Genomic DNA, 64,977 nt, shown 5'->3' with positions numbered 1-64,977 from the left:
TTTAATCTCCCCAATCAATGATAATGTTATGTTGGAATGTTGTTAAAGAGGGTCAAAAATGTTTCAACCCAGTTTTTTTTTATTTAGCAGATTCTGTATAGCACCTTTAATATAGGGGGAACACAACTTCCAGGTTTTTTTCTCTTTGTCAGTTTAACAGTTTCTGTTTTGCCTGTCACTGTTCCCCTGTCTGTTTTCTTACCTGGTTCTTACTTTCCCCTCACATTCCCCTCTTTCCTCTCTCCCTCTTTGGACTGACAATCATACACAAATAGATTGCATACAATTAGATGAAAAATTACATTAATATAAAAAAATACTATTAAGATCACTAATGAAAAAGTCCTCTCTCAGTGTACTTTCAACCAAAAGGCAAATAACCAAACCACATCTAATAAAAGATATAATTATTCAAACACTGATCCAACATTATTCCTGATTCACGGATCATTTGATTTTACACTTTTACTTGAATGTGGCTCCTGTTTTTGAAAAAAACTTCCTTATATCCCTTATAAACCTGGCTGTCTCTCTGTACACACACACAACAGGAGTTATAAGGTTAATGGGCATTCAGTCAGTTAGCTAGTTAGTATCCATTTCTAACAGGACAGTGGTAACAACTTTAGGCTACGGACAATTTTAAGTTTTAGATTTTAAATAGGCTGTATACATTTCAATGGGAGCAACAGGACGGTCAAATGTCGCTGATTTTACTACAGAGCAGGACGGATTGTAGGGTAGCCAACATTGTCGGAAAACACGTTTTCAACACTGCAGGTTACCTGGTGTAATGTTTTTCAGCTAAAAAGAAACATGGTCTGACTCCTTCCTAACTATATAAAGAGTAACTGAAGGTTAAATGTAGCTAGTTTTAAGCCAGGCACTTACACATCCACTCAGCTGCGTCTCAGCCACCATCACTCTGGCAAAAAGGACGCTAGAGCCAGAGTAGGGGAGAGCTGGAACAAACCATTTTGGGAGGGAGGGGGGGTTATCTATACTTTTGTTGTTAAAATGTTACGTCTCAACCAAGTACTGTATGCTTTTTATATTTTTAGTAGTGTGTCACACAAACAGCAAATATTGTAAAAAAAAAAAAAGTCGAAAAAGTAAGAAATCTTTGGGGGTGCTTTGATTCCCCAAAAATGGGCTAAAATCGCCCCTGGGTGGAGCTCCAGGGCAACGGAAAGCCACGTGACCGTCACAGCGGGGTGGTACAAAGCCCTGCACTGCACTATAGATTACATTAGATTAGATGAAACTTTATTTATCCCTCGGGTGGGTTCCTCCGGGAAATTCAGTTTCCAGTAGCACAGCACCAACAGAAGTTGCAGAATGTGAGCAGAAATATACCATATATACACATTTATAAATACAGAGAATGCAAAAGAGATAAATAGAATAAATAGGAATAAGAATACAAGGGAACGGCACATTTTAAGTATTGTGAGTCTATTACACCGTTGGATATTAACAAAAACTATTGCACAGTGAAAAGGCACTACAGCTACTTGTTCCCCCTCCTCTGTCCCCGTTTCCCCCCCAGCGAGGAGTTAAACAGTTTGTTGGCGTGTGGGACAAAGGACTTGCTGGTCCTTGACTTTGGGAGAAGCAACATGTCACTGAACAGACTCCTCTGGTCAGTAGCGGTTTTTGATACGGGCGACACGTTTGCGAGGTGCGCCTGCTGCTTGCGGCACCGGGAGGAGAGGGCGGGGCGGCGGGGGATTCTCTAGCTGGCTGGAGCAGCATCTAATAACCAACTCGCAAAATAAAACAAAATAAAAACAAAACAACAAACACGAAAACACCAGACATTATGATACAGACTTGTAATTTGCACCGATGTTTTTTCAAAATTCTTTAGCCCTCGGTGCGCCTGCTCGCTGCTGAAGTCAAAGTAAACTTTATTGTCATCTTCGCTACATACAGTCCAGTATATAGAGAGACGAGGCTCCAGTTACAGCAGTGCAAGTAAACAAACAATATATATAAGAAGAGTAAGAAAATAAATATACACTTTAGGGACCAGGGGTAAAGGGATCAATAACAATTTAAAATTTATAATTTACAGTTTGATGATTTAAAGTCTCACACACAACCCGTCGAAAGGGGAGGGGGCCGGCTGCTTCCAAATACAGCACATTTCATTCATAATGATGTAAATCCAAGTCCATTATGTATTCATGATTTGAATCCTAGGTTGTGTGAAATCCCAGAAATAAACCTTAGACAAAGCAAATCTGTGAACTAAGGTGTAGGTCTATTAGGTTATGTTGTGGTGATCCTCGTGTTGGGGGATTTGTGTTCATACTGGAGTGCAAAATTAAAACCAATGGAAGATAGAAAAGAAAAGTTCAAAGCCATCAGGTCCTCAGTTTAGAAAAAAGGGAAAACAAGAGGAGGAGAAACGAGCAAAAGATACAGGTAAGCAGATGTGTCATTGGATAATGGCAGGTCATCCTGAAACAATCAGAATCAGAATACTTTATTAATCCCTAAGGAAATTATGTGGGTTACAGTTGCTCCAAAAAGAAATGGTAAAAATACTAACAGTAACAGACTAAATTCCAAACAATACATTATGTTACAGATTTTAATATTAATTAGTCCTTGTTAATTGTTGATTCGTCCTGTTCTCATTGTATGATGAATTATGATGGCTGTTTGGTAGCCGTTTGCATACAATGCATACTCTCCCTCTCTTCATATGTGTGTGTGTGTGTGTCTCTGGCGAAATTCAGTATGGTTCCGACAACAGTTTTATGTTAATGTATAATCCTTGATATGTTTTGTGTGTGTGTGTGTGTGTGTGTGTGTGTGTGTGTGTGTGTGTGGGGCGGGGGGGGGGGGGGGGGGGGGTGTTCGCCCGGGGCGCGAAACAGGCTAGGACCGCCACTGCCTCTGGTTGTTTATGGCTCTGTGCAGAGGATGCAGAGGCTGCCCAGCATGGTCCATAATGTCCATATTGCACCTTAACTTGTTTTTATATAAGTGCGTGGAATGAGTCTTCAGTTGAATGTTTTTTAATAGGCAAAAAATACTTAAATAAGTAAATGGCGAGTAGAATTTTTGTCTTTTTTTTTATTTTTGCTGATCCGAAAATTGATCCGATCCGTGACTTTAAAACCGTGATCCGATCCGAACCGTGAGATTTTTGATCCGTTGCACCACTATGGATAAGTGTAAAAAAGTTTTGAACATTTTGAGGTGTTTGGTTGGGAAGGATTGGGGCGCGGATAGGGAGTCCCTGAGGGCTATATACACTGGATTGATAAGGTCAACGTTAGATTATGGTTGTCTGGCATATAATTCGGCAGCAGACACTTCTCTTAGCAAGCTAGATTTGATTCAGTATCAGGTGTTGAGACTTTGTACAGGGGCATTTAGGATGACTCCCACTGTAGCCTTGCAGGTGGAGATGGGGGAAATGCCACTAGGGTTGAGGAGGGAACAGTTTAAATTGACATATTGGGCAAACTTACAGGGTCAGGGGACGGGTCACCCTACATTAGATGTACTTAGACCTTGCTGTGAGATGGGCAGTAGGGAGTTAAAGAGCTTTGGATAGGTGGTGGGGGGAAGAGCTAGGGAACTTAAATTGGACCACTTAGACATATGTCGGTGAGTGCCTGCAATCCCTCCATGGATACTTCCTGAAGCAGCTGTAGATTTTTCTTTGAGAAGAGTAAGGACGGGGCAGGTGGTCTACACTCAATTCAGGGTTTCATAGATCAGTATTATGGGTATGTGCAAGTATATACGGATGCTTCAAAGAATCTAGCTAGTCAAGTGAGGGTGGCAGTAGTAATTCCGGACTTTATGGTAAAAATTGGGAAGAGGATTAATAATGGATTGTCTGTGTTTACAGGAGAAATGATAGCGATTCTATTAGCAGTGCAGTGGGTGGAAGATTTTAGGCAGGTAGATGGCAGAAACAGTGGGAAGAAGACAGGAGGGGAAGGTGGTTATATAAAATTCAAAGGGGGGTGGGAGTGAGGAGATCCACAAGAAGGAGTAGGCGAGAGGAGGTGGTGGTGGTGTCAAGACTGAGATTTGGGCATACGGGTTTGAATTCCACACTGTTCTTGATAGGGAAACATGCATCAGGGAAATGTGATTATTGTGGAGCGGATGAAACTTTGGAGCATGTTATTTTGCAGTGTCGGAATTATACGGTAGAGAGGAGACGGTTGGTCCAAAATCTCAGTAGCATTGCTATGAAACTTGATCTTGTAGAGTTACTGCAGAAGGAGTCAGGGGATAAATGTTATCAGGCATTGTTTCAGTTTTTGAGAGAAGGAAGGTTGTTTGGGAGGATATGAAGTGGGTTTTTTTGTTTGTTTTTATTTTGTTTTGTTTTTTAGCGTGATTTCTGTCCACACTCCATACCAGTGGTGTCAGTAATGCACCATGCAGTTGTTTGCCAACCGCCAATAATACGTAAAAGAAGAAGAAGAAGAAGCGGAAAAAAGTGCGAGAGAGAGCGTGAGAAAAATAAAAAAAAATAAAAATCCATTGGGAGCGGTTTCGCGTCGCTCACTTCAAAGATCTGGCTCTCCTCACTATTTCCCCTGTTTATAGTAAGTGCCATGCACAGATCTGTATAAACGTGGCAGCATGTGTTACTGTTGCTTATTAGCCCATTATCATTGTTCGTTGTAGCGGAAGATGTGAATTGCGGACTGTTTTTGCTGAAAACCTCTGTTGTTGTGTATGCTTGTTTTCGCTATTACTCCGCCATATTGTGTGAAGATTTTTTTCTGTTACTGTCTGTAAAAGTTAACTACTGAACGACATGCAGTACTTAAAGTATTATTTCATTGCTGTGGAAAGTTCGTGACTGTGTCAGCTAACATCTGCAAGTTAAAAATATGTTTTTGTCCGTTAATGTTATGTAAAGTATTGTCACTATATACAGACGCGTGAGAGTGAGAGCTGCGTGTCCGTGCCATTCTTTCACTTCTCCTCACTATTTCCCCTGTTTTAGGGAACAACATTGGTCTGTTTCCTCTCTAATCATTCTGACAGTTTTTATAGGACAGTCCTTCATTTCACAACTGTGCTCCAAAGCTGAATTTGTCACTATCATGCAGTCAATTTATGTGCTTTACATCCCTCATGTCAATCACCATCTTTGTGCCTCACAGGAAAATTGAGGGTCATGTGTTTGTCGGAGAGGTGAAGGAGAAAGAGAAAGCTAAGAAACGGTAGGAGAAGGCTGTTTCCTCTGGACAGACTGCTGGACTCGTCAAGTGAGTCGTCCAGATGAACCAGAAAGACAGATTGTACAAATTAACTGGAGCTGTTAATGTGTTATAGTGTGATAGTCTTGTTGTTGTTGTTGTGTTTTTACTTTTTTAATTTGTTTTTATTTGTTTACAGGGCTTCTGGAAGAAAGCACTGTAGTTTTCAGTCTCTGTCAATATGGTTGGGGAAGCCTGCAGTCAGCTGAGCCTGAAGAAGTCACTTGGATGAGTGATGAAACGTTTCTCCCACTGAAAACGTTACGTCCAGATGAACAGAACCAACTTTTTCAGATTTCTTTCTTGATCTTGAAACCATGGATGTCGATTTTATTGTCACTTTGCTAAGTGTTTAAATAAGTGTCGATTGGATTCACTCTCCCAGACTTCCACAAACTAGCAAATATTATCTTTGTGGTTCACAGCACCTCACAGCCTCCTGGACACTGAGCTTAGGGCAGCTGGTCAATATAGGAAAACACACAGATACGTGTCCCTCCCACAGGACACTGAGAGTTTTGCTCTGCACTGAAGTCAGCCAGTGTTCAGTCAGAGTTTGATCATGTCTGGACTGTTGGGTGTTCGCCTGCTGCTGCTGTGGGGCTGCGCCTGCCTCTGGCTGAGCAGCTCAGCCTCAGGAGCTCTGGTCATCTCCAGGCACGATGAAGCCATACAGGTAACGTCAAACACTTTTGTGATATGAAACTGAAAAAACATTTTGGTATGATTTTGACAGCATTGTCCTCAGAAAGTAGTCCTGTAATTTAATTTAAAACAACAAAGCAAAACTTAATCACAAACTGTCTGAGTTTTTTCTTAAAACTTACTTCATGTATTCTCCATAATATCCTGTGTGTGTATTTCAGGAAAGAAGAGGAGCTGCCAGATCACTGCAGGTACTTGGCAAACGATTCGCATTAAAAAAAAACAAGGCAGCACTAAGATCTACATTTCCATCGTATATTTATGTATTTGTCAGTTTACCAGTAGATATGTCTTAAAAAATGGTGTGATCTGTGTTATGAAGTTGAGCTGATATGATGCAGTACTAGAAACTGCAGTTTAACAGTGATTTAAACCTAATGAGGTGTTTTCACTAAGACAAAGAGACTATGTGTGAACTGAATCTATCGCCCTTTTTTCTTACAGAAAAGAAGTACAAATGAAGCAATGGTAAGAAATGTATCCATTCATATTCCTGGTGATGATAATGGTGATGGGAGATAATTGATTTAATTCAGATTAACAGATCAGATTCATGGAGAGAAACCTGCTTGTTGTTCTCGATGGGATGTGTGGATAAGCTCACAGGGACCTGAAGTGATGGCTGCCAAATAAACTGTGTGATCAAAGTGTAGTGTCGGGGCTGCTGATTAATCTGTAAAGATTTCTCCTGTCTTCTATTACTTTCCCCAAATGAGCAAACTCATTATAACAGCCTCTCATTAGGGCTGTGCGATATGACCAAAATCTCATATCCCGATATAAGAATTCTATCGTCCCATAACGATATAAATCACAAAAATTTAACATTTTCTGTAAATTCTGTGAATCTCGGGCAGCTCGACTTGCGTGAAGCATTTCCAGCTGCGCGTCCTTTACCTGGAGTCGAGTGTTTTAACCGATGCATGAAACGATACATTTTTAGACATAAGTTGTAACTGCCGCTGTTTTCTTTGTATTCATTAGACGGCGTGCTGCGGGGAAAAGCCTGTTCTAACGTTTATGAAAAGTCCCAACAGGATCTTGAGCTTTATTGTGAAAGGTTTATGTGGAACATAAACAAGCGGACACGCGAAGGTGTTACCGTCGCTGTTGCTAACGACAACGCATAAAAACAGGCGCTTGTCCGTCAGTAGTGTGGTTATATTAAATATAAGAGAAAGAGAGAACTTTAAGAAATTAATATAGTCACTACAGTCAGTGGCGTGCCAGCGGGGTGGCCTGGGGGGGCACAGGCCATCCCGCAACCAGGCTGGCCACCCCAGGTGCCACCCCGAAGCTAAAACAATAAAATTCAATGAAATATCAAATGTACGATTTATGTTTTCACAGTGAAGCTCAGATATCCGATTGTAAGTGAATGCAGCATCGGCTTCTGCACTATGAGCATCATGTTAGCAAAGGAAGGAGAGCCGGCACCGCAAAAAACAATTTTTCGGCAAAAGATTAACAAGTTAACATAGCTGGACTGGCCATCGGGCATTTACCCAGTGGCCTGATGACTTTTTTTTTTTTTTTTTTTGTAATGGCATGAACAATGACAGGTGGTGGGCTGGCCAGATGCTGGCCGATGTGTAAAAATAACTCAGTTGTTTGGTGGTGGCTATGGCGGAGCTTCCACAGAGGCCAGCAGGTGGATGAGGGAAGGGGAGGCAGGAGGAGGAGAGACCCGAGGAGGCCGCCGGCCCAAGTGTCAGGTGAACTGAATTTCAGGTAAGAAGTTATGACCTGCAGTCTGTCTGGGTCAGATATAAACCAAGTTTAGGTGGAGTTTATTTTCGTTGTGCTGACTTTTTACAGTCAGTTACAATAACTCGTTCTGCGTGCTAGCTAGTATGACGGAGTTTCTATACAGCTGGGTGGGTGCTATGATGTTATTGATAGTGAACTTTATTTTATTCATAAGGTTAGTTAGTAGAGTTGCCAACGGCTCCTTAAAAAATGGAATGGTCCCTCATTCAGAGAAAATATTACATGTTTCGTATTGAGCTGAGAGGGGACGCAGTTTGTCCCGTACTTCAGCTAGAATGAAAAAAAAAAGACACAAAGCTGGAGTTATTCTGTGTCTTTGCTGCACAGCTGCCTCTTCTTCTCTCATTCTCTCCCCCTCCCTCTCGTGTTCCTACTTTAATCATGAAACTGATCAATGATCAGCTGATCGGCTTTCCTCTCTTGTTTGTTTATCGCCCACTTTGCGCCAGAAAGAGGAAACCAGCGGATTTCCCGCTAAACAACAGCAGCATGTTTAAGCTTGATCAGCTGTTGTTAGAATTTATTTAATATTAATTTCTAGTATCAGCTGATGTTTGCTGGAGCCACAGCTGTAAAGCTGCTGGTCATGATGTCGGTTTGGATATCTGGTGAGAGGGAAACATGAAGATGAAACCAGGAGATGTCCTTACTGAATCATCAGAGCTGAACAGGTGATGGAGAAACAGGTTTACCTTTTAGGTGACATGAATGAGTTGAAGGGAAGTTATGAACTGTTTCTGAGAGACAAATAACACCAGGATCCTTTTCTAAGTAGCTGACAGCTGATAGCTGTGCAGGGGCGGGTCTAGCAAAGTGTTTCCAGGGGGCCAGGTAGGGCATTAACAGGGAGAGGGGGGCACAAAGAAATACTTTACTTTCTTATTCTCATTTAAAAAGTCTCACTTTTATTAAATAATTATCTGAATCTTGCAAACAAAGTTTTTATCTGACATAAAATGTATAGAAATCATGCATATACCAACAAGACTGTACATCACTGTCACAACAGCATTTGTTTTCATTCAAAGGCTTTATGGCTTTAATACATGGTGGGCCGGTCTCTAGTCAAAATGCCCGGGCTGATTTTTTTTTTGTCCCAGTCCAGCCCTGCAGGTTAATACTGGCAGTGTCACCATGCCAGCTGACTGTATTTCATCATCAGCCAGTATTGTTCTTTATACATCAATATTACCAAAGTTTACCATAAGGCAGCATAGAAAGTATTTACTTGCTTTCAGGTTTTATTCAAATGTTAGTCTTTTCAGTTGTTTCCCCACTTTTTCCTGTTTCAAAATCAAACACCAGTTTGTGAGAAGATTATCTTCTTTTTTTAACAGGCAGATAAAGTTTTGCATTGGCTAATTTGCCCAATTGTATGTTAAAAATGTTCGTATTTTAATATTCAATAATGTTTTTGCCCAAAACATATGTGCACTATATCTCAGTAAATATACTATGCAAATATTGCTGTCCTTGAATGCTGAATAAACACTGACAAAGCACTGATTGTATCTCTTGTACTTTATCGACGCAGTATCTAAAAACCGTAGTGGTTAAAATCTCATTCTAATAAGCGTTAAAAGCGCATTCGGTTATTAGGTTTATAGGGTTATTGAATTATGGTTAATGGTTGGTAGAATTGTTTTTAACATTATCTGCCAATTACATCTGCCACCCTTCTCCAAATCTGTGCCCATACCTGGCCCCCCCAACAAAAATTTTCTAGACACGCCACTGACTAAAGTGACCATCAGAACGATGGAAAAAATATTGCCGTCAACAGTTTATTTTGCGACACCACGAAACAAACGACAGCGTAAAATGAAACGATAGATGATTTTATATTGTCATCCGATATGTATCGTTATATCGAACAGCCCTACCTTTCATTACTTTGAAAGGCTTTTTTAATTCAAACACTACACTTGATATAAACTAGACCTCATTAATGTATAAACAAATAGGAATATGTGAGTTACCAAAGGTCAGTTTGGCAAAAAAAATCCCCCCCAAAACAATGCTGCAACATGAAAGGAGAACGCAAACTCCTTTAAACAGCAGGTGGACATATTAAGCTAGTCCATCCAGATGAACAGCACACAGGTAAAATTTGTAAAATACTCTCAGCTCAGTTTAGTGATGTGATACAAACAAGGAGTGTTTAAAAAAAAAAAAAAGGGTCAAGAGATTATAAATTGTACATTTATGCAACACCTGCTGCTTTTGTGAAGATCTGAGCAGAGTAACAATTGTGTTTTAAACAGAAAATAAAAGGGCAGCTCTTTTCTTATATGCTGATTCATTACACATGTGAGAGAGTTGATTTAATTCAGATTAAAAAATCAGATTCATAGAGAGAAACCCATTTTTATCTTCCTACATTTCCTTCTGTCTCAGGTGGAGGTGCACAGTGTGACAGTGGACTGCACTGTGACCTCTTGTTTTGCCCACACTGTCATGACCTCCAAGGCGTTCAACAAAGCAAGCTCGTCACAGGAAATCTTTTTTGAAGTGGAGCTGCCCAAGACTGCTTTCATCACAAACTTCAGCATGTTAGTCTGTTTCCTCTCTAATCATTCTGACAGTTTTATAGGCCAGTCCTTCATTTCACAACTGTGCTCCAAAGCTGAATTTCTCACTATCTTGGTGTCCATTTATGTGCTTTACATCCCTCATGTCTATCTCCATCTTTGTGCCTCACAGGGAAATTGAGGGTCAGGTGTATGTCGGAGAGGTGAAGGACAAAGAGAAAGCTAAGAAACAGTACGAGAAGGCTGTTTCCTCTGGACAGACTGCTGGACTCGTCAAGTGAGTCGTCCAGATGAACCAGAAACACAGATCATGTAAATTCACCGGAACAGCTCTCAGATATCTCTGCGACATTTTTGTTGTTGTTATTTCCAGGGCTTCTGGAAGAAAGATGGAGAAGTTTTCAGTCTCTGTCAATATTGCAGCTGAAAGCAACGTGACCTTTGTCCTGACATATGAGGAGCTCCTTCAGAGGAAACTGGGCCGATATGAGCTTTTGACCAGAGTCAAACCCAAAACACTGGTTCAGGACTTTCAGGTGAATCCAGGTTGCACAAACATGCAGTCAGCTGAGATTGAAGAAGTCACTTGGATGAGTGACGAAACATTTCTCCCTCTAAAAACGCTAGGTCCACACTAACAGAATCCACAAATGAACTTTTTGGGATTTCCTTACCTGGATGATTGAGCATGCATTAAGACAGGGGTCACCAACACGGTGCCCGCGGGCACCAGGTCGCCCGCAAGGACCACATGAGTCGCCCGCGGGCCTGTTCTAAAAATAGCTCACCATAACAACTTACCAGTAAGCTGCATCTATTTTTATTTTTTCTTGCTATTTTTTTTTAATCACAATTGCATTGGTGTTAATTTGTTAGAGATAATATATAAAAAATGTTTATTATTAAATATTAGATCATGATCTAATATTTATAGTGCTAGCTGGTCTCCACGGAAACAGTTGCCGTGAAGACCAGCAAAGGCAAAGGTGAGGAGATGAGGAAAACATGGCGGAAAAAAGGAAGAAAACATAATTTTCACAGTTAATGGGAGGAAGAGTTCTTTTTTACCACTGTGAAAGATTCATGCGTGTGTCTCATTTGCGGGGCAACTGTGGCAACAGCAAAGCGGCACAACGTGGAGAGACATTTCCGAACGTGTCACACAAGCTACCATGCTAACTACCCAAAGGGCAGCACACTGCGAGCGGAAAAGGCCCGCGAATTAAAGGCAGGTTTGAGCAAACAGCAGTCTTTTTTCACGAGACCGGTGAAAAACTCTCAAAAAGCAACCGAAGCCTCATTTAGAGCTACACATTTCATGATTAAGAAAAAGAAGGCATTTTTAGACTGGGAGTATTTCAAAGAAGCAATGATGATAATTGCAAAAACTGTGCTTAAAGACGAGAAATATGGAAACGATGTAATCTCCACTCTCTCTGATGTCCAGCTGGGGGCAACTACAATTGTTAGAAGAGTGTCGGCTATGTCCGGGAACTTGGCCGATCAGTTGGATCAGGATCTGGCAAAGTGCAGTTGGTTTAGCATCCAGTGTGACGAGTCCGTCGACAGCAGCAGTACAGCACAGCTGATGGTCTTTATCTGGATGGTATTTGATGGTTTCTCCACAAAAGAAGAACTTCTGACACTACTGCCGCTAAAGACAACTACGAAGGGAGTTGACATCTATAACGCGGTGAAGGAGTTTTTCGCGAAGAAAAAGGTACCGTTGGAAAAGCTGGTATCAGTGACTACCGACGGGGCTCCTGCTATGATCGGCCGACATACGGGATTCATCGCTCACTGTAAAGGTGACACAGAGTTCCCAAACTTCATGCATTACCACTGCATCATTCACCAGCAGGCGTTATGCGCAAAGATGATCGGCTTCGAGCACGTCATGACTCCCGTCGTGAAGATCATAAACAGCATCCGCTCCAGAGCTAAACAGCACAGAACATTCAAGGTGCTATTGGAGGAGCTGTCAGCTGAATATGGTGACCTGCTACTACATACGGAAATCCGATGGCTCAGCAGGGGACGGATTTTGCTTCGTTTTTTGTCACTTTTGGGTGAAATCAAGGAGTTCATGCAATCCAAAGGGGAAGACACATCTCTGCTGGAGGACACTGAGTGGACACTTGACCTTGCGTTTTTAACAGACATTACTGGGAAACTGAACCATTTGAACTGTGAGCTGCAAGGCAAAGGTAAGACTGTTGCTGACATGATAAGTGCTTTAAATGGATTTAAAGCCCAGATGAACATTTTCTCTGTGCATTTACAGAGAAAAAAGGTGCTGCACTTTCCCTCTGTGCAGATGGTGCTGAAAGACAATGCTTCTGCATCTGAGACTTTTGACAAAGTTGCAGAAAAGTACACTCAAGTCATAAACCGACTTGGTCAAGAGTTTGAGAACAGGTTTTGTGACCTTGATCAGCTTGAGCCATGTGTCTCATTTGTTTCCAATCCTTTCATGAATGTGGACACAACATGCATTGCTGAGCAACTAAGTTCAATGTTCAGCTTGGATGCTGGACAGGTGGAAATCGAAATTGTAACATTGCAAAATGACGTCCACCTCAAAGCCTATCTGGGTGCACCAAACTTTTGGTGCCTTGTTGACACAGAAAAGTACAGTGGTGTGTGCACAGCAGCTATGAAGGTTGCCAGCCTGTTTGGTTCAACCAATCTTTGTGAATCAGCCTTTTCTGACATGAACTTCATCAAGAACAAACACAGAACACGCCTCTCCGATGCACATCTGCAAGACTCACTCAGAGTTGCAGTGTCAAGTTATACCCCAGATTACAACACACTGGTGAACAGCATGCAATGCCAGGTTTCCCACTAACAGACAAAGAAAGCCATATTAGATGTTCTCAGTGGCAACATTACAGTGTCATGTTAAAGTTGAATTTAATTATTGAAAAACAAATGTGTTTGTTAAGTGTAACATGTGACAATTTGCTTTAAAATGCTGCCAATTTGGTGAAAAGTTCTGTAAAATTTGAAAGTTGATTTTTTTGTATGTTACATACATACAAAAATAATGTATGTAACAGTGCATGATTTGTTAAAATTTGTTAGTGGTAAGTGAAAATGTTGTAGAAGTGATCACTTCAAAATGTAAATACTTGCAGAGATATATAGAAATAAAGCGTTGCATATTGATATTTATGTTTCCTACCTTGTTTCCTACTTGCATTCTTTATAATTATGGTGAAAAATAATTAACATAATTAGTGTCCGTACATAGATGAATATCATTAATTATTAATGATAACACATAATTAAGTTAAACTGAGGAAATTTGTTATTTGAGAAGTGTGTGTCAAACTGGTAGCCCTTCACATTAATCGCTACCCAAGAAGTAGCTCTCACTTTCAAAAAGGTTGGTGACCCCTGCATTAAGACATTTTAACCCCCATAGGGTGATTTCCTGATTTACATTAGAAATGATCTCTTGTCTCCATGTTTGCCTTTGTGGAAACAGATTGTGACAAACATCTATGAGCCTCAGGGCATTTCTTATGTTGACGCCCATGCAACCTTCCTCTCGAATGAGCTGCTCCCTCTGGTGGAGAAAACTGTCACAGACAGAAAGGTACCTTCATACAATAATAAACCTTCTGATTATTGTGCTGCATTTTATTGCACGGTTGAATCTCAGTTGGGATCATAATTGTGTATGTATTATTCCCTTTTCAGGCGCATATCTCCTTCTCACCAACCATGGAGCAGCAGAGGAAGTGTCCAGGTTGTGATGGAACACTTATTGATGGAGATTTTATTGTCAGCTATGATGTGAAGCGAGAGAAGAACCTTGGGGACATACAGGTCAGTGAAAGCTTCAAGTACTGAATAAGATCAAATTGAAAAAGTGATTTATTACACCATTGTTTTAAAATTCATTACTTTTTGGAATCTGTCTCTTCTTCAGATTGTAAATGGATACTTTGTGCACTTCTTTGCTCCTGAATTACCTAAACTCCCAAAGAATGTGGTCTTTGTAATTGATATAAGTGGATCAATGAGTGGAAGAAAGATGGAGCAGGTAAGAAGTTGTTCTGACCCCTGATGTGCTTCTAATATGTCAAAGTTCACGTGGACACACGTCATCCTCTGACTCTTTGTAGACAAGAGAAGCTATGCTGGCCATTCTTCAACAAGTCCATGAAGACGACCACTTTGCCATCATCCTGTTTGATTCTGTTATTGAAACCTGGAAGGATTCACTTACCAAAGCAACAAAGGAAAACATAACTGAAGCCATGAATTACATCAAAAGAATACATAGCAGAGGAGGTAAGAAATACAAAAAAACAAGTAAACAAAACAAAAAAACAAACACCTAACAGCACAAAAACATTAATAGTTTATGCATTTTAAAACATGAATTGTGTTTTTCTTTTAGCAACCAATATTAATGATGCAGTGTTGACTGCTGTACACATGCTGGTCAAAGACAGACAGATGGAGAGGCTACCAGAGAGAAGTGCTGATATGATTATATTACTGACTGATGGAATGCCAAATGAGGGTAAGTATGTAGAGTGCAAACATACCATAGGCTAGATTATGTTTGTTCAGCATTTAACATTACATTGCGTTTAGCATTTTTATCATTGTGTGTTGCATGCATGCATTTTTAGGAGAGCGCAACACTGGCAAGATCCAGGAGAATGTGCGTACAGCTATTGGGGGAAAAATGTCTCTGTACTGTCTTGGATTTGGAAATGATGTGGATTATTCCTTCCTGGATGTGATGAGCAAACAAAACAAAGGCCTGGCCCGCAGAATCTTTGAAGCTTCAGATGCTGCTGCTCAGCTCCAGGTGCGAGTTCCTCTTCCACACTAATCTGTGTAGCTCCCTTATTTAGAAACCTTTAGATAATAACTTCTTCCACAGTGTAACCTCGTGTGCTTTATCCAAACATACTTTCTGCTAAATCACCTGCAAATTATAATTAGAATAAATGCAGCCTGTTTGTAGCTTTGGAAACCAGAATCACTGAGTTGGAATCCCAGCTCCAGACCCTTGAAAATCCTGCAGCTAGCCAGAGCCCTGTAGTCCATGTGGGCAACGATAGCTTGGCCATCGTTAACAGCCCCCCAGCAGCTTGTACAGAGCAGCAGCAGTGATGGGATTTCCGGCTCTTTTTAGAGAACTGGCTCTTTTGGCTTGACTCACTAAAAAGAGTTGGCTCTTTCAGCTCCGAACCGGCTCTTCAGGTTGTTTTGTTGCTTTAATTAATTTATTATTAACAATAATATAAAATTATGCACAAAAGGAATTACTAATATAAAAAAGTGGGTTTATTTATATATGTTTATATATAAATATATGCGGTGGCCCCAGAGACAAAACACGTACAAACTACAAAAAGCACATACAAATTCTAATGCGCATTTCTAGCATTAACTGAACTTCCAAAACAGAGCTATCTAGATCACTTAAATTACACAATTGAAAGCATATGTGTATTGTTTGTGTATTTATACACAAGCACTCATATCAATCAGTCAATCAATCAATCAATCAAGGCTTTATTCGCCACGTGCAGGTTGCCCTGCTGTGAAATAGCATCACATGGGGATACAGGTCGGAGATCGGTAGCGTTACAGAAAAAACACTGAAATATACACTACAATGGGAAAGTACAAGAGGGAAAAAAAGAGACCTCCACTCATGCTGGGCTCCTGGGAGGACAGCATGAGAACAGGAAACAAAAAAACTCCTCTGCACAAGGGACCAGGAAGCAGAGTTGCAGTCTTACACGCCTCTCTGCAGCTTCTCTCCTCCTGCTACCCCCCCCAAAAACCCGTCTCCATAGAGACTGTGTCAGCTCCCAAAAAGACAAAAAACAAACTAAAAACCAGCAACAAACAACTTAAACATAAACAATTACAAAGAAAGAACAATACAGTATCCACATCTGAACCAAAGAGTAAAACAGTGAAATGTAGATTATTAAATATTAGGTCTCTCTCCTCCAAGTGACTTAATAATTGATCAACAAATTGATTTACTCTGCCTTACAGAAACCTGGTTGCAGCAAGATGATTATGTTAGTTTAAATGAATCAACACCCCCGAGTCATTCTAACTACCAGAAATCTCGAAGCACAGGCCGAGGGGGCGGTGTGGCAGCAATTTTTCACACCACCCTATTAATTAATGAAAGACCAAGACAGACTTTTAATTCATTTGAAAGCCTGATGCTTAACATTGTCCACCCCAGCTGTAAAACTCAGAAACCAGTCTTACTTGTTATCATCTATCGTCCACCTGGGCCTTACACAGAGTTTCTGTCTGATTTCTCAGACTTTATATCTAATTTAGTTCTGAGCTCAGATAAAATAATTATTGTGGGTGATTTTAACATCCATGTAGATGCTAAAAATGACAGCCTCAACATGGCATTTAATCTGTTATTAGACTCAATTGGCTTCTCTCATTGTAAAAGAACCCACCCACCACTTTAATCACACTCTAGATCTTGTTTTAACATATGGCATAGAAGCGGAACATTTAACAGTGTTTCCTGAAAACCCTCTCCTGTCTGATCATTTCCTGATAACATTTACATTTACAATAATTGATTACACAGCGGTGGAGAGTAGACTTTATCAAAGTGGATGTCTTTCTGAAAGCGCTGTAACTAAGTTTAAGAATATAATCCACCCACTGTTATCATCTTCAATGCCCTGTACCAACATAGAGCAGAGCAGCTATCTGAATACTACTCCAACAGAGGTCGATTATCTTGTTAATAATTTTACCTCCTCACTACGTACGACTCTGGATACTGTAGCTCCTGTGAAAACTAAGGTCTCTAATCAGAAGTACCTGACTCCGTGGTATAATTCTCAAATACGTACCCTAAAGCAGATGACTCGTAATCTGGAGAGGAAATGGCGTGTCACAAATTTAGAGTATCATCATTTAGCCTGGAGAAATAGTTTGTTGCTTTATAAGAAAGCCCTCCGCAAAGCCAGAACATCTTACTATTCGTCACTGATTGAAGAAAATAAGAACAACCCCAGGTTTCTCTTCAGCACTGTAGCCAGGCTGACAAAAAGTCAGCTCTTTTGAGCCAACCATCCCTTTAACGTTAACTAGTAATGACTTCATGAACTTCTTCACAAATAAAATTTTTATCATTAGAGAAAAAATTACCAGTAATCATCCCACAGATGTAATATTATCTACAGCTATTCTTAGTACCATCGATGTTAAGTTAGACTCTTTTTCTCCAGTTGATCTTTCTGAGTTAACTTCAATAATTACTTCCTCCAAACCATCAATGTGTCTTTTAGACCCCATTCCTACAAAACTGCTCAAAGAAGTCCTGCCATTAATTAATTCTTCGATCTTAAATATGAGCAACCTATCTCTAATAATGGTAAATGGTAAATGGCCTGCATTTGTATAGCGCTTTTCTAGTCCATAGGACCCCAAAGCGCTTTACACTACATTCAGTCATTCACCCATTCTCACACACATTCACACACTGGCGATAGCAAGCTACATTGTAGCCACGGCTGCCCTGGGGCGCACTGACAGAGGCGAGGCTGACGGACACAGGCGCCACCGGGCCCTCTGACCACCACCAGTAGGCAAACATGGGGTTAGTATCTTGCCCAAGGATATTTGGCATGCAGCCTGGGATCGAACCACCGACCTTCTGATTAGTGGCTGACCTGCTCTGCCACCTGAGCTACAGCCACCCCGGCACATAATCGGCTATGTACCACAGGCCTTCAAGCTGGCTGTAGTTAAACCTTTACTCAAAAAGCCATCTCTAGACCCAGCAGTCTTAGCTAATTATAGGCCAATCTCCAACTTTCCTTTCATATCGAAAATCCTTGAAAGAGTAGTTGTCAGACAGCTAACAGATCATCTGCAGAGGAATGGTTTATTTGAAGAGTTTCAGTCAGGTTTCAGAGCTCAGCACAGCACAGAAACAGCTTTAGTGAAGGTTACAAAAGATCTTCTTATGGCCTCTGACAGTGGACTCATCTCTGTGCTTGTCCTGCTAGACCTTAGTGCAGCATTCGATACTGTCGACCATAATATCCTATTAGAGCGATTAGAACATGCTGTAGGTATTACAGGTACTGCACTGCAGTGGTTTGTATCATATCTATCTAATAGACTCCAATTTGTACATGTAAATGGAGAGTCCTCTTCACACACTGAGGAGTTCCACAGGGTTCAGTGCTAGGACCAATTCTGTTTACATTATACATGCTTCCCTTAGGCAGTATCATTAGAAGACATAGCATACATTTTCACTGCTATGCAGATGACACCCAGCTCTATCTGTCCATGAAGCCAGATAACACACACCAATTAGTTAAACTGCAGGAATGTCTTAAAGACATAAAGACCTGGATGGCTGCTAACTTTCTGCTTCTTAATTCAGATAAAACTGAGGTTATTGTACTCGGCCCTGAAAAGCTTAGAAATATGGTATCTAACCAGATTCTTACTCTGGATGGCATTACCGTGGCCTCCAGTAACGCTGCGAGGAACCTTGGAGTCACTTTTGACCAGGATATGTCCTTCAACGCACATATTAAACAAATATGTAAGACTGCGTTCTTTCATTTGCGCAACATCTCTAAAATTAGAAATATCCTGTCTCAGAGTGACGCTGAAAAACTAGTTCATGCATTTATTACTTCCAGGCTGGACTACTGCAATTCATTATTATCAGGATGTCCAAAAAACTCGCTGAAAAGCCTTCAGTTAATCCAAAATGCTGCAGCAAGAGTCCTGACAGGGACTAGAAAGAGAGAGCAGATTTCTCCTGTTTTGGCTTCCTGTTAAATCCAGAATTCAAAATCCTGCTCCTCACATACAAGGTCTTAAATAATCAGGCCCCATCTTATCTTAATGATCTTGTAGTACCATATCACCCTATTAGAGCACTTCGCTCTCGCTCTGCAGGCCTACTTGTTGTTCCTAGAGTATTTAAAAGTAGAATGGGAGGGAGAACCTTCAGATTTCAGGCCCCTCTTCTGTGGAACCAGCTTCCAGTTTGGATTCGGGAGACAGACACTATCTCTACTTTTAAGATTAGGCTTAAAACTTTCCTTTTTGCTAAAGCATATAGTTAGGGCTGGACCAGGTGACCCTGAATCCTCCTTTAGTTATGCTGCAATAGACGTAGGCTGCCAGGGGATTCCCATGATGCATTGAGTTTTTCCTTTCCAGTCACCTTTCTCACTCACTATGTGTTAATAGACCTCTCTGCATTGAATCATATCTGTTATTAACCTCTGTCTCTCTTCCACAGCATGTCTTTTATCCTGTCTTCCTTCTCTCACCCCAACCGGTCGCAGCAGATGGCCGCCCCTCCCTGAGCCTGGTTCTGCCGGAGGTTTCTTCCTGTTAAAAGGGAGTTTTTCCTTCCCACTGTTGCCAAAGTGCTTGCTCATAGGGGGTCATATGATTGTTGGGTTTTTCTCTGTATCTATGAAGCGGCTTGAGGCGACTTTTGTTGTGATTTGGCGCTATATAAATAAAATTGAATTGAATTGGGGAAAAAAAGCACAAATGTCCACAGCACAACATTATGGAACACGTGACAAGCCACAGGGTCGGGTGGGGGGTGAGGAGTAATCCGAAGCAAACGCAGCAGCCATCCTGCTGTCGCGAAATCAATCAATGTAGAGCAGTGTCACAAACCACGGAGGCCCCAGAAAAGTGCAATCAACCGATGAGTTTATTAACAGCCCGGAGAAAACATCAACATATGTCTTCTGACCAAAATGCATGTTTTGGCTACTTATAAAGCAGTGGGGTACACGCCCCCCCATGGCGTCAATGACAGATTAAAATAGGTTCCAGACATTAGTCACAGTTAATCGTACATCTTTAATAGCTATAAGCAGACATAGAACTTCTCTTTTCTATAATACCTTCCATACAAGGTAATAAACTTCAAGCCCTCAGGGTCTCTGAGGCTAATTATTGACTCTGATCATCTATTACCAAGTAGAATAAAATATAGTAAGACACCAAATGAGTTGAGGCCTCAGGCCGGACACATTCCTAGATTATATGTATTATATGTACTGTAAGCATGCATTGCAGTTATCCTTCTATGTTCTAGTTTCCCTCAGCATGTATCACCTGGACAGTCACGCCAGTGAAGCTTAAGACCCTTAATGAACTGAACATCAACTCAAAATAAGCACAGATATGCAATGTGTATAAAATACTTCTAACCGTACTTGTAATAAAAGTTAACATAATGGAAGGATCCTCAAATGGACATCTTCAATAAACAAAAGTAATGCAGTATCAATACTGTGAGAAATATTATTACATGAAATAATGCTGTAAAGAATGTTATTAATGCAATTATAATGATGCAGATTATATGGCAGCAATAAAAGAATTTCTGTATCTCCACACTGCCCAGCGCTACCATTCAGATCCGCCGTGTTCCCAGGAGGGAACAAGCATCGAAGGCGTTTGGAAAGAGAGGAGGGATGAGTGTGTGCATATCAGTGTATATGTATGTGTGTGCGTGTCCAGAGTTCAGCTGAGACAGTGTCCTTCGCCCTGCTAGGCTAAGTAAACAGTCTTCTTGGGGGCGATCGTGGCTCAAGAGTTGGGCGTTCGCCTTGTAATCGGAAGGTTGCCGGTTCGAGCCCCGGCTTGGCCAGTCTCGGTCGTTGTGTCCTTGGGCAAGACACTTCACCCGTTGCCTACTGGTGGTGGTCAGAGGGCCCGGTGGCGCCAGTGTCTGGCAGCCTCGCCTCTGTCAGTGCGCCCCAGGGTGGCTGTGGCTACAATGTAGCTTGCCATCACCAGTGTGTGAATGTGTGGATGACTGGATATGTAAAGCGCTTTGGGGTCCTTAGGGACTAGTAAAGCGCTATATAAATACAGGCCATTTACCATTTCCAGCCAACCCAGGTGGCCTTGCATGGAATGGGAAGGAACAATCTAAACACAGTCGTTATCAGGGTGGTTCAGGGTGGACTAAAAAACTGTGGAGCAACGAGGCTGTGGAGGAGCTTCGCACGTGTTTGGAGACCACAGACTGGGACACATTGAAGGCTGCTTCTAACAGCTTGGACGAGTTTACGGACACTGTCACCTCCTATATCCACTTCTGTGAGGACAGCATTGTGCCAGGGTGAGTTATAACAATGACAAACCCTGGTTTACTCCTAAACTCAAAAAGCTGTGGCTGGAAAAGAGAAAGGCGTTCAGAAGCGGAGACAGGGACTGCTACAGAGAGGCCAAGTACAGGTTCACTAAAGAAGTGGACATTGCTAAACATCAGCACTCTGAGAAAATGCAGCAGCAGATCTCAGAGAATGACTCGGCCTCTGTGTGGAAAGGTTTTAGGAATATCACAAACTACAAGCCTAAAACCCCCCACTCCACTGATGACTTGCTCTTAGCCAACACCCTTAACGACTTCTACTGCCGTTTTGACGAGCCATCAGGCAGCCTTCACACCTCCAACGGCCCCAACAATAGAGACACTTTGGACACTAATTCCCCCACCTCTCCCCCCTACATAGAGCCATCACCACCTTCAAACCGTTCACCTACAACACCCCCCTCCTCACCCCACACAAAAGAGGATTTCACACCACCTCCTCCCACCACAACTCTTCATATTCATGAAGCAGATGTGAGGAAGCAGTTTAAGAACCTGAATGCTCGGAAAGCTCCCGGCCCAGACGGTGTGTCTCCTGCCACCCTCAGACACTGTGCAAACGAGCTGGCCCCAGTGTTTTCTGGCATTTTCAACTCCTCACTGCAGGCATGTCATGTGCCTGCCTGCTTCAAGTCCTCCACCATAATCCCTGTCCCCAAGAAACCTAGGATCACTGGACTAAATGACTACAGACCCGTGGCTCTGACATCTGTGGTCATGAAGTCTTTTGAGCGCCTAGTTCTCTCCCATCTCAGGACCCTCACGGCCCCCCTCCTGGACCCCCTGCAGTTTGCATATAGAGCCAACAGGTCTGTAGACGACGCCATCAACATGGCCCTACACTTCATCCTGCAGCATCTGGACTCCCCAGGAACCTACGCCAGGATCCTGTTTGTGGACTTCAGCTCTGCCTTCAACACCATCCTTCCAGACCATCTCCGAGACAAGCTTTCCCAGATGAATGTGCCTGATCCCATCTGCCGGTGGATCACTGACTTCCTGACGGACAGGAAGCAGCATGTGAGGCTGGGAAAGAATGTCTCGGACTCCCGGACCATCAGCACCGGCTCCCCTCAGGGCTGTGTTCTTTCTCCTCTGCTCTTCTCCCTGTACACCAACTGCTGCACCTCCACCCACCAGTCTGTCAAGCTAATCAAGTTTGCAGATGACACCACCGTTATTGGACTCATCTCGGACGGGGACGAGTCTGCCTACAGGAGGGAGGTTGAACGTCTGGTGTCCTGGTGCAGCCACAACAACCTGGTGCTGAATGCCCAGAAGACAGTGGAGATTATTGTGGACTTCAGGAAGCACACAGCCCCACTCCCCCCCATCATCCTGACTGACACCCCCATCACCTCTGTGGACTCATTCCGCTTCCTGGGTACCACCATCACCCAGGACCTGAAGTGGGAGCCCACCATCACCTCCGTCATCAAGAAAGCCCAGCAGAGGATGTACTTCCTGAGGCAGCTGAAGAAATTCAACCTGCCAACACGGACGATGATGCAGTTCTACACTGCAATCATCGAGTCCATCCTCACCTCCTCCATCACCGTGTGGTACGCTGGAGCCACTATCAGGGACAAACAGAGACTGCAGCGTGTTGTGCGCTCTGCTGAGAAGGTGATTGGCTGCAGACTCCCATCTTTGCAGGACCTGTACACCTCCAGGACATTGCGGCGTGCAGCTCGGATCTCAGCTGACCCTTCTCACCCTGGACACAGTCTGTTTGACCTGCTCCCCTCAGGCAGGAGGCTCCGGTCCATTCGCACCAGAACCTCTCGCCATAAGAACAGTTTCTTCCCCTCTGCTGTTGGACACATGAACAATAACCATATGACTGTACCCGCCACTAACACATGACCCTACGCTGTGTCACTGCATCATTCTATGTTTGGCACTGATCACCACCTGCACTCATGTATATATCTTTCAACGTAGCACTCTTAATTCTTATTCTCATGTATATATCTCATGTATATCTCATGCACATATCTTTCCACGTAGCACTTTTAATTCTTATCCCTACTTTTATTTTTTTCCATGTCTATTTAAGTGCTATTTATGACACTATGTTTGCACTGAAGCACCGCAGCAATTTCCTAATGTTGTAAACCTGCTCAACATTTGGCAATAAACCCCATTCTGATTCTGATTCTGAAATTTCAAAAATCCTGTTTCAGAATAATGTTGAAAAACTAGTTCATGCATTTCTAACTTCTAAAAAATTCTCTAAAGGACTTCAGTTGATCCAAAATGTTGCAGTGAGAGTACTGACTAAAAAGAGAGAGTATATTTCTCTGGGACTGGCTTCTCTTTATTGGCTCCCTGTTACATCACATACAAGCTCTTAAATACTCAGGCCCCGCCTTCTCTTAAAGACCTCATAGTAATTTAGCACCTCAGTAGGGCACTTAGAGCTCTCTTACTTGTGGTTCCTAGGTTATTTTAAAGTAGAATGGGAGGCTGAACCTTCTGCTTTCAGGCCCCCCTTCTGTGGGTTCGATTTCTGGCGCCAGACAAACATTGTCATTTTTTCTTTGATTTTATGTTTGGTACATCTTCATTTAAAGCACTGCAGTTATGCCATATTCCTATGAATTATGTAGTCAATATTTCATGCTAAATTTATAACAGAAAATTGGAATAAGCAAAAGTGATAAAGTGTGTGTATGCTTTTATTTCAGGGTTTCTATGACGAAGTGGCCAGCCCTCTACTTTTAGAGGTGGACATGCACTATCCTGACAATGCAGTGGATTCTCTGACCACCAGCCACTTTAGCTACTTGTTTAATGGCACAGAGATTGTTGTGGCTGGCCATTTAATTGACGACAACCTTGACAACTTCCTGGTGGAAGTGGTTGGACAGGGGGTGAGGAAAAAAAGAAAAACAAAAGAAATGGCAGAAACATTGAGACATTGAGTAGACATAGCCTATATTTATTTGTTTTACTCTGGTTCATATGGATTTTATCTTTTGTTTCTCCTGAAGCTCGAAGAAGACTTCAGAGTCCAGGGTCAAGTGAGTGCCGCAGACTGGGATGTTTTTTACCCAGACGAGGAGTACATCTTTGGAGATTTTACCGAGCGGTTGTGGGCCTACCTCACTATCCAGCAGTTACTGGACAAGAGGTCAGTTTAAATCAGTTCAGTTTGGCTGCTAAGGCACATTGTTCTCATAAGAAATATGGTATGATATATAGTCTTTGATGACACTTGTTCTTTTACCAGGACGCTCATTTTAATCATTTGATGTTCTTTTATAGATTTCCCTGTAGTAATACATATATTTTCCTTCTGGCAGCAAGAGCGGTACACCAGATGAGAAAGCCAACACAACAGCCAAGGCCCTGGATATGTCCCTGCAGTACAGCTTTGTCACCCCTCTCACATCCATGGTTGTTACCAAGCCCGAAACCGAAGACTCGACAAGCAGCCCTCTTATTGCTGACAAGCTGACTGAAGGTACCTGGAGAAAACAGAGTTTAAAAATGTAAAACACTGGACTGGCTTTTCTTAAAGAGACAAAAACTATATTGACTGATGAATCGGAGGGGTGTGTGTGCGTGTGGTTGTGTGTGTTTGTCAAGTGTCACTTTGAAATGGCTGCAGTCAAGCTTTACCACAAAAGCAAAGCATGGCTGCAGCTCATTCATAAAGAGAACTGGTGACTGAGTTTACATTTTCCACATATTATTCCCCTTTAGTGAAGTATAAAAGCAGAAGCTGGAGCTCCAGTTTAAAACTGTTATCTGTCTGTTTTTTCTCACAGAACAAAGACAGCAGGCTGAAAAAATGAGTAAGTGATTTTTTTTTTTAACGATAAATCACAAAAAAGATTTATGGGACAAAGTCAATTTGTTGTATTCGTGTTGATTTGGATTTTATTCTCCCTGTTCAAAGCATATAATTATATACCTGCGCAGCCGCATCCACGGCATTACCAGCCAGCACCCGCAATTGGTAAGTACATCATATACAGTTCAGATAGGATAGATTGTGCTCCAGCCATGACGTCTGACTTTGCTGATATTTACAGATCTGCATTAAGAGGCACAGTTAACTAGATAAAATGCCATGGCATCTTTCACAAACATAGGAGGACTTGGTGACTGCTTGAGTTTAAATTTGGTGCCACTTTAAATTATTGCTAATTATTATTTCAAGTCCTGCTGCACTAACTGGTCCAAAGATGTGTGGAAATGCTCTTCATTGCTCTCAGATAATGAATATCTGTATGGTCTTTACGATAAATCACAAAAAAGATTTATGGGACAAAGTCAATTTGTTGTATTCGTGTTGATTTGGATTTTTGTTCTCCCTGTTCAAGAATATGATTATGATGATTCGCCCATGGAGTCGTATTCATGGGATTACAATTATTTTGGTAAGTACACCATATACAGTTCAGATAGAGTTATCTATACTCAATTTCTATCTTCAAGCTGGATCTTTATTGCTTTATTGCCTTGTTTTTCAATATTTATTACTCTTTCTTATTTTGTTTTTCTTCAGATTGCAAATGGATTTAATCATATTTTATCTGGTTTATAGGCCTATTTTATTTTATTTCCCTAAATAGATGCTAAAAATGACAACCTCAAAAATGTATGTAACCTATTATTAGAATCAATTGTCTTCCCGCAAAATGTAAAAGAACCCACCCATCACTGTAATCACACTCAAGATCTTGTTCTGACATATGGCATAGACATTGAACATAACAGTATTCTCTGAAAACCCTCTTTTGTCTGATCACTTCATAATAACATTTACATTTACAATAAAGGATTACACAGAAGTGGGGAATACATTTCATTGTAAATGACTTTCTGATGTAACCGCCTGTCTGTTGTAAATAACTTTAAGAGTATAATTCCTCCACCTTCTTCTACCTGAACTTTCCCATAATTCAAAACAAGCAAATTTTATTAATATAGCGCCAAATCAAAGTTATAGTTTAGTTTGTTTTACAGGATTTTTCACAATATGAAAACACTTTTTAAAAATCGTATGATTCTTAAAAAGTGAAAACCGCAGTTTCTTAAAAATCATGGTTAAAATGTTTGCTGTTATCAAGCATCATGCTATTGACATTTACTTTCTTTTTTTCATGAGTCATATTTCCATATTTAATAGACAACTGTGAGTAAGTATTGTAAAAGTAAAAGTTTCGTAAAGAATATGAATTTCACACCCACACACAAGTCAGGCACTGGATAGGCAAGTTGGAACTGGATAATTTTAACTCGCTTCCTTGTGTTCCCAATGTCCCTGGCACACACTATTTTAAGGAAGTCACACACACTAATTTACAGGACAATATTCTAGTAAACAGTTGTGGGAGCAGAGTAACCCTCCTCTTTTTCAACCATAGTGTGGGTGGAGTCTCACTGAAGGAACAAACTCCTCAAATGCTAAGAATTCCTTCCACATTTGTTTTCAGCCACGGGAAAGGCTGTTGCATTCCCAGACATGCCTGTGGTGTGGAGAGTCCTGCTACTGTCTGCTTGTGTCTACATCAGTCTTCTAGCTCAGACCTATGGCGCTCTGGTTATTTCCAGGAGAGATGCTCTAACACAGGTATCTTAAATAAGCTATGTACACCTTTTGGATGTAAAGAGACTCCTGTTTTAATGTTTTCTTTTTCAGTCCATACTTTTTTTTCCATTATTCCTTAATAGAGTAAAATTGGGAAAAACTGTGGTGTCATATCTAAACATTTCTTTTGAAAGAAGTGACATAGTTACTTGAAGACATAACTCTAACCTGTAACTCAAATTGTGAGCGTTACAAACTTTGTTTCTTGTCTTGTTTTCTTTCATGGTTTCACATTTTTGCAGAGACTTGTAGTCTGGAGTTCGGCTTTTATTTTTGAAAATAAATACGCTTGAGTATTGCACAATACTTCTTCAGTTTATACAGGACAGAGCATGAGTCACAACTCAGGGAGTGACTATTGCATTTACATCTGAGAATCTTTTAGAAGTGCGGTGTCTGGAAAACCTCTACAAGACGTAGAGAAGGTTATTTTAGTTGAGATTAAATATTTCAAAAGCACCAATTTTTCAGATTGGCATAATTGGTACATGGTTTAAAATAAAGCTCTGAGAATTCAATGCAGAGGTGTCGTTGCATGTTGTAGGTGATACAAGCAGTTTTTATACTTGTCTTTTTACAGTCATCTTTTTAATTGTTTAGTAACATTACAGTCATTCTGTGCTGTGTTCCAGGAAACCAAAGAAACCGTGGGCATCAGGTCGATGAAGGTACTCATGTCACAGTGTCTAATTATGAAAGTAGACACATTTGCTGATACTTCATTCTGTGCATTGTTTATATGTCATTCATTTATGTTTTGACCCTGCTAAACACGTTCATGAAACTATTTATCAATTTTCTTTTTACAGAAAAGAAGTTCAAGCTCTGCAAATGTAAGAAACAGAGGCGGACAATTTTCAAAAATAGACCCTGGTCAACATGACTTATAGCTTCTAACTTACAGTAGTGTTACCAGCTTTTTCCAAAATTAAGTCCATACTTCCAGTAAAGTTTATCGCTTCCAGCTGCACTTGTCCCACTTGTCCCTCCCCCTGGTGCCAACTGAAAATGTATTTATTTACTCTCTGCTTATAAGAAACTACATGCAATTTTAATGTTAGGGTCTAGGCCATAGGTTTCAAACTCTGGCTAATTACATTTGGCCTGCGAAGCCACACCAAATTACTATTAGAGCTGGCCTACTGGTATTATACAGCTAATATATATATTGTTTAGTATTAAGCTTTGCTTGTTCCATATTCAGTTTTTCAGCAAAACGTGTTTGAGTCCATAAGAAAAGATTCATTCTTATATCTGGAGGAATAAATATATTTCAATAAATATTAACGTTAGCTCGCGACTTTGTTCCAGTTTTGAATTTTGGCCCACTGTGTATTTGAGTTTGACACACCTGGTCTAGGCTATGCAGTGCTGTGAAAAAGTACTTGCCTCTTCCTAATTTCTTTTTTGGCATATTTATCACTCTTAAATGTTTCAGATCATCAAACCAATTTTATTATTAGACAAAGAATAAATACAACATCCAATTTTTAAATGAGGATTTCATTTATTAATGTAAAAACCAAACTTATTTGGCCTTATGTGAAAAAGTAAAATCATGAATTAACAACATTAGTTGGAAAGCTGTATTCAATTTCACTAGCCACATCCAAGTGTGATAACTATCAAACCTGTTGAATCAGGGAATCGCTAAAAGTATAACTGGTCTGACAAAGTGAAGCAGGCAGAAAGATTAAACAAAACTATGACATTATCATGCCATAATCTGAAGAAATGGCTGGGAAATAAAGTCAGTGACATCTATCAGTTTGGAAAGGGTTATAAACTATTTCTAAAGCTTTGGGACTCCAGTGAACCATGGCGAGAGCCAATATCCAGAAATTGACCAAAATTACCCCAGAAGCCATCAACAACTCATCCAGAAGATCACAAAGTTCATTCTCTGGAGCTCAAGCACACCTGGGTTATGCAGCAGGACAATGATCTGAAACATACTAGCAAGTCCAAATGGCTCAAAAAACCCCAAACAAACAAACAAAAAAAAAGCAATACAGGCCGATCATGCTCAAAAACCCTCCAGTGTGGCTGAATGAAAATAATTCAGAAAAGTGGGCCAAATTCCTCCACATGCGAGGTGATTTCAGACTCATTGCCACTTATTACAAATGCTTGATTCCAGTTTGTGCTGCCAAGGGTGGTGCAACCAGTTATTAGGATTAGGAGGGAAAGAGTAGGGAGCCAAATGGATTTAATAACTTTGATAACTTTGTCTCCCTTAATAAATTAAATCATCATTTATAAACTGCATGATCTGAAGCATGTAAGTGTGAGAAATACGGTATGAAAAAATCAAGAAAGAGGCAAATACTTTTTAATTTTTCTTGTGCTTTTATTAAATTGGTTGTTGTAAAATTTTATAATTGTTGGGTTAACATGTGGGTTGTCATTTATGCTTAGAAATATATGCTCACATATACTTAGTTTTATAATCGATTGCATAATGATAGAGGTCTGATCCTTAGCAGTCTGCAAAGACTTTGCGTGCCTCCCGGAGCACTCTGGCAAACACACACATCTTAAGGTCATGAGAGCGGTCGTACCTTCTCTTACTGATTTATGGTATAGGAGGACACCTACTTTGTATCTGCTTAAGTATAAGAGCCCTTTGTTTAGGTGGACCGCTGGACTCCTGGCACCAGCTTTGGGGAGTCTTCCCATGGTCACATCTTGACCACACACACACACACGTACACGCAGACAAGGTACTCTTTGTTCACATGTATACCTGTGTAAGACGTCATGTTAATGAACTTATGCATATTCATGTAACCACAATAAAGAGCAGTGCTACGAGGGAGCAGACGAGAGCGACTGGGGTTCGAGCAGAAGGAATGGCGCTCGTCACAGTTCTCTCCCTCGTGCACGAGATCAAACAAAGAGCTCTGCTTGGTGTCCAATGCTTTTTGCTGTTGTAGTAGAATTGTCTCGTTCCAGCGGTGGGTCTGTGCCAGACAGACCTAACAATAATTCTCTTGAACTACACTAATAATCTTTTTCTGTCAGCACATTACATTTTCCATTTATTCAAAAGGTGGAAGTGCAAAGCATTCGAATCACCTGCACAGTGTCGTCTCGTTTCGCACACACGGTCATGTCTTCCAAGGCGCTAAACAAGGAGAACTCATCCCAGGAAATCTTTTTTGAAGTAGAGTTGCCCAAGATGGCCTTCATCACCAACTTTAGCATGTCAGTCAATAGTACAGCATTTTTGACAATGATCATAGAGCGCATCCTCCTTTAATGTTGACACATATCCTCGTGGGTCACAGGGAAATTGATGGTCAGGTGTATGTTGGAGAGGTGAAGGAGAAAGAGAGCGCCAAGGAGCAGTATGAGAAGGCTGTTTCTTCTGGAAAGACTGCTGGACTTGTCAAGTATACTGGAATAAGATAAAGATTAAACATCCCAACCTCCACCCTTAACCTGCAATAATGTAATCCATATCTATTATTGCAGGGCTTCTGGAAGAAAGATGGAAATGTTTTCTGTATCTGTAAACATTGCTGCCCAGAGCAGCGTGTCTTTCATTCTGATCTACGAGGAGCTCCTTCAGAGAACACTGGGCAGTTATGAGATCTTGATCCGAGTCAAAGTAGAACAACCAGTGCAGGAGTTTCAGGTAGGACTCACTTTTCACTTTTATTGTTCTTCATGATGATTAATGATGGGCTGTCTGAAGTAGTTTGTGTAAGGAACTTGCGTTGACTTAGTGAGTCTTTACGCCATAATGACCTCTTCTTTTATGCTTCATTTACTTCCATGGATGGTGTGACAGATTGAGGCAGACATCTATGAGCCTCAAGGCATTGCTTTTGTTGAGGCTTCTGCAACGTTCCTCACCAATGAGCTGATCCCTCTGATAGAGAAAACTGTCACAGACACAAAGGGGATATTTTGGCAAGATGTCTGTCCTTGTGTTTTTACAATGTAGCATTTAGGTATAAAGGATATATCTACAATAATCTAAAGTGAAATGAAACTTTTCTGTTTCTCAGGCACACATCTCATTCTCACCAACAGTGGAGCAGCAACAGAAATGTCCAGGTTGTAAGGGCTCATTAATTAATGGAGATTTCATCATCAAGTATGATGTGAAACGAGCAACAAGCCTGGGGGAAGTTCAGGTCAGCTGATGAGACAGAACTTAAAGCAGCACACAAGCAGCCTTTATCTCAGCTAAAGCACAGAATTTTTACTGATCTCAAACACACTCTTATAGACAGCAGTTTTATTTATAGAACTGGAAGCTGCAATCATTATTTTGCTTTTAGTCTTACGTTTACTTCCCTAGCTGTATTTGTCTGCTATACATTTCCTTGCTCATCTTAACCCAAAGTACTCTTTCCCTTCAGGCAGTAAATGGATACTTTGTGCACTTCTTTTCTCCCCCTGACCTGGCCAGAGTCCCAAAGAATGTGGTGTATGTAATTGACACTAGTGGATCGATGCATGGAGCAAAGATTGAACAGGTAGGGGACTAATTAGAGGCAAATTACATACTGTATGCATGACAGTGTGTTCATCTCCATATACGTTTTGTAAACATATAAAGACCCGAGAATCAATGGTTGCCATTCTGCAAGACCTTCACGAAGAGGACCACTTTGGTATCCTCCTGTTTGAGCGTAAGATTAGTTACTGGAAGGATTATCTTACCAAAGCAACAAAGAGAAATGTTTCTGACGCCATTGACTATGTAAAGAAAATACAGGACAGTGGAAGTAAGTATTGCTGAATTTTATGTACAGTGATTTTTTTTTTCTTTATTCTGCTTATTATCTGCATTATTGAATGAGTGAAAAATGGCAAAATTCTGGGTCATTGACAACTGCACAACAAGGCTGGCATCATTCTGCTCTGTTACTGTTATATAGCTAAAACAAGCAACTTTGTCAAGTTTTGAGTGTGAGGTTGCCACTAAACATGTACAGTTGTAATCAGACGTTTACATAGTCATCACGGGCATGAATTTCATGGTAATTTTGGGCTTTTAATGACTTCTCTAAACTATTCTTTTTCCAGTGTGGATTGATTGTATGGCATACTTTAATGAAACAAATAGACAAGTTTTAATTTATTTATGAATTTCTTTAGTCCACACTGGGGCAAAAGTATACATACACCCATTTAAATCTTGTTTTGACAAGGCCTAGACCTTTTAACTTCTTGTTAGTCATCATGACTGATTAGTTCTTTGCCAGTATAAAAAAAAAAAAAAGTTTGTTATCCCTCACTGGATTGAACAATACTCAGAACAATGAAAATATACAAGGAACTCAGCGAAGATTGTGTAGAGTTACACAAATCGGGAAGGTCTCTCGGGCCAATTTCTAAGCGACTGCAGATTCCAAGATCATCACTTCAATTGCACAAGTTTTTTGCCAAGGTCTGTAAGAAGCAGAGGTGGGCAGTAACGCGTTACTGTAATCTGATTACTTTTTTCAAGTAACGAGTAAAGTAAGGGATTACTATTGCAAAAACGGTAATTAGATTACCATTACTTTCCCGTAGGAACACTGTTACTCAAACCGTTATTTTTTTTTTTTTTTTTTGAGAATGTCTCATGACAGTGACCTAAGCGAGTGTGACATTCGTGGCAACAGCTGTGTGCAGATCAACAATGGATAATATATCGAGTACGGAGAGAGTATGAGCGTGCAGCGTTTAAAGCGTGGAAGTACTGACCTTACTTTGAGTTTGATTCCATAAAAAGTGACAAAAACATTAGTGTCCGTTGTGCGTGGGAAGAAAACTTCTTTTTACAGCGAAAAAACCCCCCTAAACTTCCAAGCAAGCACCGAGTGCGCAACGACGTAATGGGAAATTCACAGAGAAACTCGCGGATTCTTCAACTGACCGCTGCGGCACACCTGCACCAGGGTAAACCTCCGCCTACACCACTCCTGCTTTACAGGTGAAAATAGAGCAACAGGACCGCTAGTCTTTGATTTTATTTATTTTCTGCTGGGTTTTCCTCGCAAATATTTGAAAGAGTGAGTGTAAACACAAAAATATTTTATGTGCTGAAAATAGGTTTCCAGTCAGAGAATGTTGCATATAATTACATTTTTGCTTGATGCATAAAGCTAAAGGATTAAAACTAATAAAACAAGTTTTAAAAAGAGACTTTTCCATTTGATTACATTTTGTATGATGGATTATGCAGAAAAAGTAGAATTGGGCTGAATGATCTATCGCTTTATCACCTATTCAGGTTGTAAATCATGTTTTTAAAAAGTAACTAAGTAATTAATTACTTTTGAAAATAAGTAATCAGTAAAGTAACATGATTACTTGACCAACACTGGTAAGAAGACCCAAACTGTCATCTTCAGATGGGAGGAAATTCATCAGAATATTGAGGAACGTCACAGAAACCACAAAGGCTCAAGGCTACAATGAACTGGAGACTGCTGGAACACCACCGTCACTATCAAGGACTGAGAGGGTGCCGACCAAGAAAGACACCCCAGCACCAAAATCGACATCTTTAAGCTCAAATGAAATTTGCAGCAGTCCACATGGACGAGTCAGATGTTCTTTAGGGAAAAGTTTTATGGTCAAACAAGACAAAGATTGAGCTATCTGATATCAATGACGAGAAGAATATTTGGAGAAGTAAAGGAGAGGCTTTCAAACCTAAGAACACGGAACAGGCTGTCAAGCAGGGTGATCATCATATATTTGCTGCAAGAGGTACTGGTACATTGCACAACATCGGTGGAATAATGAAGAAGCAGGATTACCTCCAAACTCTTCAACTTCACCTCAGATCAGCTGCTAAATGATTGAACTTGGACACAATCGGGTGTTCCAACTAGGGCTGGGCCATATTATACCGTTCACGGTAATACCGGTATAATGTTAGGCAACGATAGGAAAATGAAATATCGCGATAGAATATGAGTAAAACGCGCATGCGCAGTGCCTTTGTTTTCATACGCACATGGCCGATTGTTGAGTGAAACAGATGAACCAGAATTGGTTTGTAAAAATGGTGCAACTTCAGTGATGTGGAACTGGTTTGGTGTTTGTCCGTCAGATACACGACAAAGCACTTTTTTTTTTTTTGCAGAACATGCAAGCGGCCGTCGGACTAAGATGCCCTTAAATCTGGTAGTAATCTGGGTCCTAAACTCCGTATTCTTCAGGTCAAACGAACACTGCAGCATCACTAAGAGTTAAAAACTGTCTAAATTCTTTCATCTTTAATAAAACGATCAGCATTGCTGCTTTACCAGGTGTAACTGAAGTTTAACTTCCAGGCATCCATGAAAACAAAATGTATTACATTTAACGGAGTTAGAAGTTAGCAGGAAGCTAGCGGAAGTTAGCTCGCTAGTTTCGCTAGTTACCTAAGCATGATATTGCATGTTCTGACTGAGAGATTTCTGAAAAAAATCAAACGTACAGCTCTGCTATCACTTCCAACATAAATGAAGACAGGAAACTAAACAGCAGTGACGTTTGTAGGGTTACTGAAGTTGGGCTAGCTGGTATATAATAATGTGCTACGTGATCGCTAGCGACACAGCTATGTTAGCATAACATAAACAGTGAAGCTGGAGGACGAACACTAACACTTTTCCACTTATAAAAGTTAACGTTAAGGTTCCTCATGGTTAGAGACAAATGCAATCGCATGGCAGGATGCTGTAAAAGGACCAATCTTCAGTCAGGAGAACAACTGAGATAATCCATCCACAATACGAGGTTAGTCATATACTGCAACAACATGGGAATAGAGCAGCTGCCAGAGAATTCAACATTAATGAATCAATGGTACAGAAGTGGAGGAAGCAAGAAGAATGAGTTTAATAAAGTTTGATTTATCTGACTGCTTTGTTTCGCGTAATGTGCCTTATAATCCTGGGCACCCTATGGTCCGAAAAATACGTACTGCACACTACAGTTTAATGTTGCAAAGCACCTCTTATGTCAGCCCATTTCTACTGGAAATGCCTTTTGGTTAAACTTTCAGCAAGGAATTTGCATTTGCACTGTTACATTTTTATAAAGCTTTAATGTACATAAAAACCAGCTTCTTGTTTAAGTGAAAATAAATGATAGGTTGTCTTTTTGCGCTAGTAATGTTGTGGAGTTGTATTTTGTCTCGCATCAATTATATCGTCGGTTATATCGTTATCGCAAATTTTCAAATATATATCGTGATAAATATTTTTGGCCATATCGCCCTGCTCTAGTTCCAACAGGAAAATATTTGTAGCAGGGCAACAATGACCTTCTGAAATTAACTTTCTAACTTCCTAAAGCCGCAGCCTAAACCCTATTGAAAATCTGTGAGCTACATTTTAAAGGTTTATGCCTCTAAACCAACTGATTTAAGCGAACTGTACCAATTCTGCTAAGAAGAGTGATTTGATATAGAATTATGCCAGAAGCTTGTTGATGGCTATCAATTGGATCTAGTTGAGGTGCAACTTGCTAAGTGATATTTAATCCAATATTACGCAGGTGTATGTATATATAATTTATCCATGTGTAGATTAGAGAAATTTATTAATTTTATTTATTTCTTAAACAATTATCCTGTACAATTGTTTCACTCTGGACAAAGAACAATTCAATGATTAGTGACCACAGACAGCTACAGGAAGTAGCTGCCATGGCCAAGAAAGAGTCATGCTCAAAATACCATAGAAAACAGAGTAATATTATTTTTTTTACACTTTTAGGTTTTGTGTAGATTAAACAATCAAGGTGGTGTTTTCATTTCAGAACTTTAATAAACGTCTTCAGAACTTTTGTACAGAGCTATAGTCTAATTAAACAGAATCCAGTCATACTGCATAGAGAGAATATTATCAATCTTTTGGTCAAGGCTTAACAAGTAAAAGAGTAAAGTAAAAGTTTGAACATGATGAGATTTTCATGTTACTCAAAGCATTGTTGCTTTTCAGGCACCAACATCAACAGTGCTATACTGGATGCAGTTAGTTTGCTGAAGAAAGAAAGAAAAGAAAAGAAAGTTCCAGAGAGGAGTATGGATATGATTTTTCTATTGACTGACGGGATGCCAAACAGTGGTGAGACAATCTTAAACATTCTGTGTGTTGAAAATTGTGGTGGATCCACGTATGGGACAGCAGGGAGAGACAGGGGTCCGGGCTGCTCCGGCGCCCGTGCCGGCTCCCAGGGGGAGGGCCGCCAGGCTCAGCGGCCTCAGTCAGGCGATGGGGGTAGGTGGTGGGGCGGGGCCTGCAATCAGCCAGGACGCTGCCTGCTGCCTCACCCATCCCCACTCCTTAGGTGGGAGCGGCATGTGGCTGGCAGGTGCTCACCGGAGGAAGCCACGAAGCAACTGCTGGGCCCACCACCAGCTCACCCACCTGCTCACCCTGAGCTAAGAACGCGAGAGGAACCTGTATCCCGCAGCATTTTTTTACTCATTTATAATAGCATATAAATGAATATTAACAATGTTAGGGAGTAAGATGGAACTGATTTGTTATGTAAAGCTGACACCCAACTCGACAATTTCATTGGAAATGGAAGCTTTTTAATGCATGCTCATATGTAAGTGTGTTTGTGTCTGCAGGGGTGACCAGCCCCCAGCTAATCCAGCAGAATGTATTTTCTGCTATTGGAGGAATCATGTCTCTGTTCTGTCTTGGATTTGGAAATGATGTGGATTACTCCTTCCTGGATGTTATGTGCAGGCAAAATAAAGGAGTGGCCCGCAGAATTTTTGAGGGTTCAGATGCTGCCATTCAACTCAAGGTAAGGCAAGAAATTAAGAACGTTAATGACTGTAACATGAAAATCAATGCAAGCGTAGAAATGCTAGTTTGTGCCTTACATAAATGGCAACAATTTTGTGTCTTTGTTGCAGGGTTTCTACGAGGAAGTGTCCAGCCCTCTGCTCTTGGAGGTGGATCTGCGTTATTCAGAGAATACAGACTTCTTAACCAAAACTCACTACAGCCAGCTGTTCAACGGCTCAGAGATCGTGGTCGCTGGTCAGCTGAAGGAAAATGACGTGGAAAACTTCTCGGTGGAAGTGTTTGCCCACGGGGTGAGAAAAGGGAGAGCACATTATTAAAGTATTTCCTTTACAACATGAGTTTGACTTCAGATCTATGTTAGTGCTCATACAAATGAGCCTTATTATTCAGTCTTACTGTGGCTGAATATGGAATTTCACGAACTGTAAATGAACCGAGCTGTAATTGACTGTTGTAGTCCGAACATCAAGTGGAGTCTCATTACTTTTCATTCTTTTCTGCTTTCAACTTAAGATTCTAAGCTAGTGGCTTTCATCCATCTTTATACTTATGTGAAGCACAATACTTATGCTTATAAGATCAGATCTGTGTAAATACCTTAAACAACTATGACAAAGTTAGTACTATGTTCCTACCAGCATATATCTACCCACCTTACCAACTGTAAGTGCTTCATGAACTTCAACTCTTTAAACTAAAATGAAAACAAATCTGTGTGTGGTGTTCAATTCAATTAATGATGATATAGCGACAAATCACAACAATAGTCAGTTCAAGACACTTTATATTGTAAGGTAAAGACCCTACGTTAAAGACTTAAAGAATAAATAAATATATGGAATAAGAAAAATGTTTAATGCTAAAGTCATAAAATGTGTTAAGATGGATGATGGGATAAAGGCCCATTTTCAAAGCTCATGTGATATTTATGTACTTTACTGTAAGCTGAGTTATTTAGCCAGCAAGTTGAACAAACTTTAGATGCTGCAGTTACTCTGCAGATTTGGAAAACACTGTCGACACCATCTCAGATTCTAATAATTGAATATCTATGAAACGTAATTATCTGAAACAATATTAGCATGCTGATGTCAGCTTGCTAAAAAAAAAAAAAAAGTTGAGTGGCTGCACAGAATAATGTCTGTCATTTAATCTTTCCTTTTTAACAAGTCTGAAGAGAACTTTGTGGCACAGGGAAAGGCCAGTGTGGCTGACTGGCAGACAGTGTACCCAGAAAAGGGGTACATTTTTGGAGATTTCATTGAGCGTATGTGGGCCTACCTCACCATCCAGCAGCAGCTGGAGAACAGGTTGGTTCATGGGGAAATTTTTCTGTTACCGTGCAGAAATTTTATTGATGGTGATTTTTTTTTCCGTTAAACATTATGTTATACATCATAATAAATTATTAACGTCATGTCCATCTTGTCCTCTGTCTCTCTTCCAGTGCTCTCAGTACTAAAGAGGAGAGAGGAAATATAGAAGCCAAGGCTCTGAACCTGTCTCTGAAGTATAACTTTGTCACCCCTCTCACATCCTTGGTGGTCACCAAGCCTGAAAACGAGAATGGAGCTGATCGCTCTTTCATTGCTGACAAGCTGACTGAAAGTAGGAGAAAGAAAATCCACCGCTTATTAAATTAGCAGAAACATTCTTCTCCCATCACTTTGGCAAAAATAACTTTTTCTTTTTCATTTCTTTCCTATTTTACAGGCCAGCGACAGCAAGCAGAAAGACACATGGGTATGGGAAGTCTTTGAATGGAATTTAATGTGTTTTCATTTACTTTTTAAACTGCTATAAGAGAAGAATTTCCCAAATCTGGGTAAAGTAAAGCCTTTCTTATCTTATCTGACTTGCACAATGCATATGAAGGAAACTGTGCTTTTAGCAGGTGCACATGCATCGCCTGCTGTCGGCTCGCGTGTAATTGATCGTAAGTGTTTCATATGTAACATTTTTACGGACTTAAATAGTTGACAGGTGGTTTCAGTGTTTTGTTTTGTTTTTGTTTCATTTCATGCTATTATAATAGGTAAGCATTACAGCTTCCTTATACAGTTAATGAAAACATTCATAGAAGACTCAAGAAACTCAGGAGTTGTGAATGTTTTGACCGTCATTATTTAAGACATCTGCCATATCAAATACAATGTTACAATATTAGTAATACTAATGTATTAATGGGGTCATGGTATGTCAATTTGGGCCAAAATGTCTGAGAACTGTTACCAGAGCCTTGTTTAACACGTTTCACAAAGAATTAAGGCTGCTTTCAAGGTAAGTGGGGTCCAGCCTCGTACTACCAAGATGTACCTAATAAAATGTTAAGTAAGTGTATTTAACTGAAAACATTTAATTCTGAAAAACCAGGCTGTACACTGCTGTCATAAGGGCAGGTAAGATAGTTTTACTGTTGGTGCAGACTCTGTTTTATTATAATAACACACCTGTCAGCTCAATAATTAAATTAGCTTTTTACTCAGATATACCTTTTTTTTCTAGACTTACTTGCTGCAGTTGATGGAGATCCCCATTTTATGATAGAGCTTCCAGATAAAAACGACGCTCTGTGCTTCAACATCAACGACAAACCAGGAACCATTTTCAGTCTGGTCAGAGACCCCAAATCAGGTCTGTCCTGAGTCTTTCTGAAGGACTCCCCAAACTTTGATTCTGTTCATCTGGAGGTAGCGTTTTCAGTGGGAGAAACGGTTCATCTCTCATCCAAGTGACTTCTTCAGTCTCAGCTGACTGCAGGTTTCTCCAGTCTCATAAATGGTACATTTGCATAACAACTGAAACTAGCACTACTGTAATGATCAAGGAACTGACCTCCCAGCCTATTGTTCCTTCAGTGGGCTGGTTTCAGTCATTATGCAAATGTACTGTTTATAAGATTGGGGAAACCTGCAGTCAGCTGAGTCACTTGGATGAGAGATGAAACATTTCTCCCACTACGTCCAGATGAACAGAATCAAACTTTGGGGATTTACTTACCTGGACGATTGAGCATGCATCAAGAAGATACTGAAGGACTCGTTCTAATGGGAGAATTTTCTTTTTTCAAATTTTCCAAATTCATTATCCTCCCTCATTTCAGGCTTTGTGGTGAATGGCCAAATAATTAGCAAGAAGAAAGTTGCTCTGGATGGTAACGTGAACACCTACTTTGGCCGTTTTGGTATCACACATCAGAACCTGGGGGTGAGACTGGATGTGAGCATTCAGGATATCTCTGTTTTCTACAATGACAAGCAGGTCAAGCTGCTGTGGTCTGATGCCACCTCACTCAGAGATGCCAAGTGAGTAAAATCCCCAGGCAAAACACATGCGTAAAGTTGAAATTATTAAATATTTTAAACCATTTTTCAGTCCCACTAATTACTATATGTACTTTAATCACATTTGCAAATGACGTTAGTTTTTTTCCTTCATTTTTTCATGTGTTTTCCAACTTGGATGCCTCTGACCAAGTATGGAGCTCAACCTAGTTAAAAACTGCAGTCTGACAGTGACGCTGAGGCACTCAGTGAAATTCAGGGTCATCCGACACACAAAGGTTTGGAAGAGACGCCACGACCACCAAGACTACCTGGGTTTCTACACTCTGGACAGCCAGCACTTGTCTGCTTCAGTTCATGGTCTGCTAGGTATTAAACTGCAAGAAGCTTTGATATAGTAATAAAGTGACTGTGTAGCTCACAGGTGTCGAACTCCAGGCCTCGAGGGCCGGTGTCCTGCAGGTTTTAGATGTAACCTTGATACAAGACAACACACCGTAAAGGCTAAATGACCTCCTCAACATGTCTTGAAGTTATCCAGAGGCCTGGTAATGAACGAATCATTTGATTCAGGTGTGCTGACCTAGGGTGAGATATAAAAACTGCAGGACACCGGCCCTCGAGGCCTGGAGTTCGACACACCTGGTGTAGCTCTTTTGTTTTTACTAAAAACTAATTCTTAAAACAGAAACAAAAGATGTCACATAAGCTATTTTCCTGCAGGTCAGTTCTACCGTGGGGTTGTGTTTGAGCTGACAGACCTGCATCCAGGTGAAGGCCAGGAGAAACTGGATGCCACCATGTACGTGAAGGGGCAAAGGCTGAATGTGACAAGGTGAGGCGACTTCTTAAATTTTAGAAGTGTGCATAATATTCACTCAGCCTTAAAGTTAGTTTCCTTTCATGTATGTGCAAATCATCCTTGAAAAAAAACATCTATATATTCTGTAGACACTGGCAAAAAGACTTCAACAAGGATGTGAAGAATGGAGAAAGCATCGCCTGCTGGTTTGTTGACAACGAGGGAAGAGGCCTGATCGATGGAACAGCCTCAGACTACACCGTGTCAGACCTTTTTACGGCTATTTGAAAACGCAAAGTGCGATCAGCATTGCACTGGGAGCTGCAGGGTAGATTTACATGCTCTGGGTGGTGTGTGATGAGAAGGCATTGTAGTGAGTCGCTGGGTGTTTTCTATTTCAAAGTGACACATGCAAAAACTGAAAGCAAGTGCATGTTTATATTAATGCAAGCATATCACGTTACAGTATATTTTGAGTGTACGTGTTTGTGTCCGTCTGGCATTACAGAGTGTAATCGAACCTCTCCTGCTAAATGTTATTTAGTCAAACAGCATCAGTGAGATAGTTTGCTTTACTCACACAATGACAGTGTGTGAGTCAAGATAGATTTAATGATGACACAAATAACATGGCAGGTAAAGCTTTCTGAATAGTCTGCATATATGACATACTGCATTCATTTCTCCATGCTTTCTTGGAATTAAATAAATATTTTGCTTTTTAAAAAAGTGCTCCCTGTCAGCATAAAAAAAAAAAAGATATTGGACTTGAGAATGGCACACAGTGTTCACATTTTCTGTGCTTCAGCTGTTGAAAAACTGGTTAGCAGGCTGAGTTTGGTCATGTCAGCTGCAATTATAACACAGATGTCATCTAACCTAGTCAAGCTCAACAGTAATAAAACAGAACTTATTGTTGTGGCCTTCAAAGCCGTACTCCCGAAGATTGGCGATCTACTCACTGACATAGTCGGTCGCCACATCCTACTATCCCCAGAAGTTCACAATCTGGGTGACAATTTGAGTTTCACACTTCCATTCCAGTCTCATATAAATGAAATGTCACCTGATGAGCAGAGACCCTCACCCATGACTTTTTCACCAACTGGCTGGATTATTGCAGTGAGGTCCTGGAGTCCTGGACAGGCTCCAGTATGTCCAGAAACTCAGCTGCTAGGCTTTTTTTTTTTTTTTTTTTTTTGCCTGTCCCGTTTGGCTCTTTTGCCTTCAGAATTGTTGTCTAAAGGCAAAGAAAGATGCCCAACGGATTTACTTTACCAAATTGACCATCCCAGCCTTGCCGTAATGGTCCATTTGATTCACCTTTTATTGTTTATTTTATTTTCACTTACTGAATATGGGACAGACTTGACTGGGGGAAAGAAGGGGAGAAAGAAAGAGGGAAAGAGAAACAGCTGAGAAGAGGGATGGGGGAGAAGGGCAAAAAACATAAACCAACAGAATGGGTAGAGAAAAAAAAATGCATATATCAATCACCTGGATCACCCTTCATTCTAATTTGTGTTGTACAGTTATTTCATTTTTAACCTTAATTTATATTTTATTCCTTCCTAGTTAAATTTACCATTTTTAATTTTTCATATTTATTTCCTATCTTATTCATAGCCTTTTCCTTTTTTGTTCTCTTTAGGTCACGAGCAGTTGTCCAAGCATTTCACTACATATCGTACTGTGTATGACTGTGTACGTGACAAATAAATTTGAATTTGATTTGATTTGAGAAAGAAAAAAGAAAACAAGCAGAAGAGAACAAGAGTAATAGAATAAACAGCATCACAATGATATATGGGAATATGACAGTAAATACTAAATATTAAACATTATTGTGCAGCACATAAGATCAACAGAACACAGTGTGCTTTGAGGTAGGAGCCAGAAAGGGTGTAGTTTGTGGGTGTGATCACCCGTGTGTACACCTGTGAGCATGGACCTTTTTTTTAAAGGTTCCTTCATGTAATGATCTGCTAGAGGGTGTGGGGGGGCCACAGCCCCGTCCTCCAGGGCATGAAGCAGGTGTGGAGGAGATCAAAACTCCAGACATCCAGAGGCCCCCAGAACACAAGAGACCAAGGAAGACCAACAGAGGGGCAGCCGCGCCACTGTCCCAGAAAGAGCTGAGGAGAGTCCCAGATGAGGGCTCACTCAGCAGCCGCGGAGCAGAAGCCAGGGGGAGTTGCAGTGACGCGCCCGTGAGCTCCGCCGGCAGCCAGCCGTGCCTGAGTGACCGAGCCCCAGGCCGAGAGGCCGGGGACACCCCACCTCCGAAGTGGCCCGAGCGAGCCCCAGGCTCCAGGCCCCGATAAGCGGCCGCCAAGGAGTGAGCCGGTGTGTACCTGGACGCCCATCCCCGGACACAAAGAACCACCAACGCACCGATATCTGAGGGAGTCCGCCACTGGCAGGGGAAGTGGTGGTAGGTGGAGATAGGCCTCCAAACCTTGGAGGGCCTAAGATGTCCCCAGAGAGGTGGCGCCTGACACCCAACCTGACATATAGACACAGAAATACAGGCACACACAGACACAAACATCCATTCCCACCCTCATGCTCTCATATGCACTTACTCCACACTCAACCAACGTGGAGACAGACATAAAGAGACGCTGTACACACGATCACACTCCCCAAGCGTACTCTACGAACCGGGTCTAGGTACCCTTGCCCCTGGAGGGGGAACTGCACTCAGACCCAGGTGGTGTTACCCTTTTCCCTGCGGTGGGGGGAGGCAGACCGCCCCGACTCCGCAGCAGCAGGGAGGCCCCACACTCCAGACCACAGTCGGACGGCCAACTCCTCCTCCTAGCCCCCCCGCTCCAGCAGGCCGCAGAGAATGGGGGTGAGAGAAGACTCCAAACCTCCCTCCACCCGCTCATTGTAGTGTTGATGCATGTGTGTTCTAAGGTGCATTTAAAACCCAGGAGGGCATGGAGCTACCTGCCAGAAAGCAGCAGGTAAGCTGCTAGGCTTCTAACATGCACCAAGCTCTGGGAACACATCACCCCCACCCTCATAAATTTCCATTGATTCCTGGTCACATCACGCATTACTTATATCCTTTTTCTCACTTAAAAAACCCTCAATGCCCTGGCCCTGCAGTACCTGTCTGACCTGATGCACCCATACACATACATTTTCCATTTCAGTGTAGAACTCAGATAAATTGTGATCTTCTGGGGTTATACGTGTAACAGGACCACTGGGTAGGGTTGTCCTTGTGATGGCTGCATGCAACCACACAATTGAAATACTTGGGTAATATTCATTTGATCTTTTTGTCTTATGTTTACATTATGCTCTAAAGCTTCTGTGATCATAAGTTAACTTTTGATATTTTGAGTTTACCTGTAATGCATGACGGCACTAGGCTATAGTCCAAAGGGTGGCATAGACTCTGTTTTGCAGTTTGTTATTTTATATGGGTATGTGTTATATTAATTATATTTCTGTTCTTTCTGAGTTACCTGGCCTCCGCTCCAGTCCTTCCTGGTTTGGCTGAAAGAGGAGGCTGAGGATGGAGCTGGTTTAAATGCAAAAGCCAATAGAATGGACTGGACCATCTATTGTGATCATGTAGGGGGAATGGGGTTCTTCTTGAATGATGGTTAGCTGTTATCTCTAGTTTTCACCTTTGGTGTATATAATGGTTTATTCATTTGCTATATAACTGGAGCTGTTTCTCATTTGGGCAGGTCAGTTTGTTGAGTTATGTTTTGTTAAGTGACTTTTGAGTTGAGTTTTGTTAAGTTAACCTCTTTTATGGGCCCACTTGGTTCTTAAAAAAAGTTTATTTTTTGTCATTTTGAATTTTTGGAATCATCTTGTCCTTTTTGAGGCATAATAAAACCCTTTTTTTTTTTTTTGAAGATTACATTTGTGCCTGTGTGTTCCTGGCTGCTTGGTTCATGACAGTCCTTTTTAGAAATATTTGGAAAGTTAGTTTTGACTTTAAAGCAGTAGTTCTCAGACTTCAGAGGGCATATCCTCCAATTTTTTATCATAATATAATTAACATTATAATTTTATCAATTATTAAATCTTTTAATCTTTTTAAAACGTTCCTTTAAAAGGCTGCTGTTGGTTGAATAACATTACCTTAATTGCTTTATTAATTTCCTAGCTCAAGCTGTCTACACTAATTCCCTTTATTCAACCAGTAATAAAGAGTTTGTGATATAGTTTCTATAAGAAAATGTATGTTGGTGTAAAATGTATTAAGTAAAATCCTGAATCTTTGCCCTTGTGGCTCGCTGCAATGTGAAGTGGTGGGGTTTGGAAAGCTTGAAAAGTTATGAAATGTGTCACACACATCTGGCACGATCAAGACTTTCATGTTTTATGGCTCTGATTATTGAATATGGCAAAAAGGATCAAGATGGTCTTTTGTAAGTTTAAACTAAACTTGACGATGCTAAATTGCGAAACTTTTAACTTTTCGTGAAAGGATGTGTTTGTGTAAATTGTGTAAATCGTGCAAATTATTATTATTATTATTATTATTATTATTATTATTATTATTCAGAGTTGTGCTTGGTAAGTAGTAGATGCATCATTGTAACTACTCGTGCACTTAAAAACATTTTTTTTAATTAAACAATGACTAACTCGTTACAGTGACTTGATGTTTTCACATTTGATAAAAACCATATCTATATAACTTTTCTAAATTCGTTGACGTCATGCATCCTCAGTAAAAACTTTCAGCCTCAAAACAACCTGTGATTGTATGCTGACAAAGCACTATTGGACGTACTAACGACAGCTGATCGTTTACATGTGTCCTCAGTAAATCAGCGCAGCAACACGTTCAACTCATCATTAGTAGCTCATATAAACGTGCGACTGCGCCACCAACTGGAAGTCAAAGATATATACACCACTCACAATGGGACAATCATATAATAGTGAGATACTACAGAGAGAGATGAGGAGCAGTGGAAATACTTTGAAATGAACAAACATGGAGAGACGATGAAAAACAGCTCAGGTAAACCTGTGCCTTCAGTTACAAAGAAAAAAGCGAACGGTCCAATTGGTCACTAGCTTATAAGATGCTAATGCACGAACGTCTTCTTTACGTGTTTTATATGCTTAATATCACATCTCATAAACAACCCAGAATTACTTTGTTATGTTTACTCGGTTTTGAATTGTTTTAGGAAAGATTATAACGACGTCACATTGAAATAAATATTGCCTTATGTGTAGGCCAGAGCCCTGCGGTGCAGGCTACCCTTACAAACACCTTCAGCAAGTACAGCCATTTGTTAACAGGCAGTGTCCCACTGAACACGGTACTCACCTGAGGCAGGTAACATGGGGCAGACCTGATTTAAACGCGCGGATATGAGGTACGTCATTCTTCCAAGACTGCAAAACAGCAAAATGGTTATCACGCTGTATAGTGTGTGTGTGTGTGTGTGTGTGTGAGAGAGAGAGAAAGAGAGAGACAAACATCTAACAGAAAAAAACACAAAGGAGGCAGTGACAACAGTTCAAAATTGTATCACCTCTCACTGACTACAGATGTTTCTTTAGTTAATATTATTTTGTCATAAATAATCGAAGCTATATCCTTTAGAAAGCCCTTACAGCGCAGATACAGTGAACATACCTGCGGTCACTGACACATAATTAGAAAACCTTGTGTTTGTTTGTTTGGACAAAACCGAATATAAATGTGATTTTTAGTTGGCCTAGCCGGTGGATAGAAATACAATTTCTTTGGCAATATTATTTAACTCCATACAGAACTCCACCTGAGCAGAGGTCTGTTCAAAAGAAAGGTGTGCCACACCCAGGCCTGATTACTTTCAGACTTGTTGAGTCAAGCAATTACTTAAATAGAACCAGTCTGACAAAGTAGGCTTACAGATCTCAAAAACCAGCACATAATGCCAAAATCATTCACGTCTATCAGTCAGGAAAAGGTTACGAGGCCATTTTTAAGGCTTTGGGACTCCAGTGAACCACGGTGAGAGCCATTATCCACAAATAAGAGAGACTGGGCAAAAATGTCATCCGTGGGAGAGGTCCAAGGAGAAAACCACTGCTGACCAAAGAGAACACAAAGGCATGGCTCACATTTGCTTTAAGGCACCTTGAAGTTCAACTTTCTGATTTAAGTCCTGTTGAATCTGGTGTAAAACTAACCAACAGTCAAAGATAGTGACGGTAGTGTGATAAAACAGGGCTTTTTTCAGCTTCAGGACCTGGACTACTTGCTGTAATCGATGGAACCATGAATTTTGTTCTCTGCAAGAAAATCTCAATGGAAAAATGTCTGGAATCAGTTCATGTGCTGAAGTTCAAGCACCCGCGGGTTAAGCAGCAGGACTAAGGTGTTTTAGCATGACCTTAAACGGGCCTTTTATACTTGAATCTCCTAATGTGGCTCAATTAAATAAATCTGTGAAGAACAGTGGTCCAAAATTCTTCAACAGTGATGTGAAAGACCTTTGGCCAGTTATCACAAATGCTTCATTGCTGTTCTTAGTGCCAAGAGTGGCACAACCAGTTATTAGGTTTAGGGGGGATTTGCTTTTTCACACAGGGCCAGATAGGTTTCATAGCTTTTATCCCTTAATAAATGACATCATCATTTATAAACAGCAATTTGTATTTACTCTGGTTATGTGTCTAATATTGAAATTTTATTTGTTTATCTGACTTTCACTGCATGGCATTTACTACACAGTGGAAACATTTTTAGCAGAAAGGTTCAGGACATGTTGAGCTATCAGGATGTTCACTTTGAAATGTAGTTGTCTTATTAACAATCACAGCCACAGTTTTGTTGTATGTTATTGCATGCATTGGTGGTTTGGTGCTGTAGTTGCCCCAACGCAGTGAGCCTGAAATATATTGTGTTTGTGTGTCTACGCGGTTTTGTTTTCTTTGTGTCTTTGGGACCTTATCCAGTATAAAAACAGATCCCGTCAGAGCCAGTGGTCCTCTTGGGGACCAATCCCTGCTCCTAATGAGGCCAACGGTAATTTAGGATCCTGGTCGGGGTCTTTACTGCACAAAGGATTCTTTTTTAAATTGTCCTTCAAATAAGTTTCAGCCAGAGCCAAAGTAAAATTTTCAGCATTATAATAAAATTATTTTTAATTGGGGTTTCATTTACTCAAGCTTTACAGACAATTTTGTTTTTAAAGTGGTCAGAAATAACAGAAAAATGCATGGATTTTAGTTAAATACGGTAACACAGACTGATTACCTTTACAGTGCACTGACCAGTTGTGCGTACATGCATACTCAATCCCCCCCCCAAAGGCACATTCTGAGCAGGGAAAACCCCGGTGGTTTGGACTGAGGTTTGGCTAGCCACAGAGAATAGAAGTCCAAGTGATATACTACCAAGAATAGCTGTGCAAACTTGTATGAAGGGTGTGAAAACTCCTTGTACTGTTACAACTCTCCAGCTCCTATTACACAGTGTGTGCACCAACAGGTCCAGGGCAAGTGTGTTGACTCAGGTCATGTCGGAAGTTCAGGAGTTGAGAGGGATTTTCTGAAGGGGGTTCTTTGCAGAAGTGTTTGCCTATGTGTGTCCATCTCTTTGTATGTATGTGTTAGTGTAAGCTTTGCTGATCAACGCCAGATGTCCACGGCTCACAGTGTGGGCAATAGCTTCAGAGGGCCCACTCCTGTACTCTGTTTGGCCGTTGTTGCAGAAAATGCCCGAGTGACTTCTTCACACATGGCTGATATTAATATCTTTGCCATTCGTCTCACAGATCTCCACAAGGTCACTAACATCAAGTCAATCTGAATTAAAGGAGGTTTTAACAAGGAGTTTGTGGAGCAGCAGCAGGGTTAAAGTGTAGATCTCCTGGTCCTCCACTAGAGTGCAGGAGAACTTCAAACATGTAGTATCTGTAAATTCAGGCTCTGTACTCAGGCTTGCATACAGCAGTTTCCTGAGTGAGCTTTGCAGTTTCTCATGTACAGATGTACAATTATTTTCACATTTTATTGTAGCATAGATATTATATTTTAAAGAAGAAGGCAAATTTTCCATGCAAAATAGAAAAAAGTTTTTAATTTGATTGGTGATGCCTAATCTGTTGATTGGGATTTTGATTAATCAGTTACCTGTCACCTGTGCTATAATGACAGAGCCCAAACTAAAGATGTAAATGAAATAATTCATTCCCATCAAGAAACATTCAGTTAACTCTGAAAAAGAGAGACTAGCAGAAAATCCTCACATATAGGAGGCTTTGTGTTCTATACGACTTGTAACTAATTGCTTCAGGCAGAAGTTGATTATTACTGAAAATCATGGAAGTAAAAATAGTTGCATTGTCCTTTTCTTTACTCATCAATGTACATCTTACTTATTTTATCGTTAATCATCTCTCCCTCATGAACTTTTCTTCCTCATTGTACACAAACCACGAACACGCAAGAATGCCTGCCTCAGTCACACAACATGGCATCTCTCTGAAATCTCCCGAGTTTGTCACGTTATTACTTCTTGTCACTTCTTTCCATTCTGAACTTGATCTTCTTAAACTATGTTCTCCGTCCTCCCCTCGCAGGTCTTCCCCCCTCGCCCACCCGTCTCTCCACCTTTTGTCCCCGTGTGAATATTTCACATTGCTGCTGCCGCTGGTGCGTGATGCGGGAGACTGAGCGCTCATTGTGCGCACGCAGTGTGGGCGCTGCGGTATGTGACTTCTTGCCGTGCGGTGTGTTGTGACAGGCGTGTGGCTGCTGACGCCAGCCGGCCGACTGCCCGTCTGTCTGTCTGTCGGTGCGGTTACACCTGACTTGCGCTGACATTGCTGTACCAGCACACACGTGCGTAACCACATATAGATCATAAAGGACAAGGCGTGACTCCTGACTGTAGACTGTCTACCTGGCTAAATGTGACACATGTAATGAAATAATACTTTTATTTCTGTGCTTATTTTATGAATGCTGTTTGAGCTCATACGCTTAAGTGCATCTAACCCTATAGCAGTAGACATTTTATACTCAAAATGCATTTCCTTTCTTTAAATGGGCTGTGTAGGTCAGTTCTGAATTGCCCTGGAAGGCTGGGCGATATTGCGGCGCACCTTGGTGTAATCCTTGGTATTTAGTGTGTTCTCTCAGAGGTGAAAAGTTGAACCTGGTGTTGACCTTCTCTTGAGAGCGGGCTTAGCTCTGAAGTCAGGCGCAGGCCAAAGGCACAGGGAGGATATTCTCAAGTTCCTCTTTCACTCCCTCACGTGCACCGCTCCGCTCCTCTCCATGGCCGCCGCCTCCCCTCCTCCTCCTCGCATACGGAAACAGTTAGCATCTGTGATAAGATGTTGAACATATTTTTGCTATTTTATCTCATCGTGTTTGTTTGTTTGCTTGCTTTTCCGTCGTGACGAAAGTCTTGTGTCCTCTTGTCACAGCGTTGTTAATCACAATTACATCTGATCTAGGTGCAAGGATTTGGAGAGAGAAGGAAGGAGAAAGAGACTGAGAGGGGCCTAATGTTTATCACTGCAGGGAGTTGAATTCCAGATGCTGAGATAATGAAGAAAATAAGCAAACAATTATGCAAAAATAGACAAAGTAGGGGGGAAAGGCACAAGCAGACTGACAGACGACAGAAGAGATGTTCAAGCCAAACTGGACACGTTTTTATTTCTGCTCCCTTGAGGGGAGTTTTGGGCATCACAAATGATTACTTTAACATTTTACTTGATGAAACCTTGCCTCAATGTGCATCTGTATGTAAGTGCAGCTATGCAGAGGTTTAACTACTGTGTAGGACTTACAAATCTTATCATGTATCGTATCGTATGCCTCTGACTTTTGCTAAAGCAACATGACCCAGAATTCAAAACCAAAACTAAGCCTGACATTCTTCCAGTCCAGCAGAGCGAGAGAATACATGGCCTACAAATATGAGTCTGACAGTAGATGTTGAGTTGTGCTGCGCTCCGTTCTCCATCTGTTTTAGTTTTGGAGTGGTTGTGATAACCTCAGCCTGACCCCTGATTGGTCTAATCTCACCCTTATCTTTTCTCACTGGTCAGCTGACAGAACGCCGCGCTGGGATTGGTGGGCGCTCGGCTAAGGAGGAGGAATTGGTTTAACGCTGTGTTGGGGTAGCAGTTAGACAGTGAGAAGTTTAGTCCACAGTCTAAACTGTAGCAAAGCTTCAAAACACAGAAAAACAAGCAGTGTTTGGAGCGGGAATTTAAAGAGCCAAACACTGAGCTTTCTCAGGCAGTAGCTCAGGAAATAATCCTACATGACTGAATGTCAGTGAATTCAATCTAGGTGTCTGCGGTAATAGTTGAGTCAAACATACAGTGCGTCTTTGGAGAATATTGCAGGTACCCTTCATGTTTACACTGATTACATAACTGCATCAGTGTAAACGTGTTTTCCTCGGCTTTACTGTAAAATCACAGTGATAAGAGCCTGTAAAGCGCTGTGGTCGTGCTACTTTAAAGTTGCTGTAAAAGATACGACAAGCCGCTGTCCGGCGTCGCAGCCTTTCCAGGCAGCCTGTTTGGAGGGCAGATTTAGAGCCAGATTAGATCAGAGGACCACTCTGTTTATTTGTTTTGTTTTGGGAGGGGCCAAGCTCCTGAGGGATACCCCCACCCCGCCACCCATCCACCCACCTACTATTCTACTATCCCTCCCCAGGATTCCCCCTCCGGGCACAGTCAACTGGAGCCCCCCTGACCTCTCTGTCACCCCTTCCTACCCCACGTTAGCCAAGGCATCCTGGGAATAAAAAAAAGAAAAGAAAGTGAAGGAAGATTCTGCTCTCGCTTGGTGTCTGCTGAACCAAATCACAACCAGACTTTTTCATTCGCGGATATTGGGCAAGGCACACTGCCACCCAGGTAGGCAACCCTGGAGCTCTATCAGAGGTTCATACCAGTGAACTGACTTCGCTTTCATGTGCATGTGGGTCAGATGTGTTCTCTCACACCCAGTCACCATTCAAGGTGAAAGGATGAGCTGTGGTTGCAGCCGCATTTGTGTCTTGAGTGTGTTATGTAATAATTTATAATTATCAAAACTCCTTTTAGCTTTGCTTAGCTTTGAGAACAAATGTGAGTGTATAATAATGGTTTGGTACCTATTTTTTTACTACTTATGAAACGTTCTAGCTTCCATGACTGTGTACAGTCATCTCATTTTCCACCTATTCCCATGTCTTGTCAGTGAAACACTACCCTTTTCTTCCGTTCCTTCTCTCTGTCTATCCGGGGTATATGAACTGCATCAGTCAAGCACATGCACTTTCACACACGCACATTAACACACACCAAAAACACTCCCCCACACCTCTGCTGACCTCTTCTTCATCTCCCACAAGGCCTTTGGGGTGAGGCAGCCTGGCACCAGACAGTTATTCAAACCCTCAGGCAGATACACAACAGGTCAGAAACAGAGAGGGTTAGTGAGAGAGTGAGTGAGACAGAGAGCAGCTGATTATCCACTGATTAACTGCTGTGTTAATTCTTAGAGACAATTATGACAAACTAACAGCTGACGAAGTGGCTAAAAGTTTAATGCGGGTCAATCAAGCCTACTATGTCCAAGAGGGAAAAGGCTGGAAAATTGTTCGCTTTGATGTTAAAGACAATCCAAGCTGAGCTAACAGTAAGTAGTATAACGACTGTGTCTGGTAGTTTGGGATGGATCCTGGATAGATAAATGATACAGTTATATATTTTCATATGTCACTATATACATCAGAATGCATTTCTTGACCGGCTACAGCTGCCATCATTATCAGAGGAGGAACAAGAAGTACTGCATAGTACAATGGAAGACCTTAGACATTAGTACCTGATAGAGTTTTATAAAAAATGTAACCCTTTAAAGCCTGTACCATGAAATAAAGAACAGAAAATATGTTTTTAAAAACAGAGCATTTATGGAACCGTTTGACAAATTAAAAAAACATAATTGTCACGTTCCTGGGTCTGTTGACCCAGCGTTTTAAGTTTTAGTTTATTTGGATGTTGTTTATGTTTAAGTTCATCAGATTAGTGAAGTTCAAGGTTCAAGGTTCAAGGTTCTTTATTTGTCACATGCATAGTTATACAAGTATAACACACAGTGAAATGTAGCCTGACACGCTCCTCGACATGTGCAAAAATTGGGGGGGGGGGGAGTGTAGAGGAAGAACATTATATATATATATACATACATATAGTATATACACTGGGTGAATGTGCAGTAGTAGCAGCAAGCAGGTGAATTTGGTTATTAGACTCCTTGTGTTTTCTTCCCCTGTATTTAAGTTTCCCTCACCCTATGTGTTTCATGCTGCGTGTCTTAAGTTGTGTCAAGGTTATATTGTCTTGTCTGTGTCTCATGTTTCCTGTTTTATTTTGAAGGTCTGTGTCCTATGTCAGTGTAGTCAACTTTGCTTCCTTTGTCTCGTTATGTCAGATTAGTGTCAGCTGTTCCTCCATGTGTTTCCACTTCCCCTAATCACCTCCTGTGTATTTAAGTCCTCTGTTTTCAGTGTGTCATTGTCAGGTTGTCTGTTGTCCACACCATGTTTCCTATGCTATGCCATGCTTCCAAGTTCCTTGTCTAGGTTTTGCTTATTGTTTGTTTAGATTTCCCAGTTTAGGTTTGTGTTAATTTTGCTTCAGTTTGCCTTGCCCTTTGTTTGGACCTTTTTTACCAGCCGTATTAAACGGCTCGCTTTTTGTTAAAATTCAAGTTTTTTTCCCTGTTCCTTGGAGTCTGCATTTTGGGTCCTTTTTTCAATTCATACAGTCTGCCCTCGCCAGACTGTGACAGTAATGTTTATATTAAAATATTTGTATGGATCAAATATGATACACTAGCCCTTATCTTGATAGGTATGAGGAGTCCCTTGATAGAGGAACTCTTTGAGATTCATTAAGATTAGCTCTAATAACCCTCATATTAAAACCAAATAAATCCCCAACTGAATGTTCATCATATAGACCAATTAGTTTAAATTGGATTTAACACAAAAATCCTTAGAATACTTTGTAGTTATCTGCACAGAAGCTCCCCAGCTAATAAACGATTATCAACAAAGCTTTGTGCAAAAAGGCGAGGATTCCACAATTTTAGGGCAGCATCACATTTCTGTATTTGCAGATTATATCATATCTTTTCTGACTAATCTAAAAAAATGCAAAAATAATTGGACGCTTACTGATCTGTACATTCTGTACATTTGTCACACTTAAATTTTTAAGACCATCCAAAAAATGTAATATTAGCAAAGATAACACAATTAAATAAAACATGTAGTTTTTAAATGATGACAAGAGGGAAATCCTGATTCGACTGTGAGGTAGATCAAAAGATCTCAGAACGTACGTTTGCCAGAAAACATCTTGATAATCCCGAAGACTTTTAGTGAAAACTTCTGTGGACTGACGAGATAAAAGGTGAACGTCTTGGAGGGTTTGAGTCCCTTTATATCTGGCTGCTTTGCTGCTTCAGGACATGGATAACTTGCTGTTATTGATAGAACCGTTCTCACTGCCAAGAGCGGCACAACCAGTTTAGTTTAGGGGCGATTAGTTTTTCATTTAAAACTGCATTTTGCATTTACTCAGGCTGTCATTGTCTAACATTAACATTTGTTTCATGATGTGATGTGATGTGATGTCAAGTGGGGCAAATATGCACAAAAGAAATTGTAACAGGACAAATTCTTGTATTTCCATTGTTGGATGTATAAATATATTAAAAATGACTATTATGTCTAAATCCCCGCATTATTTTCAAACAATCCCATTGCTGCTACTAAAAATGTTTTATAGTAACTATAAAAGATTATTTAGTCGGCTCATATGGAACATTAGGAAACCTGGACCTGGCCTTAGGTTATTATACTTGCCCTGTGAGAGCTAAATGGCTGCCCAGCTGACTTCAGCATGATACTATTTCCATACAACACTACCGCAGCCTGGGTAAGACTAGAATTAAAATCTACCATGGATGCTTTCTTTAAAAATACATTTACAGTCTGGCATGCTGCACAGAAACATATGATTGACAGACCTTCATTGTCCCAGTTTACACCTATCTGGGGTGATAAACAGTTTATACCTGGCACAAAATGCACCTTTAGGTAGTTTTCTAAGACAACTTTGACCAATTGTCTCAGAGATATCAAATTCAAAAGAAACACTTCTTCAAGTATTTACAGCTAAAATAATATTTTCATTATGCTCTTAAAGAATAAACACGTAATGTGCATACTGTCATCAGCACTTAAGGAAATTACGGAGAGGACATGTGTAAGTATTATGGGATATTAGCTATGTATCCTAATGAATAATCACAGGATAATTAAGCGATTGGAAGAAGCTTCTCAGATGAGATGGGAAACGTCTTCAAGGAAAGTTAAGGAAGTCCAGACACTTTTCTTTCCAAGCTACTTAGACTACAATGACCTAGATGACTGAGAACCTTCACAGACATACAGTGGGGCAAAAAAGTATTTAGTCAGCCACCGATTGTGCAAGTTCCCCCACTTAAAATGATGACAGAGGTCAGTAATTTGCACCAGAGGTACACTTCAACTGTGAGAGACAGAATGTGAAAAGAAAATCCATGAATTCACATGGTAGGATTTGTAAAGAATTTATTCGTAAATCAGGGTGGAAAATAAGTATTTGGTCACCTCAAACAAGGAAAATCTCTGGCTCTCACAGACCTGTAACGTCTTCTGTAAGAAGCTTTTCTGTCCCCCACTCGTTACCTGTATGAATGGCACCTGTTTGAACTCATCATCTGTATAAAAGACACCTGTCCACAGCCTCAAACAGTCAGACTCCAAACTCCGCCATGGCCAAGACCAAAGAGCTTTCGAAGGACACCAGGAAAAGTATTGTAGACCTGCACCAGACTGGGAAGAGTGAATCTACAATAGGCAAGCAGCTTGGTGTGAAAAAAATCAACTGTGGGAGCAATCATCAGAAAATGGAAGACATACAAGACCACTGATAATCTCCCTCGATCTGGGGCTCCACGCAAGATCTCATCCCGTGGGGTCAAACTGATCATGAGAACGGTGAGCAAAGATCCCAGAACCACACGGGGGGACCTGGTGAATGACCTGCAGAGAGCTGGGACCAAAGTAACAAAGGTCACCATCAGTAACACACTACAACGGCAGGGAATCAAATCCCGCAGTGCCAGACGTGTTCCGCTGCTGAAGCCAGTGCATGTCCAGGCCCGTCTGAAGTTTGCCAGAGAGCACATGGATGATACAGCAGAGGATTGGGAGAATGTCATGTGGTCAGATAAAACCAAAGTAGAACTTTTTGGTATAAACTCAACTCGTCGTGTTTGGAGGAAGAAGAATACTGAGTTGCATCCCAAGAACACCATACCTACTGTGAAGCATGGGGGTGGAAACATCATGCTATGGGGCTGTTTTTCTGCCAAGGGGACAGGACGACTGATCCGTGTTAAGGACAGAATGAATGGGGCCATGTATCGTGAGATTTTGAGCCAAAACCTCCTTCCATCAGTGAGAACTTTGAAGATGAAACGAGGCTGGGTCTTCCAACATGACAATGATCCAAAACACACCGCCCGGGCAACAAAGGAGTGGCTCCGTAAGAAGCATTTGAAAGTCCTGGAGTGGCCTAGCCAGTCTCCAGACCTCAACCCCATAGAAAATCTGTGGCGGGAGTTGAAAGTCCGTGTTGCTCGGCGACAGCCCCAAAACATCACTGCTCTCGAGAAGATCTGCATGGAGGAATGGGCCAAAATACCAGCTACTGTGTGTGCAAACCTGGTAAAGACCTATAGTAAACGTTTGACCTCTGTTATTGCCAACAAAGGTTATGTTACAAAGTATTGAGTTGTATTTTTGTTATTGACCAAATACTTATTTTCCACCCTGATTTACGAATAAATTCTTTACAAATCCTACCATGTGGATTCATGGATTTTTTTTTCACATTCTGTCTCTCACAGTTGAAGTGTACCTCTGGTGCAAATTACTGACCTCTGTCATCATTTTAGGTGGGGGAACTTGCACAATCGGTGGCTGACTAAATACTTTTTTGCCCCACTGTATGCCTGTTTTAAAACGAAAAAAACAAGGTCCTGGTTTGGCTCACAGGTTGAGTAGGTGACCATATGCTACAAGGCTAAATGCAGCTTCCCCGGTTTGCGCCTGACCCAAAGCCCTTTGCTGCCAGTTTGTTTCCCCTTTTCCCTGTTTCATCTTCACTTGACTATGTAGTAAAGGCAAAAAGTAAAAAAACAGATGATACACAGAATATTTAAACTGTCAGTACAAGGCGTTGATGCAAACGTATATGACTGCTGTCGAGCTACATCTTTCCTGTTAATATTTTGGAGATGTATGCTAACATGTAAATATACATATATAAAAGTCCAGTTATGCCCCAAACTCTATTTTCTTGGAGTATTTAAAAAAAAAAAAAAAAGCTGAATTCAAAGACCAGACTGTTGGGACTGTGTTGAAAGAATTCAGATTCGCCGTCAATATGATGGTGAATCCATTTATGCCTTGTTTCGTCTGGAGACACTAACTTTCATTGACAGAGGCAAACGTAGAGACTTCATCTAGGTTTTTTTTAAGCAATGCATAAGGCATAGGTCCTAGGGAGTGGATTGTGTTAATATGTATCTTTATTGAGTACTGATGCAGGGTGTGTGTGTGTGTGTGTGTGTGTGTGTGTGTGTGTGTGTGTGTGTGTGTGTGTGTGTGTGTGTGTGTGTGTGTGTGTGTGTGTGTGTGTGTGTGTGTGTGTATCTTTTTTGTACTTTTTGTTTGTTCCTTTGCTCTTGGTTTGTTTCATATAAAAACACAGATTTTTTTTAAAGTGGTGTGTTAACATTGGATGGGGAAAGTCACTTTTGTTGATCAGGGAAAACCAAAAACTGAGAGTTTTTGATGTCTTTTTGAATAATATTCAAAGACTGTCTTTGTTTTCTGGACTCGCATTAGAAATTCTTTGGAAAAATGCAAAATAGAATTGAAACTAATGTACTTCTTTGGCTAATTATTACCTTTGTAGATTTCCGCTCAGTCTTTAAAACCTTTAAAACTGGAAAAAAAAATGTTTTTCAGCCATAAATTAATTTTGTTTTAATATATTTCATTTAATTTTAATCCCATGAAACAGGAAATAAAAGCTGTGGGGATGCTCTGACTGGATTAAAAGTCGTCTTTGTAAACATTGTGACCCATGTCTTTGACACGCCTCCTTGAAGAAAGTCTCTTCATAACAGGAACAGCAAGAGATGAAGGTCTCTTTTTAAAACAGGACATGGGATGGGAGGCAGACTTTGGAGTCTTTGTTAGGCACGTGGGCCTGTGTTTTGTGTTAGTTTTGTTCTTCTAAATCCTCCTTGGTTTGTGTTTGTCTCCGAGCTCTGCTTTGAGCGATTAGGGACGAGGGTTTAAACAGCTTGGTTGAATGAAGACATAATTTCAGCCCTTTATTGTGCCTTTGAATAGTCTTTCTTTATATCAATAAATGACACTGGTTTGAATATTAGCTATAATAAAGGGCTTTTCTTTAAAGAGATACAGCCCAAAGTGTTTTAAGAATTTTTCTGTCACATTAGACTCGAGGCTGGTTTGTTCCTTTATTGCAGGGGACTATATTGTATTGGACAAGTGATGTCAGTAAACTGTGCCACCAGAGATGAGCCATATCACAAGAGGCATCGCTAGAAATCTGAGTTGTGCCATTAGACAGAGAGAAAGGCAGTATCTTGAGAGAGAGACACAGAACGAATTGTTCCACAACAGACTGACGGACCTTTTAGCCTTATCTTCCTGAGATACTCTTACAGAAAACCAAGGAGAGGAGGGAAAAGAATGCCCTGCTCTTTCTCTCCCTCCCAATTCCCATTCTCTCATTTCTCCTGTCTGCCTCTCCCTTCCTTCTTCATTTCTTCTTCTTCTTTTGTCCATTGGTCTTTACCCAGTGTTTCTTAAAAAATCCTCTTAACCCCTGAACCTCCTCCCATTGTCCCCTCCCCTCCATATCTTACCTTGATGTTTTAATGTCTTGTTTCTCTCCTCACCCACAACAACCTTATCCCTCCTCAGCTCTTTGGAGAAGCCATTGCTCCTAGAGATTGTTAAAAGGTAGGTCTGTAAGCCACTTCTAAGCAGCGATTGGCTCTTGGAATAACAGTTTGAAAAACAGATCCCTCTCTCCATCTCAGGCTCACACTGTATGCGTGACAGCTTTTCAGGAGGGGTGCCGTACAAACACGGGCCCAGCCGCTTCTGCAAGAACATCTTATTTGCATTTGTTTACATGTGCCACTCTCTGCATGTTTGGATTTGCTGCATGTCACAGTGTTTTAGTGCAGCCCCTTGCCCGTATCTTGATACATGCAGACACACGCGCGCGCAACAGTATTTTGCTTGTGATGACACTGAGTCATCCCTCTCCTCCCTCTCTGACAGAATGAAACGGATGGATAATTAGATATCAAAGGAAGGCAGGCTGGGTGTGGCGAGGCGCGCAGGCCCCTACGATGGTAAAGCACTTATTAATGAGATAGGCCTTATCTGCTCTCCTCCCAGGAATTCTGCCTTTGATCGGCCCCGACTCCGGACTTAATACATTTTTGATTGATAGGCCCAGATGACAGAGAGAGGCGGTGAGGATAGGGTAGGTGGGTGAGGGGAGTGTGCATGTGCATGCAGAGGTGGTGGTGGTGGGGTACGACCCTCAGATGTAACTGTAACGATGCCCTTCACATGATTGAATAACTTGTGACAATAATGTTTTACCTCATAGAATAGAGGCATACACAACTTAGGGGTGTTTGCATGATGAATAAATCTTAGGATCACAGTGCACGCGTGCAGCTCCACATTCCTCTGCCCACACAGACATAAATTCACGGAGACAACCCAGAAAGACGGGCCCATTCAGTCACCTCAACCCCAACTATAACTCACACACCGGGGCACCAGAAAATCTTTTCCCCAAGACAGAGCAGGCGAGGGGCAGGCCTGCGGAGGGGGACTGAGATAAGGCCCTATCCCCATATGAGGATGAGTTATGGCCCACCCAGGAGGATGTGGCTAGCAACGACCCACCCAGACACACTGCTGAGCTCGCGGGGATTGGTGTGGCTGCTCTGCTCCCGTTAGTGAGGCAGCGGGCGACCTCATCGACAGAGATAACGGCTCCGCTCTCAATAACACCTTGACCAGAGGGAGGAGAGGCAGCGGCGTCGAATCAGCGAACGCCACACGAACCAAATCCACACAAATCATACACCTCCGCCCCCGCTCTCATCTCTCTGCCCGACAAGAGGTGACTGAGCGTAACCATTACTGCGCCGTGTCACCTTGTTATGAGTCTCTGTCAGTGTGAGGCGTCGGGTAAATTAAAGAAGCCATAACTGCTGCTCCGTCACCTGCCTGTCAGCCCCCATTTATTACCATGCCAACGGGTGGAGGGATAACTCCACCCTCCCTATGTGAAATGGACAGATCGATCAGGGTGACAGGCACATTTCAGGTCTTCAAATCAATCAGACTAACAAAGGCAGCTGAAAGGGGAGATGTTTGTAAAGGGCCACAGACGCCTTACATTTCCAGATGAGTCAGGAGAACAGGCGAGAGCCACAGACTCAAGCTTTACCTAATACCGTGGGTCAGTGCACGGGTCTCTGCTCTTTTCTCCTGTTTTTCAGGTGTTGTGTCTCCATCACACAATAGCTTCGGAGTTTCATTCACTTTTGTGCGATAATTCACTGTGGAAGGTGCTGCGTCAGTGGTCGAGAAATAACTGCAGGCAGGTTTTTAAGTCACACATCAAAGTTTTTATTTTATAGTCAGACGCGGCTTTAATGTTGGACTCAGCGTGAGAGAACAGCTCCCCGAGAACAACGATGAAACAGAGGCAGCGCTCAACGGAGATGGGGTGGGAAGCGAGACAGCACGGGGAGGGGGTTAGATGATAAGAGTGGGAAGAACTGATAGAGTGGAGGGAGGGGAAAAAACGTGTAGAGAAAGAAAATGATTAAAAACAGCAATCACCCGTTGGAGACTGATAAACCAAGCAGTTGTTAATTGGAAGCGTGCAACTCGTGGGGATGTGGTTGGATTAGATTCATTTCTTCCCTACGCTCTCTGTCTCTCTTTATTCTCTGCCCTCCTCCGTCGACTCAAACGTGTGAGAGACACAGTCCATAATCAAAAGTTAAAATGATCGTAATGAATGTAATATTTCTATTCCTCCCCCCACATTTGCCAATCAAAGGAGAGAAATTGAATGGACTCTGTTATAGAGTCCGTCTTTTTCCTTCTGTACGTCTGAAACAAACTTCCTTTACGCCATTTGTCAGAGCATAAAATGAAAAAGGGTGACAGTTGGAGATGGAGAGACAAAAGGCAGTAGGTAGTAGCCTATTTTTGAATGATCTTAGTTTTTGGGGCATATTGGAGATGGGAGATGGGCCGTGGTCCATAAACAAAGGGCTGACAGCCCACCCATCACCTCAGCAAGTCTGCCTTGTGCTGCCTAGATAAAGCAGTGCTGCTGCCTTCTGTATCAACACCATCCATCATCCATCTTTGCCTGCCTGCCCTCCCTCGCATTCGCCCTCACATCATCCACTCTCACTCCCTACACCTGCCCCTCTGCCAGCTGTGTGTACCTTTTTACCCAATGGAGAAAACTTTCAATAGAGCAACTGCAACTATTTTTTTGTTTTCAGTTAAATCAAACCTTTGTTGAACATTTGTCCATACAAGCTAACGTTTTACATGATTTCAGGGGTCCTCTCTGCTGAATTATGCATTTGAAACCCAAGTTTGGAAGGATGGAGCATTAATCACTGATACGTCCACCATCCCACCATCCTCTGAGCGCTCTCACATGCTTTTCATATTTGTCTTCCAGCACTATCGTACGATTCTGTCACATAAAAAAAATGAAAGGCTTTGTTTTCTTTCTCTTTCTTTCTTGAATATTTGACGACTGTTCACCTTCAGAGTATTTTGCTCGTCGAATCAGACAAAGCCGAGGTATGATTGAGCTTTGGCAAAGTAGTGCCTTTCCAATATTAACCTGACAAAATATTAAACTTTGATTTAGAAAATTTTAGCCCCCCGCAAAATGACCCTTCAGGCCACCATTGTTCCCTCGTCAATTTGGGTTTTGTATGAGCATCTCCGTCCTTTCTTTGTGGCCCGTGGGGAATGGAAATTATGCAAATGGAGATGGGCACTCTGAAGGAAAAATGTTGACATCTCCCATCCACGCTGCCCCCTAAATACACACACATCATGCGCATACCATTCAGTTAGCTTTCTTTTGGCCCACTTTGGTGGGTCTGTCTCTTTTGGCTGTCTCTCAAGCGTACTTTAACAATTGCGGCCGTATTGCCTGCGCTTCAGCCTTTCTTCTATCCATCCATGGCCATTTTAGTCATGTGGACAGGTGCTGAGACAGGAAGACAGAACGCTGTCAGCAGCTGTAACAAACAATACTAGGTTATCTAACTTTGGAAGAAAGACAATGGAGGAATTAAAAGTTGTCTTGTGTTTGAGGAAAGGCGTGCATTGATTACCTGCCTTCATCACTGCCACCTCTCCACATGCTCAAATTTTTAACACAGTGTAGCCTTACACAATGAATGGCCTTTTTTCCTTTTTTCTTTCTTTTTTGGCTTTAAAGACACAGACAATTTAGTAATAGTTTGCAGCGGTAGAAACTTTGCAGATGCATTTTTTATTTCTTTGGTGCTTCATTCAGTTCCACCAATCACAGGGGAATTAAGAGATAGAGTAGAGACCTGGAGACTGAGCAGAGCAGCACGGTCGGGGAAATGGCTCAACTAGCGGATGAATTAAAACGAATAAAAGCCAAGAAATGAGAAAATGGGCTATCACTTGTGCAGCATAATGAACAAAGTGCAGATATCACTGTCTTTATATGCCGGGGGGCTAGAAGCTCTATGTTCTCACACTAGAAGAACAAATGAGAGTGAACAGGGCCAGAAAGCATAATGACTATCCATTAGGCCATTGCTAAAGTCTACTTCCTGTTGTTGATGCAGAATTTCTAAATTGTGGGAGCGCATCACGTGACCTCAGTCCACCCTCAATACCTCTGATCTGCCCTAAGGGTTCAGACATGACTGCCTGTGTATGAGAACGCGGGGTTCACTGAGAACTTTAAAGGCTCTCTGTGAGTCTCAAACTAGAGTAAATGACAAAGTGGGCTATTTTATAGAATGAAATGTAGTATAATATGACATGTTTGCAATAAAATGAGAATGAAAAAAGTTTGATTTTAAGAATGAAGATGATTGTAAACATCTAACCTGCTGATACAAGGTTTATTATTAGTCTTTCACTAGTTTTCACGCATATGTACTGTTGTATGAATACAGAATATTTTTTAAACACTAGCAGCAACCTGCTCTCGATTTCAACATGGGAGCAAATTATGGTGCCTGTTAAGTTGCATACAGGCAAAGTATATTGAAAGTGACCTGTGAAAGAAACACAAACAGAGAACAGAACATTGCATTCACAGGGGGGATGATGGAATTAACATAGTATGTACAAAAATCAAAAAAGTTGGGATTTATAATCAACGTTTTTTTTAAGACACACAGATGTTAGAAATATGTTTCTTTTTGATGATTTTCGTGCAGTTTCATTTGGATATATATCTGTGCGTGTGTACGCTGTGATCATTATATTAAGAAGATTAACATCTTATACTTAGTTGTTGCTATTTTTTGGTTTATTAAATGTGAAATATAGCGTAAGTAGTCTTTTGTAATTTGGAAAGCCCTTCTGAACCACTGTTCAAAACCCAATGATATGAAGCAGATAACAAATCTGTAGTAGAAGTCACTATGACCAGGGGATGTTTGGAATTTCTGCTTGAAAATTAACTAAAAGATTGAATTTATTAGTAGCAGGGCTGAGTCATATCATATCAGCCATGATACTGTCATAAAACATGTGTAATGTCACAGTACTGATGATATAGAGTTGCCATGACTTTACATTCCCTAGCACACGAGACAAGCCCAGACACGTCTGACAGCGAGAGCCGTGTGTCAGCCTGATGATGATTTAGTAAAAAGAGCTACTTCAACAACTTCCAACAAACAACGATTTACAAAAATATGTGAGAAAACCGCTCCTGCTAAAGGTGTAAAGGTAAAAAAAAACTCATCCTAAGATAAAATATCCGAGTTGGAAAATATTTTCATTTTCAGTGTAGAAGCCTACATGCAGTTTAATTTGAAATGTATGCTTTTATTTTGATAGTGCAGAAAAAACAGGAAGTTGGGCGAGAGGAGAGTGGAGCCACATGGTTTTTTGACCTCGCAATCTCTCTTCATCCATTTTGAATTGAGATTTATAAGTTTTCGTAATTTGGAATTCTGTTGCTGTGTACCTGTTTGGACTTTTGAAGTAAATATTGAGAAACTATCAAGGACTGTTGTTTTGGGGTTTTTTTGGATATTGAAAGAGGGACTAAGCGGAGCGTCAAGCTAAGGCTCCATTCGAAGGAAACCTACATTAGTTTTATTAAATAGCAATATTGTGCAGGCTCCTAAGAGTTACAAAGTTACATTAGTTTATGTCCTTATCAAGATGAAGTGCTGAGCATGTATGTGATATTTTTCGTTAAAATTTCCAGAGAAAACACTACTTAGTCTACTTTTATTCTGCAATTTAACTTATGCTGTGTTACTGTTGCACCATAATGCTGCTGCTAGCAGCCTGTGGCAGTAGAATCACACTTTAAATTAGCAAGTCTATCATCAGCGACAGTAGCCCATTGGAAAAAAGGAGAGACGATGGCCTTTGTTTGTTTGAACCGACATGCAGCATTTATTGGTGCAAACAATAAAAGCAACACTCAACAATAACAAAACAAAAAAAAAAAACACTCAGTAGCTGTTTCGATATTGTCAAAAATACAATTATCCAAAACTTACTTGAAATTTTGTGATATAATTCTGTGGATATGTCACACACTCCTAATTATCAAAACGATTTCTAATTAGTTTTTTGTGAGCAGCTTGAAAAGACTAG

At 41.1% G+C, this 64,977-nt stretch overlaps 1 protein-coding gene across 2 annotated transcripts; it reads left to right on the top strand.

The window, feature by feature from the left end:
• Positions 1–4,480: 4,480 nt before the first annotated feature.
• On the top strand, positions 4,481–41,556 carry LOC146631688 (inter-alpha-trypsin inhibitor heavy chain H3-like). 2 transcript variants are annotated; one of them, XM_085353053.1, is made up of 42 exons: positions 4,481–4,586; positions 5,154–5,258; positions 5,389–5,925; positions 6,116–6,145; positions 6,399–6,422; positions 10,122–10,276; positions 10,428–10,532; positions 10,629–10,791; positions 13,749–13,859; positions 13,964–14,092; positions 14,196–14,309; positions 14,392–14,560; positions 14,670–14,795; positions 14,908–15,089; positions 24,137–24,322; positions 24,443–24,582; positions 24,755–24,915; positions 25,223–25,249; positions 25,354–25,413; positions 25,781–25,837; positions 26,897–27,033; positions 27,684–27,719; positions 27,861–27,884; positions 30,104–30,258; positions 30,342–30,446; positions 30,529–30,691; positions 30,848–30,976; positions 31,068–31,196; positions 31,425–31,541; positions 31,625–31,793; positions 35,994–36,119; positions 36,632–36,813; positions 36,926–37,108; positions 37,989–38,128; positions 38,266–38,426; positions 38,532–38,561; positions 38,710–38,754; positions 39,324–39,452; positions 39,922–40,123; positions 40,296–40,471; positions 40,826–40,937; positions 41,054–41,451. In XM_085353053.1, the coding sequence occupies exons 3-42, from the start codon at positions 5,812–5,814 to the stop codon at positions 41,190–41,192; spliced, it is 4,842 nt and encodes a 1,613-aa protein (XP_085209179.1). In that variant the 5' UTR covers positions 4,481–4,586; positions 5,154–5,258; positions 5,389–5,811; the 3' UTR covers positions 41,193–41,451. The 2 variants fall into 2 exon arrangements, with proteins under 2 accessions (XP_085209179.1, XP_085209178.1); XM_085353052.1 differs by lacking the exons at positions 4,481–4,586; positions 5,154–5,258; positions 5,389–5,925; ... (19 more) ...; positions 27,861–27,884; positions 38,710–38,754 and having other exon boundaries at positions 27,939–30,258; positions 41,054–41,556.
• The last annotated feature ends 23,421 nt before the right edge of the window (positions 41,557–64,977 follow it).

The sequence above is a fragment of the Diplotaxodon limnothrissa genome, linkage group LG5, assembly GCF_057381915.1.
Source record: "Diplotaxodon limnothrissa isolate DT_005_m linkage group LG5, D_limnothrissa_male_GT1.1, whole genome shotgun sequence".
Classification (NCBI taxonomy): domain Eukaryota; kingdom Metazoa; phylum Chordata; class Actinopteri; order Cichliformes; family Cichlidae; genus Diplotaxodon; species Diplotaxodon limnothrissa.
Note: the sequence above shows the minus strand (reverse complement) of the source record. Positions and strands in the feature narration are given on the sequence as shown.

What these genes read in the sequence shown, in the direction of transcription:
- LOC146631688 (XM_085353053.1), top strand. Translation starts at nt 5,812, where the DNA reads ATGTCTGGACTGTTGGGTGTTCGCCTGCTGCTGCTGTGGGGCTGCGCC. An exon ending in GGAGAGATGCTCTAACACAG is followed by an intron (nt 27,034 to 27,683) that starts GTATCTTAAATA and finishes GCTGTGTTCCAG; the next exon opens with GAAACCAAAGAAACCGTGGG. An exon ending in AGGGGATATTTTGGCAAGAT is followed by an intron (nt 30,977 to 31,067) that starts GTCTGTCCTTGT and finishes TCTGTTTCTCAG; the next exon opens with GCACACATCTCATTCTCACC.